The sequence below is a fragment of the Schistocerca americana genome, chromosome 1 (genome assembly GCF_021461395.2).
Source record: "Schistocerca americana isolate TAMUIC-IGC-003095 chromosome 1, iqSchAmer2.1, whole genome shotgun sequence".
NCBI classification, from domain to species: Eukaryota; Metazoa; Arthropoda; class Insecta; order Orthoptera; family Acrididae; genus Schistocerca; species Schistocerca americana.
This window is the reverse complement of record NC_060119.1, coordinates 132,075,434-132,147,522: the sequence shown is the minus strand read 5'-3', so window position 1 is coordinate 132,147,522 and position 72,089 is coordinate 132,075,434. Positions and strand designations below refer to the sequence as shown.

The following is a 72,089-nucleotide window of genomic DNA, read 5'->3' as shown; positions in this document are numbered from 1 at the left end:
GAAGTTCGACGCCATCGGTATAACCATGGAGTCGACTGAAGCCTTCGCCTAGTCTTCGCTGACTAATCTAAGCGCAGTCGCTCCGGCCTGCAAGAATGTTGCACCAGCTTCACCAGGTGCTGCTCAGCGCCTGTCAGCAAGCCGCCTTCCAACAGCGTGCCTGACCTTCAGGGACTGTCGTTACCGCTACGCCGATACTAAGACCACGTCGATCAACGTCAGGGTGCGTCCGCTAGTCCAGGGCGCTCGCCTGTATCTGCTCTAACTGGATGGATAATAAAGTTTTCCTGAACCATCTGCCTTGCTGCGCTTACAATCACCTCTAGACCCCAGCCGCGCGGGGTAGCCGTGCGGTTTAAGGCGCCTTGCCACGGTTCGGCAGCTGCCCCACGTCGGAGGTTCGAGTCCTCCACCGGGCATTGGTATGTGTGTTGTCCTTAGCGTAAGTTAGTTTAAGTCAGGATAAGTAGTGTGTAAGTCTAGGGACCGATGACTTCAGAAGTTTGGTCCCACAGGAACTTACCACAACTTTCCAACTTTCTAAACCAGACCAGCCTATCGAACCCACAATGCCCACCCAGGTTGGAAAGCAGAGCGCAGTAACAACCATTTCAAGCCCCCTTAGCGGGCTAAATGCAATGCTGCCGCTACATGATAATGCGCAGGAACCAGGAAACCACCACATTCGTTTCTCGCATACTATAGTTCCATGGCGGTCCTACTATTAGTATTCTAGGATGTGCGGAGAGGCAATAACAGTTCAAAGCCACCAAAATATTTTAATTGTAAGTAAGAAGTATTCTAACTAGTCACATTGTGAGCCTTATTGGTAAATAAAGCAAATAGTGCCAACTCATTCTCAGTGGAAGCTGCATTATACAGTTTGGTGCAACACCACGGTGGCACTGGTGTGGTGACTTTACGACTTCAGTGGTGTGTGACATGCAGAAACAAATTGGCTTGCTAACTGCGTCTTTGTAGCCTCTGATAATATCTCCGGCATTAGGAGATGAAACGTCAGGCACAGAAAGATGGCTTAGTACATGGTCAAATGCCCGTGTAACAACAATCGCAAAAGATGTTGGAACAGAGCTTCTAAGGCTCCTTGTCAACTCGTTTTAGATTAGTACTTCACTCTTCTTGCTGGGAATGTCATTACTGGCGATAGAGGAGCAGTAGTAATCGAGTCGGGGTCACGAGACCGTCTTGAAGGACGGGGCCAGGTTCGCGAGCGACCTTGTGGGCTGAGAACCACAAGTGGGTCAAACGCGTCTGCACGGGCATGACCCGCCCACGCCTCGCCTTGCCACGCCCTCCTAATTTAGATATCTGAAGGTAAGGTACGAACATGTTCCATAAGTCATTTTCACCACATGACATAAGGATATGAGACTGAGGTAGGTAAGTTATGGTTTAGAGACACGTCGGCGATGAGGTCGTTGAGGTGTGGGACGATTTAGGATCTCGAGATAACTGAGAAAAAGACACACGACGAAGGAATTATCCGAATGGCACAGAAACGGTAGATGTGATGTAGAGACAAATAAATGATTACAGTTTCAGAAATATTACATGATTTATTCAAGTGAAAGAGTATCACAAGTTGAACAACTCAGTAACGTGTTGGTCTCCCTCTGGCCCTTATGCAAGCACTTGTTCTACTTGTCAGGGTAAAAAAAAACAAGGTATACCGCTTTGCTGTAAAGGTGCAGATGACAAACAGAGAGTTCCTGCTATGAAATGGCACCCCAGGCTCCTGGTTATCGGGGCTTATGGAGGGACGCCACAATCAGGTTGGTACCCCACCTCCCCCATCCCCCCCCCCCGCCCCCAACTACCTGGGGCGTCTCCAGACACACCTTCCCCAGTCATTCGGGCTCAATTCGAAGCGGAACTCATCAGTGAAGACAACTGTATTTCAGTCAGTGAGATTCGAGACCGAATACGTGTTTGGAGACAACCTGGACAGCGGTGGGATACGAACCTGGCTGTCGCTCAACATGAAGTCCGACAACGAGGTGTAAAGTTCTGGAGTGCCATTTCGCCTCGCAGGAGCATCCCTACCGGCGCACGGCAAGAGTACCTGCTGTCTCCGTGCTTGTTAAATCCTACCCTGACCAGCAAGGTCGCCGGATATCTCCCCAGTTGAGACCGTTTGGAGCATTATGGACTATACCATTCAACTTGCTCGGGGCTTTTATGATCTAATGCGCCAGTTGGACAGAATTTGGCTTGATATCCATCTTGAAGACATCCAACAACTCTATCAACCAATGCCAAGCCGGATAATTCTTGCATAAAGTCCATTACTGAAGTCCTCAATTTTCTAAGCGCTTTGTTCTGAAAAAATCATCCAAGTTTTGTGAAGTTGTATTGTAATCATCTATTTGTCTGTACATGTACATCACATCCATCGATTTCTGTCCCATTCGGAAAGTTCCCTCGTGGTTCGTGCTTTTTTTGTTTACTTAGAGTTTGTTTAATGTTATCCATTAGGGACGTGAGGTAACGGTTGTTAAACTACACAGTGTTAAAATAGGGTTTCGGACAAATAACCTAATGCGGCATGACTCGAAGCATGACGTTAACGAAAAGATAAAACTTCGAAAGATTATCAGGTTATAAAATTCAGTGTGCACTCTACGAGGCAAAGTACATTGGACAGACAAGAAGGGCTGTTTCGATCAGATACGCTCACATTCAGATTAAGTAACTATGACAAATCATTTGTAGCGATTCATTAATACAGGTCAGGCCACGCCTTAAGCAAATAGAAGAAAATATGGAAATCTTGCGGACAGGAAACAAAAGAATGAAACTCGACCTGTTGGAAGAACTTGAGATCACCATTCGTGAAAAAAAAGTGGCAATAACTCGAACGCTCATGTTAAAGACAACGGGACAAGATTTCTTAACGGCTTTGTAAAATTATTTTACGGCAGGTACATGGTTATAAGTTTGCAGTACCTCGTTGGCGGAATAGCTAGAGATTGACGATCGTAGCCACAGGAAGCGAGGAAAGGTAAGCGACCAAAGGAACAGCACTATGGTTGAGCCAATAGCTGCACTTGCGCAATAATACCGCGGACATGTCACTTGTCAACAAGCCCCTGACCTCTGCAGAACCGTCATTTAGACACTGTTGGTCCCCACAGCAGATCAGCAGGACGCAGTCAAATTTATATAATAATGGAAAAGAACATCGAGGATCAATTATATGGCGACCAGTTTGGATCTCGGAAAGGTAAAGGCACCAGAGAGGCAGTTCTGACGCTGCGGCTGATAATGGAAGCAAGACTGATAAAAAATGAAGACATGTTCATGTTATTTGTAGACCTGCAAAAAGCGTTCTGAGACGCCCTGCTACACCCGCAGGACAGGACAGATAGAATAAAGTGTGGAAAGGGGCCGAAATAATTGGCTGTCAGTTGCACTCGAACATAGACTTTATTGTTTGATCAAACATTACAAGAGCCAAAATAATTTTTTTAAACACAGAGCTTTAATCTTTGGGACCTAATTACCGGCTGAAAGCCACTTTAATTTAAAAACGGCTGAAGGCCAATAACTTAAAACGCAGAAATTTTAAAGGGCAAGCCTTATCTTAAAACAGTTCTTTAGTTAGACTGAAGTAAACAAGTTAAATTCAAATCGGCTGAAGGCCGAACACTTAAAACTCCACACCATTTTTTTTTAAAACAAAAAACGTCCTTACGTGAAACAGTTCTTTAATTTAGGTTGAAGGCCTTAAGAACAAACAACTGAAACTCAAACCGGTGAAGGCTGAAGACTTAAACATTCAGTAGATTGAAGTAAAAGAGTTAAATTCACATTGGCTGAAGGCCGACGGCTTAAAAATTCAAAAACTTTTTTTAAAATGTCAAAGTGCTTTCGTGAAACAGTAAACTCGGCTGAAGGTCTTAAGAGTAAAACAACTCTAATTTAAAACACAGAACCGGCAAGAAGCCATCCAAATACCAAAAACAAGAACAATTTAAAAAAATAAGGCAGTGCACACAAGGGCGCCCAAATGTTCGAGGGTCGGCCTGGAATTCAAACACTGACGCTCGCTTAGGTAAGACAAGCAGTCGGGCCAACCATTCACGATCCGACGACAACCCAACCGACCGACGTCAGCGGACCAACGACAAGATAACTTCCACTTCACCCGACCAGGGCACAACAGGGAGTTCAAAGGAACAACGTAGAAGATATTGGCGCCCACAACCAATCATACACGGAGCTGTCAAACTACACTCCGTGCTGGACAGCAACAACACGATGAGGAAACTACAGTGCCTGAAATTTTCGTCAAAGCCCAGGGCAGGTAACCGGAACGTTAACGGCCACAAGGCAGAAGATTCCGCTGGTGCACTTCAATTCAAATAACCAAATACAGGGAAACTCCACCGGAGGATGGCTAGAATTTTCCAACTTGAAAACCACATTGTTGCTCGTGGGAATATCCCAACAGCCGACAACGAACTCCAAATGAAACAGTGTGAACAGTCGTGACTTGCTGGTAGGTTAAATCAAAACTCAACTTTCGTGTCCAGCGTCGGTGCGCCACGGATCTAGTAGCAATGGGAACACCGCGTAGAGACCGACAGCGGGCCCCGGCCAAACTACGCCCCGCCGAGAATTCCTCACTGCTCCACGCCAACCGACCGACTCCTCGCCCACCGCCCAGACGGTGAGTATAAGCGCCAGGGCAAAGATAGTCCAAGGTGCGAATATCGATACACACCGCTGCTGCTACTCGCGGAAGGAGAGGACAACAGCATAATCACGATAACCGCGAGAGACTGAAGACAGAATCGCAGTGAAGGTTTAATACAGCGCATAGCACGAGCCAGCCACGGCTACGTTCGCCAGTGTAAAATGGTGCAATATGTACGAAATTCTGAGGAAATTAGCGGTAAACTATAAGGAGAAATGTGTTAACATACAACTTGTACAAGAGCCAAGAGAGAACATTAAGAGTGGATGACCAAGAACGAAGTGCTCGGAATAAAAAGGGTGTAAGGGATGTAGTCTTTCACTCCTGCTATTCATTCTACGCATCGAACAAGCAATGAGGGTAATAAAAGAAAGGTAACACCACTCTCATAGACTTCATATTCTAGATGTAGAAACACCCCCATCAACTTTGGTTTATGTCGTGTAACTCCTTCTCGGTACTGCAATTTTGTCCTGTTAGTGTAGTTTTATATGAGGTTATTGTCTTAAAAACGAAATTATCGATACCCACTGGTACCACAGTGATCATAATATTCATTGGGCTTGATTACATCAAATATTGCACGCATATTATTAAACTGTAATAATGTTTTTCAGATTTTTTGTGTACTTTCCAAGGATTGAATAAGTGGGACTCGGTAGGGGATATCCTTCAAAAATAGGTTCATTTTCGACACACAGAAAAACAGACTCTGTCTGACTGAGGACCGTTCACCTTGCCCTCGTAGAGCGGTTCGAGGAGTCCTTGGAGACCGTGCGTCGTCCCATTGAGGCGTGGCGAGGTTCTCGCTGCCAGCGGACCTTGACCGTGTTGCGGGCCAGTGGTGAGTGAGTTGGAACAGGTCCGATTATGCAAGCGGCCGCCGGATCGGTTACAAACCGGATGGTGTTTAGTCGCATGCTGCTTGACTGGTTTCCGCTTCGATGGTCTGCTGCGCTAATAAGCCGCTATTTGCATGTGACATTGCCCTTCCGCCGTAGTAGCAGGGCGAGCACAGTAGTCGCTATGTATTATTAACCTCCCCTCAACTTCAACAGGCCGGCGCTAGGGCAGACAGTAGAGGCACGTCAAACGATGGGTATCATCTCGAGAACACAACAGCTGCGACCATACTGCGACATTCAGATGATTCAGCTGAATCTACCAATCCGTTTTATGCAACCCGCACTACGTCCGTGTCAGGAACGGTATCCAGATATGCGACAATAATGTTCTCATAAGTTCTCCCTGACAGCTTTGGGCGACGGTGAGCAAACGGAATCTTACCGTAAAAATTGCAAGTGAGGACTGGCCACGCGTTTTTGGACCAAGATATATCTTACTTCTGCCATATTTACGCAAGTGTCTCCAATGTTTCTTTGTGTAACTAGCGGTGTAATCATACAGATTTTGGATGTCTCTGTAGGTTTATTGCGTTTATAGTGCTTAATCTTTCGTAAATGCTGCAAGACGTTGCCTTACAAAATGTGTGTTTCGTCGTCACAAACAACGGAATTACAGGAGAAATTAAAGTGGGAAGTGTGGAAGTAACAATTTTCCGGTATATAATCCAGCCAAAAGGTTAATTCATGTCTCGCCGTGTTAATGTGCTGAAGTAGTTTCATAAACATAATTTGTACAACAGGTACGTCTTTGTACACTTCACCAGTTATTCTGAAACGTCTTGACAATGTTCTTCACGTCTCCAGAGCGAACTGGCAAAAACCATTGGTCTGGGCAGCTAAATTACCCTGTATACTAATCTAGTCACTGTGTTACATAACAGGAACTTGCTACTTCCATGCTTCCCGTTTTGACATCGCCTGTAATTTTCGTTATTTCCGGTGGTGAAACACACTTTATAGTAAGGTATATCTTGTGATGTGTTGGCAGAAGAGCCAACACCGTGTTGCTAGAGGAGGCCGAAATGCACGCTTTTAAGCTCACGCTGACTGGCGCGAGGTCTGGAACAGGTCAGAGAGATAAGACTAGCAAAACAGGAGGTAACTGGTGTAATACTTAACTTTAATCCACAATTGGTGTACATCGCTCTTGACGGTACATGTTATAACCTCAATATAAACTGGTAATGGCGCCTTGCTAGGTCGTAGCAAATGACGTAGCTGAAGGCTATGCTAACTATCGTCTCGGCAAATGAGAGCGTATTTGTCAGTGAACCATTGCTATTAACGTCGGCTGTACAACTGGGGCGAGTGCTAGTAAGTCTCTCTAGACCTGCCGTGTGGCGGCGCTCGGTCTGCAATCACTGACAGTGGCGACATGCGGGTCCGACGTATACTAAAGGACCGCGGCCGATTTAAAGGCTACCACCTAGCAAGTGTGGTGTCTGGCGGTGACACCACATCTTGGTGCAAGAATACTGTGTAACTCATGTACAACCCTCACTTCGATTACGTGGTTGCCGGCCGTTGTGGCCGAGCGGTTCTAGGCGCTTCAGTCCGGAACCGAGTTGCTGCTCCGGTCGCAGGTTCGAATCCTGCCTCGGGCATGGATGTGTGTGCTGTCCTTAGATTAGTTAGGTTTTAGTAGTTCTAGGGAACTGATGACTTCAGATCTTAAGTCCCATAGTGCTCAGAGCCATTTGAACCAAACCTCCCACCTCGAAAATCACACCGTCGTCATTCTGGGAATGCTTGCGAAGCAATGCTTTCTTCATGCAAGATAAGAGGAAGAATTCACTGGCTGCAGTGTCATCAAGTATGGGGGAATGGGGGGAGGGTCCTTATGTGAGGTAAAATTTGATACTTCAAAGAAGCTACTTGCGTGTATCCTGCTCAGAATACGCTGACTGATATCGAGGTGCAAAAACACCCTCTTGGACAGATTCCCGTGACAGTTCGTCCTTGTCAGGTGACGGTGCTCTCCTTTAGAGACTTCCACTTCACACGATAGTTGACTGTTTACAATTGTGGAAAGCACAATCATTTACATAGCTAATTAAAACTACATCACAATAAGCCACTTACAGAACGTTCTTATCACAGACTTGTCACAATTAATAGATCGAATTACCCACCGGAAAAATGAACTTCCGAAAAATAACAGATTTAGAGCATAATATGTTAGTGACACAACATGGCAGTCTCAAAATACACTCGGTATTACCTTGTCGGATGACTGTTGAGTCTTCGTTGTTTTCGACTGTTATATTGCTGGCTTCGATCTTTTGTCTCGAGGTGACAGCGTCCACTCAGCTCTCGTCCACGATGATGAGTTGGGTAATGAAAACATGTGGACGAGCGTAACACAGCTGCAACACTACAGCTCATACGTCAGTTCAGCGTTTTTTTAATTTTATTTTTTTGAAAATATTTTTATTTTATGCATGTGTGCTGTCTCGGAATCCAGAGGCGGCAACGTTTGTCACGTACAAAATGTATTGAAAGATGATGAAAACTGATCAATGACTGATTTACACTTTTTCCATTATCGTCTCGATTGTGGCACGCCAGTCGTCGAGCGCCAGGACCTCCCACTTCTGTACAACTCACAGAGAGATGGTCTGCCCAGGTTGTGGATGGCAGTGATACAATACGTAATTCTCCAAGGATACATCAGCACACCAGGGATTCAATACGACGGAAGGTTGATGCGTGTATCCTCACTTTTTCAACGTTTCATTTAGAAAAAAATGTTTCATACTGTGTTGACACGTTCTTCTCCTTTGTGTTTCCCATGATAAGCGTATTAAAGAGTTGTAGAAACTAAGCTCTAACATGAAAATAAAGCGATTCCAGACCCAGTCCATATATTTCATTACTCTACATGTGACGAATGTTTTTGTTGCGCGCTGTAGATGCGTTGCTGTAGCTTTTAAGCTGTATGTAGTGGGTAGTATGTGAGCGAAGAACGTCGTTAACGGGCATTCGTAGAGCGTGAAGGAAACCATGTTTAACGTAGTATTCTTAGATAGTGCTGTTCAACAGCCTTCTGAGGCTCAAGCTGAGGCATGAATGTGTAAACTGTTAACGACGCGAGTCGAATGGAAGAAAATGCAACTGATTACCGTATTTAAACGTAAATATTCACTGTTTGGATAATAAACGTGGCACGTGTTAGACTGTTGCGTGACTGAGTTTAGTGTAATATTTATGAAATAACAAATAATCCCTATTTCTGACGATAATTGTGTTTATTATCCAACAGAACATTTCAGAATCCATTTTTCTATTCAACAAACCCGACGAAAGGAATTAAATCTGCGTAACAAAGGTGATTCGTAACTAGAGGTAACAGTCCGCAGGACATAGTCAAAGCTACAATAGAAATCAGTTACAAACTGGAACGTTGCTTATAATATTGTGTTCACCAGAAGATACGAGACACAGGAGAGCGCCACTTGTCCACAGACGCGCAAAATAGTTATGGTCAGACGCCATAGACGGCGGACGCAATGTGGATTATGTTATGCTTCCGCCATTCGTCACTCAAATGGTTGCCAAGAGCACATCACTTTACCGAACGTGGATATAAGTAGACGCCAGGCTCCACTCGGAGGGTGTATCAACAGCTAGTTGGACAGGATGAATTCCGCGCTTTAGGGCGACATCATATCTTATCTAGCGTAGCTTTCTAGAAGAGTCCAAGTGGATAACCTGCTATTTATTTTAGTCATCGTTCATTGGATGCGGGGCGAGACCAGTGTTCAAAGACTAGTTAGTGTAAGTGAACATGACCTACATTGCCAAGCATTATCTTCACATTCTGTCCAGTAGAGCCTATGTTCGACGTCAACGTACAATAATCATCCACAGACGGCAGGTGGCAGCAGCAGTGGATGGTATACAAATCGTGTAGGAGGGACATGGAAGAAAGTGCAGACGTTGTCGTAATTTATAAACGGACAGACTGCAGCATGTCATTTTCAATGGAGAGACGTCTTCCGAAGTAAGAGTGATTTCAGGTGTGTCGCAAGGGAGTGCCGTAGGACCGTTGCTATTTACAGTGTATATAAATGACATTGTGAATAACATTGGAAATTCACTGAGGCTTTTCGCGGATGATGCTGTAGCATATCGAGAGGTTGTAACAATGGAAAATTGTACTGAAATGCAGGAGGATCTGCAACGAATTGACGCATGGTGCAGGGAATAGCAACTGAATCTCAATGTAGACAAGTGTATTGTGCTGCGAATACATAGAAAGGAAGATCCTTTGTCATTTAGCTACAATATAGCAGGTCAGCAACTAGAAGAAGTTAATTCCATAAATTATCTGGGGAGTAGGCATTAGGAGTGATGTAAAATGGAATGATCATATAAAATTAATCGTCGGTAAAGCAGATGTCAGAGATTCATTGGAAGAATCCTAAGGAAATGCAGTCCGAAAACAAAGCAAGTAGGTTACAGTACACTTGTTCGCCCACTGCTTGAATACTGCTCACCGGTGTGGGATCCTTAACAGATAGGGTTGTTGGAAGAGAGAAAGAAGATCCAACAGAGAGCAGCGCGCTTCGTTACAGGATCATTTAGTAATCGCAAAAGCATTACGGAGATGATAGATAAACTCCAGTGGAAGACTCTGCGAGAGAGACGCTCAATAGCTCGGTATGGGGTTTTGTTGAAGTTTCGATAACATACCTTTTACCGGGGAGTCCAGCAGTATATTGCTCCCACCTACGTATATCTCGCGAAGAGACCATGAGGATAAAATCAGAGAGATCAGAGCCCACACAGAGGCTTACCGACAATTTTTCTTTCCACGAACAATACGAGACTGGATTTGAAGGGAGAACCGATAGGGGTACTCAAGATACCCTCCGCCACACGCCGTCAGGTGGCTTGCGGAGTATGGATGTAGATGCAGATGCGTGACTTCCAGAAGCGCATGATCATTGGCTTTCGAGCCAAGGTGAAAGTTTATCCAAAACGCCTAAATTTGTGAACGGTTCGCGTGCCGCTTTTGTTGAGGTGCACCGTGTGTGGCAAAATAGGGCTATCCAGTCGGCGCTGAGACAACTGTGGCGCAAAACTTGCCATAGATGACAAGGATGAATGACAGCAGTGGAGATGTGTATGGTCGAATAGACGTGTAATGATTGAGCAACTGACAGCTAAGAGGAATCAAGAACCTACCAACAGTGTCTCTCCAATGGCTGTTCAGCGAATGTTGCTGCGTATGGGCCTCCACAGCAGGCGCCTGGTTCGTGCAAACATACTAACTGCTGTTCATTGACGACGAAGGCTGAAATCTGACGCCAAAATCGCAACTGGGGGTTCACTGAGTGGCAACAGATGGCCTTTTCAAATGAATCCCGTTTTAAGCTCCATCAGACAGACGGCCATTGGCGTGAAACATCTGAAAGCAAACAGACTGCAACGGCGTTATGGCCTGGAAAATGTTTTCATGGCAGTCTCTGGTTGATCTCGCCATTCTGGAAGGCACAGTGGATCAACAGAAGTACGCATCTGGTATGCCGGATCCAAGGTAGCCCGTGAGGGCCGGCAACCCATATTACGCCACAGAGGATGGGGTTGTCTATGTCCAAGGCGTACCAAATGCACCATGGTAAACACCGCCTATTTACATACAAGATAACAGAAACAGACCGTCCAAGCACTGCTTCCTGCAGGGGGAGCTCGCGCCACGGCCTGCATGAAGCATCACTACGCGAAAACCTGATTGGCTGGAGACAGCTATTTATTGGCTAGAACCAGCCCCCAAAGTTCAGTTCACTTCGGATGCCGACCTTGTGGACTTCTACCGCTGAAGATTACGTCTTCTTCTCTGACTTGGACTTTTACTAGTGTGTGTGTGTGTTACCACGAACGTTTGTGGAAAATTAGGAGTGCACTTTTGTTTGCCTCAATTAGAAGACTTTTACTGGCATCGTTATTGTTACCTATCTTTTGTTGTTCAGTCATCGACCTCGTAAACGTACGTAAGTATAAGTTGTGTTTGTGAAAAATTGCGAATTCTCAGTCACAGCAGCATCTATATGGAGTTCAGTTAGCCTTTCCTCTGCGCAATGCCATCTACCAGCAGGACAATGCAACGTGCCACACAGCTTGCAGTGTACGTGCGTGGTTCCAAGAGCACCTAGTGAGTTTACCGTGCTCCCCTGGCCACCAAACTCCACCCATTTAAACGTAAGCGAGAATCTGTGGGGCACCTCGATTGGGCTCTTCGCCCCAAGAATCCTGAATCGAGAAACTTGGCTGGCCACGGCACTGGAGTCGGCATGGCTCCATATCCTTTTCGGTACCTTCCAGAACCTCACCGACTCTCTTCCTGCACGTATCGCACCGGTCCACGTTGAAAAGATGGTTATGCCGGCTTTTAACAGGGGGTCAAAAATTGGTTCAAATGACTCTGAGGACTTAACTTCTGAGGTCATCAGTCCCCTAGAACTTAGAACTACTTAAAACTAACTAACCTAAGGACATCACACACATCCATGCCCGAGGCAGGATTCGTTGTGTTCACTTCTGTTTCGCAGTAATTTACCTAAGCCTATTTGGCCCTTGGATGAGACTGTGCCGCGCGGGATTAGCCGAGCGGTCTTAGGCGTTGCAGTCAGGGACTGTGCGGCTGGTCCCGGCGGAGGTTCGAGTCCTCCCTCGGGCAGGGTTGTGTGTGTTTGTCCTTAGGATAATTTAGGTTAAGTAGTGTATAGGCTTAGGGATTGATAACCTTAGCAGTTAAGTCCCATAAGATTTCACACACATTCGAACTTCTTTTTTTTATGATACTGTATGGCTGCTGCGCTCAAGCAGGTACCTTAATAACAGCGCCTGTTTTCGGTGTTAGGGGACTCTCTTCTTGTTACATTAACACACATAAAAAATGCTTCATCAGCTCGCTTCCGGGAGTTCCGGAACCTGTACAGAAAATTGGAATAGAGATCAACATAAACATCATTTACGCCCTTTTTATTGCTTATGAAAACCACACACTGCCTGGTGTACCACCATACAGCGAGACCTTTAGAGGTGGTGGTCCAGACTTCTGTACCCACCGGTACCTCTAAAACCCAGATGCCTGTATTCGTCGTGGCATACTATCCACAAGTTCGTCAAGGCACTGTTGGTCCAGATTGTCCCACTCCTCAACGGCTATTCCGCGTAGACCACTCAGAGTGGATGGTGGGTCACTTCGTCCATAAACAGCCCTTTTCAATCCATCCCAGGCATGTACGATAGGGTTCATGTCTGGAGAACATGGTGGCCAGTCTGGTCGAGCGATGTCGTTATCTTGAAAGAAGTCATTCACAAGATGTGCACGATGGGGGCACGAATTGTCGTCCATGAAGACGAATGCCTCGCCAATATGTTGCCAAAATGGTTGCACTATCGGTCGGAGGATGGCATTCACGTATCGTGCAGCCGTTACGGTGCCTTCCATGGTCACCAGCGGCGTACGTCGGCACTACATAATGCCACCCCAAAACAGCAGGGAATCTCCATCTTGCTGCACTCGCTGTACTGTGTGCCTGACCGGGTTGCCTCCAAACACGTCTCCGACGATTGTCTGAAGGCATTTCCGACACTCATCGGTGAAGAGAACGTGATGCCAATCCTGAGCGGTCCATTCGGCATGTTGTTGGGCCCATCTGTGCCGCGCTGCATGGTGTTGCAGTTGCAAAGACCGACCTTGCCATGGACGTCGGGAGTGAAGTTGCGCATCATGCAGCTTACTGCGCACAGTTTGAGCCATAACACGAAGTCCTGTGGCTACACGAAAATCATTATTCAACATGGAGGCGTTGCTGTCAGGGTTCCTCCGAGCCATAATCCGTAGGTAGCGGTCATCCACTGCAGTGGTAGCCCTTGGGCGGCCTGAGCCAGGTATGTCATCGACAGTTCTTGTCTTCCAGTATCTCCTCCATGTCCGAGCAATATCGCTTTCGATCATTCCAAGACGCCGGGACACTTCCCTTGTTGAGAGCCCTTCCTGGCACAAAGTACCAATGCGGACGCGATCGAACCGCGGTATTGACCGTCTAGGCATGGTTGGACTCTAGACAACACGAACTGTGTACTTCCTTCCTGGTGGAATTATTGGAAGTGATCGGCTGTCGGACCCCCTCCGCCTAACAGACGCTGCTCATGCATGGTTGCTTACATCTTCGGGCGTGTTTAGTGACATCTCTGAACATTCGAAGGGACTGTGTCTGTGATACAATATCCACAGTCAACGTCTGTCTTCAGGAGTTCTGGGAACCTTGGTGTTGCAAAACTTTTTTTGATGTGTGTATGTTGGACGTCAAGCTTGTTTCGCGAACACAACAGCTGTCTTGTATTACTACGTGTGACGAGGGGATATTATCAGACAGATCAGACACGACAGCAGTACAAAGGGAAGAAGGTGATGCCTAGTGACTCAAGCAACGTTCTAGAGCCGTATGTAGTTGCAGTCTAAAGTTCACATGAAATAGTTGACGTACAGCAAATCTTTCATCTGGACCACATAAACTAACTTAGTCCTCAGCTGTTGTCGTTGACCTTAGGTACTGTGCAGTAGCCGGTGCTGTGGTAGTTTCTCTCTCTGTAAATCTATTTTGTATGAGTGATCGAGTGTTTGATTGCGTATTTAACTGTTTTCCTTATGAACCCAGGGGTTTCCTCCAGAGCCCTCACGTTATGTTGCTATGACCCTAGCTTTTGTTTGAACCTAGGTGACCCGACGACAGACGTTGTCCTGTCCACATGTCAATCAGTTTGTTCAAAAAATGGCTCTGAGCACTATGGGACTTAACATCTGAGGTCATCAGTCCCCTAGAACTTTGAACTACTTAAACCTAACTAACCTAAGGACATCACACACATCCATGCCCGAGGCAGAATTCGAACCTGCGACCGTAGCGGTCCCGTGGTTCCAGACTGAAGCGCATAGAACCGCTCGGCCACACCGGCCAGCAATCAGTTTGTTTGTGATCGTTTTGTAAATTTGTGAAAAGCTACTGAAAATTTGCAAACAAAGTGAACACGAGAAAATAAGGTATTTTTGGGGGATCATTGTATCTACGAACAATTCTGGCCATCTGAGGAGCAGTGCATTCAGGAGTACGCCAAAGAGAAATTTTACATGCGAGATGAACTGTTTCCGCATTACAGTTCTAAAACGCTGAAAGTGTTTGATCTGCCTGGAATGTGATCGACTTGCAATCATGCGGTTTTCTTCCAAAACTTAACTCTCATGTGAATTAAATCAGAATTTAATGTCGATCAAATAACTTTTTCCTTCCATTAAATTTGAAATCAAAACGAATCTCAAGGTAATGAATGTACAACACAATCATAGTTCAACTAAAAATAAACAATTTCATCGCCGGCCGCTGTGGCCGAGCGGTTCTAGGCGCTTCAGTCTCTAACCGCGCGACAGCTACGGTCGCAGGTTCGAATCCTGCCTCGGGCATGGATATGTGTGATGTCCTTAGGTTAGTTAGGTTTAAGTAGTTCTAGGTGACTGATGCCCTCCGATATTACGTCCCATAGTGGTCAGAGCCATTTGTACCATTTTTGAAACAATTTCATCGATTTTTCGTCACTACAACCGATTGGTTTGATTCACAATTAGACAATCAGCCGTTCTCAACTGATGCGCTTACCAACGAACAGCATTTAATTTTTATTTATATGGAAGATAAAGCGGGGTATATTTCCCGTAATTGTGTATTTATGGTTAATCTTGCCAAGAGTAGAGATTATTGTCTTACGTAGAGTATTAATTCAAGAATGAATTTTCACTCTGCAGCGGAGTGTGCGCTGAAAAAATCTAGGTCTTCTACTTTGCAAGCCACTTCCCATTCTTATCTATTCAGATGCTATTAATGTATAAAGTACTTGGCATTAATTTAAACAAAAATGTTACGTTTCCATTGCCTAAATTAAATATGAATGTTGTAAAGCAAAATTTACGGCCAAAGATAGTGAATGTGTCCACCATTAGTGACAATGGATGTTACAGAGCTGAGATAAATAAAGTCCATTTAAATGAGAATAAGCAAACTGCATGTTACAGTAAGCTACAGAGTTCAGGATGAACCAAATTCAATAATCAGTACGAACAGCTAACATAAAAATCCCATATGTAGAACTGTAACGGATTCTGAGACTCTCTGAATCTGCGATATACTGGCCTATTGCTTAATTGATTTGTTTCATGGAAAGTACGAATCAACAACGCATTGGCTCTGTATAGTTCGTTTTCCTTTGTAGATGAGGAGCAGTAAAATGAAAACCCCCACACCCGATACAACGAAGCCGTGGAATGGTTCCATTCAGAAGTAATCTCCACACGCTTTAAGACATTTAACTCTCTAGGAGACGAGACGGTCAATTCCTGTTTCTATATTCTGGTATAATTGTCGTAATGAGTGTGACCGTAGTATAACTTAAATTTTTCTTTGACACCGTAATAGTGAAACCATAGTCACAGCACAAAACTATTTTTCTTTTAAAAAAAGGGGGTGGGAGGTTATATTACCGGTTTAAACGAACTACGTCGTCATTTTCAAATGTAAAACATCAGTTAGAGAATATGTAATGGGTATTATGACCATACATCTGACAACAATTACGAGAAATCAGGAAACCAGACAACCAAGTCACTACAAGTTACGAGCGTTTGGGCAAGCATGGACATAACTTGTAGCGACTGGGTTGTGCCACCATTGCCTCGGTTGCCTGGTGTCATTTCTCGTAATTGTTTTCTGATGTATGGTCATAATTTCCGTTTATATCCTCCAACTGATGTTTTACATTTGAAAATGACGATGTAGTTTGTTGAAACCGGTAATGTTACCACTTTTTTTAAAGAAAAAACTTTTATGTTCTTTGACTATGGCTTCACTATTATAGCGTCAAATAAACGATTCTTGTTTCTTATAACGCAGTCAGTCGCTGACGGATACACAGCCGCATTTACCCGTGCATTCCTCGTCCGACTGACTCCGACATCCACGCATGTTTCTCTTCATTTCAACAAAGATGTGAAAATCTCACGGTGAAAGATCAGACCTGTACGGATGAGGTTGCAACGTTTCCCAACCAGAATGTAGAAGTGTAGCCGATTGTAAGTGTGGGATGCGCTTTATCGTACATCAGTATGATTCCATCCAGTTTCTGCTGCGCATTGATTGCGGTTCCACGCTCAAGGAACTCGACGAAGAGGAAGCACCTCCAGTGCAAGAAGAAAGTCATCGTGACCTTACCGGAACTGGGGTGAACAACTTTGGATTTCTTTGGCGGGGGGAGATGTAGCATGTGTAAACTGTTGGCTTTTCCATTTGGCCTACGGCTGCCAGAATGCTGTCGGACGGAATCATCCTAAATCAAAATAAAGAAGATCAGATCAACAACAAACACAGTGATTATCGAAACCGAGACGAAGACGGAGCCGGCCGGGGTGGCCGAGCGGTTCTAGGCGCTACAGTCTGGAACCGCGCGACCGCTACGGTCGCAGGTTCGAATCCTACTCGGGCATGGATGTGTGTGATGTCCTAAGGTAAGTTAGGTTTAAGTAGTTCTAAGTTCTAGGCGACTGATGACCTCAAATGGTTCAAATGGTTCAAATGGCTCTGAGCGCTATGCGACTTAACTTCTGAGGTTACCAGTCGCCTAGAACTTAGAACTAATTAAACCTAACTAAACTAAGGACATCACACACACCCATGCCCGAGGCAGGATTCGAACCTGCGACCGTAGCGGTCGCTCGATTCCAGACTGTAGCGCCCAGAACCGCACGGCCACTCAGGCCGGCGTGACCTCAAAAATTAAGTGCCATAGTGCTCAGAGCCATTTGAACCATTTTGAACGGAGACGGATGCCACGAAAATCGCAGAGAAAAAATCGCAGCTAAAGGATATCAAATGCGAAGAGACCCGAGAAAACAGACAACTAAAGGCCATATACAACGTCCCCACGTAAATTACCGACAAGGATTTCACGGAGGAACTGTACGAAGTTACCCGCAGTGAGGACGCTATCAGAGAAATGTTTGACGAAGAAGTGAAGCTTAAGTTTAAAACAGGACCGAAAAAGAAGCGTACGGTGAACATTATTGAGGTCAGCCCTCGAATGCGATAAGTCCTTATGCAAAGAGAAGAGGTACACATCGATTTCGAAGCACTTAGAATAAAAAATTTCATAAGGGTGCAGAAATGCTACACTTGCCCTGACTTAGGGCACCCAGTTGAACGCTGTAGGCGGGACGCAGCGGTCTGCTACAAATGCACCAAACCAGGAGGTGTCCAAACAGTACTTGATACAATGCTACAAAGCAGGTTGTCCGCAATGCTCCACAAATAACAGTTACTTGAAAAACCGATCGCTAACACAGACTACATTTATCAAAACTATGTCTATTAAGACCACGACATTCCACTTATCTCGATAGTGCATACGAAGACGTTCACTGCCGGAAACACAAGTCTTGGCATGGTGGCAGCAAATTGGATTCCTCCCTTGAGACGTTCGATGATGCTGACATCCTCCCATCATTGGTTGCCAGCGGCGCGGTTCAGCGTCATTACTTACAGACAACGCAACACAGCGACCTACTGTGCATGCAAGGTGTCATGGACTACGTGGTAGCCAGGCACCTAGAACGTGAAACGTACCATTGGACCACCATGCAGACATCCTTATTGTTAAGAATAGGAGAACTACAAGTAGAATTAGTAATTATTGTAGAAAGCGTAGACATCACAAACAAGAACCAACAACTACACAGCTCACGAAACTTGCACAGTCACCTAAGGATACAACCAAAACACAGACTTAGGAAAAAGCTCCGTGACAGAACGCAAACATGGCACGCTGAAACACAAGAGGGTATACAAAAAGTGCAAAACATACATCAAATCAGTGATGTTCATCTCAGGGAGGTTCACAAACAAATAACGCACCACACGATGTCACACTGCATCATGGAAGGAAAAAAAAAATGAAAACTTGAGGATTCCAAAATGGTTCAAATGGCTCTGAGCACTATGGGACTTAACGTCTGACGTCATAAGTCCCCTAGAACTTAGAACTACTTGGCGGCCGCGGTGGCCGTGCGGTTCTGGCGCTGCAGTCCGGAACCGCGAGGCTGCTACGGTCGCAGGTTCGAATCCTGCCTCGGGCATGGGTGTGTGTGATGTCCTTAGGTTAGTTAGGTTTAAGTAGTTCTAAGTTATAGGGGACTGATGACCTCAAAAATTAAGTGCCATAGTGCTCAGAGCCATTTGAACCATTTAGAACTATTTAAACCTAACTAACCGAAGGATATCACACATCCATGCCTGAGGCAGGATTCGAACCTGCGACCGTAGCTGTCGGTCGGTTCTGGACTGAAGCGCCTAGAACCGCTCGGCCACTGCGGCTGGCTGAGGATTTCAAAAGAACACGAACAAGAAGACAACCCAACACGACTTCAACCAGATAATCTCGAACGTAAATACGACACACAACAGGAGATACAGAAACCCACGACATATTCGCAGCCCGAGCAGACAGCGAGAGAACAGACAACATCTTAAAGCGCCTCTGATAATCTGTAGTGGCCCACAGTGTTTGCAAGACTCAGAGAGATGCAGGTACCTAAGGTCCTCTGCGATAGCCTTTCGGACTGCTGTAGAAACAGGTTGGTTGAATGGCGCACGGGAAATCAGAAAGAATCGCCAAAGGTTGCCTCCAAGGATCAATCTGTGGCTCCGTCTTTTGGAGTGTTGCCTTTGAATCCCTCATACCATCAACTGGGTGGGGATAACTATTTCGAACGGGTCGACAGCGTACGCAGATGACCTTCTGGTAGTGGTCTCCGCGGACTCAAGAGCGTAACTTGAACACCGGTCAACACAGCTACTCACAAGCATCAACCGGTTGTGCAAACTGTTCTGGCGTAAGCACAAGCGTCGGAACAAAGACAAAGAACGTAAAACCAGAGAAACTGGTGAGGAAACGTCAGCCGATAGCGACTGACAAGAACCGAGTTGCGCCAGGAGCGCCCCCTGCAAGAAGTGAATATAAGCGCCACTCATGTTAGCCTCTGCCGCTCAGATCAGTACCGTATCGCGAACGTTAGTTACCAGTGACGTGTGTTAGCTTGCAGGAACTGTGTCTATAGCGATGACTATTATTATTGCATGTTACTTGCGGCACCTTTGTAAATACAAGTTAAGTATTGTCAATTTGCTTTACAGAAATAAAACTACTAATGTTATTTGCTTGAATTGTTGTATAGCATTCCGAGAACGTAGCATCCTCTAGGCACCCAATAAGTGACGGGTGGGCAAGATCCAAGACAAACATAATAAACTTGAGATGGCTCTACACAAAACAGTTAATATACTACTCAGAGGAACACTACAAAGTAATCCTACCTTAAAACTACAAGACATTAGCATACACAGACGACGGAAAACACGATATCTCGGTGTGCAGCTCGACGAACGATGTCCTTTGACGAACACATCAGAACAACGACTGACAGGTCTGCCAAGATCATGCGCAAGTTGGCCAGACTCAACATAACACACTCCAGGTTGCCATTACACACACTGAGAACTAACCACTGTGCCCTCTTTGAGTACGCCGTCTGTTTTGCAGCCAGTGCATTGGTGCACCGAGTACGTCTGGTGACGATCGGAACGTCGTGCAGCGAGGACAGAAGTGCCCTGGTAAGGCTGTCAGCAGCTTTCAACACAACATCAGTGGAATCACTCTACGTGGTGCTTGGAACCTTCCCTGTCGACGTAACCATTCTGTTTCGGGCTGCAATGTACTGGCTGAGGAGGGAGAGACAGGAGAAGGTAATTCAGATTGCTGGACAGTTCATTACCGAAATCGCCAACTCGTTAAATGACTGGTAGATACCTGGCAAAGGGAATAGGACTTAAGCTAAGGGCCGTAGGGTATATCGTTTCTTCACGGAGATCGGCCAACGTCTGAGATTTGGCCGTTTCTAAAAGGTCATGGCCCTTACCCTGAGCACTTACATCGCGTAGGCCGTAGCCAGAGAGCTGTTTATACATGTGCGGTGGGGAACGTGGATCCCCAGAATACATGCTTTTTCAGAGTCACGGACACAGAGCAGCACACCAGACACAAACGCTGTACAACAATGACCTGATACGGGCAGTAAGAGACGAACACGAGTGGGAAATAGTAAATAAAACCGCTGATGATGTCTCAAGGACATTACAGGACGAATACAGACAGGCACGGCCGTGTAACAAAATACTACAACACACACGAAGCACGCAAAGATAGCAGTTCCAATTCATGCACCAACACACACAGCAGTACCGAAACACACGCTCACTCAAACAGCAAACACTTTCACCAACAGGTACCACAGACCACCTTACACAACATATAAAATAATTAAACTTTATCAGTATAAACACTGTAATGCAATCACTCCTGTAAACCTGTTCTACCTTAAGTATAAACAGCACGTATATCCACCCCGCGATCATTATACTGCTGTTGGGGTGTAACAATTGTAACTGAATACTTAGTATGTAAGCAACAAACAGTTAAGATTCAAGACACATAATATAGGAACTGAAGGTTAATTAATAACCCCAAGAAATAAATAACTTCACATTCACACACCACGGCGCCTTCAACATTGCACATAATAGTGAACCATGGTACCACTCAATTCTTTAGAAAATCCAAATCACAATCTCACCACAATTATTCGAAGAAAATAGGAAGCTCCGGATCACTGGTGATGGGCAAGCTTGTGATTGTTTTACAATTTTAATTTTACACAAACAGACTTTAACATAAACTTCAATTCAGACATTTGCCCTCTTACTGACGCAATATACAAATTTTCACTTTAACAGAATTACATAAACACGGATGAAAACCGTAATTTGCATCCTCAACCAAAAACATAGATAATAGGCACGGTGAATAATCAATCATTAAAAAATCGTTCTTGTTTAACCATATCTCAAACATAGATAGTAGGCACGGTGAATAATCAATCATAAACAATCGTTCTTGTTTAACCATATCTCAAAAAGCTAGTACCACTATACACCTATAACCCAAAATTACACAGCCGCATAATACCACAACTTCATTAAAAAAACAAAGATCTTAAAGCTTAATAAAACTGAACTGCCTACATAAAGGTCCACAGTGAAACATGCTTATACTAAAAATGCAAAGTGGGCCAACCAAGGTCGCAAAACTGACACACAGGAATAATAACAAGTTGCACACTCATTAAAGATACACAAATGATTAAAATAAGTGTTGAATAAGAATGGCTAATAATATCCCGTAAAATAACTTACAGAAACGCTAATATTAACAAAGTGCCCTCACTTAACTTTAGAGAACAGCGTGATGGGAGCACAAATAGATTGCAATGAAACCAAGGTCAAACCACAGCCACACAGGAATATATATTAAGCATGCCCCCAAATTCTTATGGAGGAATACTCCAACATTGCCCGTCTCCCAGTAAACTAGCAGGAAACTTAGAGATCACTTGCAGTTGCCTTAAGGCACTTTGAACATTAAATAAACATACCAAATCCTGCCGTGACAAATGATTAAACCATTCACTCTACGGCTGCCGGACGCGTACAACGACAACCAGTCGCAAGCGGTCAATATGGCCTAAAACAAGTTAAAACTTGCTTGAAAACCACTTAAAACACACACTCCATAGATGATGAGAAACGAAATGAGGAACATCAGCTTCCTTACATTAGCCACTATGGAACCATGTTCAGAACCATCTCCGGCAGCTACCCATGCCACAATAAGATTCAATAGTCTTCTTAGTTAAACACAGAGTAATTTGGAGCTTGAAAATTACGAGCTGGGAAGCTGTTCAGCGTGAGACGACGAGGCCACCACAATTTTGCAAGTCAAGGCGCCCAGTGATCGGCACCGTACATCCTGCGCGCGCCAAAAGACAAGGGCGGCGAGCACGGTAGGCCCATGCACCACGTTAGGGACGCCGGCTTGTTTTCAAAAGACAAGTTGGCTCGATCAACGCCGACCGGAGACTCTCCCGTCACACGTTCAGCCGGAAAACCCGCCGGGGGGAGCAGTCAAAGATAGCAAGACAGCCGAATATCGGTATCAGCGATGCAAGTAGAACACCTTAGCGCCAGCCGCCACGGCTCAAATAGTTATAGTGTTTTTGTACATATTGTTAAGAAATATAAATATTAATCCTTAAATTAGACTGTTGCGACCCGGGACTTAAAGGCTCGAAGTAGTTGCGAGGCTTTCGGACCAGGCTGGGTCAGACAGAGTAACATATCTCTCTATTACTGTCCAAGTCTTACCTACTATCTATCATCATATCTTCTCAAAATTTGAGTATTTTTGTGTTTTTTCCTTCCAATTTCTACTGTATTTTTAATTTATTATTATTATTTCCATTGTAATTGCTGGAAACAATAGTAACTGTTTGTAATATGGAATATATTTTATAATCTACATGAGAAGCTGTAAATTGAACGACCTGTTATAAAACGTAAGGCAACAGGTCTCTAAATGAACAATAAATCAAATCAAATCCCCACACGTGCCAATGGGCCAAAGGCTACGCTTCAGTGACTTGGTTGGGGAACGTTGAAACATCCTCGGTGCAACCGATGTGTAGTTTCCACATCTTTGGAGAACTGAAAAAAACATGAGTGAACGTCGGTGTCTGTCGGACGAGGAAGCATCTCTATCTGTGAATACTGCAGCCTACATACACGGATCAGAGCATTACGACCACCAGTCTACTATCTATATAAATCCGCCGGCCGATCGCTGAATCACCTGGCGAGGAATGACTGCTAGTTAGACACATGCTCCGTGTATGCACTACCAGCGAGCGTGCTGTCCGTCTGCAGAATGGGAAAGGCGTGCGACCTATCTGAGTTTGACGGAGGGCGAATTGCGATAGGCCGAAGGCTCGGCATATGGATTTAGAAAACTGCACGACTTGCGGGGTGTTCGAGGAGTGCTGATGGTGAGTGTCTTCAACACGTGGCAAAACAAAGGCAAAATCACGCCCGGACGTCGTCGAGTTGGGCGGCTACCCCTCATTAAAACGTCGTGGGCTGGGCAGACTGGCAGAACAGAACATTCGGCGGACTGTGGCGAATCTGATATCAGACTTTAATGCTGGTCGGAGTACAAGTGTGTCTGAACACGCTGTGCACCGAACACTCCTACTGATGGGTCTCCGTAGCCGATGACTCCTGCATATGCCACTGATAACGCCACGGCATCGGCAACTGTGACTGAAATGGGCACTTGACCATCGTTACTGGATGGGGGCGAAGGAAGTGGGAGAGCTTCGAATCATCTGATGAATCCAGATACCTTCTTCATTATGCCGTTGGGAAGGCGCGGTCCCGTCGTCTTCCAGGAGAACAGCTCCTTGACACCCACGCTGTGGGACGGAGACCAGCTGGCGGAGGCTCCATTATGCTCTGGAGAACATTCATGTAGGCCTGAAACTTCTTAGTAAAATATTTGCTTAAACTGCTGAGTGAAATTGAATGCAAGTGTCACTTTGCTAGTCTTTACCCTTACAACACTGACCCACTGAATTGTCCCTGACAAACTGAACTCAAACTTCTCATATTCATTAACTACTCTCAATATACAAATGTAACGCGATCTGACTGCTACCAAATTAACTCAAAAGAATGGCCCTGACTAAAAAGAGCTCTTAGCACTAACCTATACATTTCATTAAGCACTTACATCACAAAAATCCTCATTACGCGAACTACTGCAATACAGTGGGCGTTAATACTGCCAGCTAAATAAAAGATTCTAACTACTAAAACCACTAACTACTAATAGGCATATGATTAGCAAGGGAAAGATTTTGTTGCAAACCAAATATTCAGACACGAATATAAATATCCATTGACATCTAATACAAAGATATATAATCATGAATAATATTCACTCTCCAAGTCGAACATGTATAGATCGTTAGCCTACGCTAACACTTCAGACCTCTACCCTCCATCAATGCTAACTTCTCACATCTAACATCCATCACTGCTGGCGACTAACTTCCAACTGCCCAACAGCACTGGCGATTAACGTCCGAGTCCGACCAGCCACAGAGTCTCTTACAAAGAAAGCTCAGTCAGAGATCCAATGCAAAGCGCTACACAGCGCTGCCAATACAGAAGCAGCCAACTTACAGGCATCCATGGCCCCAATGAAGCTCTTCCAAAGGCAGCATGACGACCAAGAGTATCGTACACTGTTTGCCGACCCCGTACACCCCTTCACAACGATCATGTATTTCGACGGCAGTGGCATTTTTCAGCAAGATGATGCGCCATATCACAACGCCAGGAGTGTGATGGAGTGGTTCGAGGGACACAGTGGCGAGTTCCAGTTGACGTACCAGCCCCACAACTCTCCAGATCTGTGTACGAGAGAAGACATTTGCGATGTTATTGAACGTGGCCTCAGAGCTCATGGCCTCCCTCCCCGGAATTTAGAGGGTTAGATGACGTGTGTGCAGGCGTTGTGGGGACTCCCTCCAGCATCTACGAAACCTCGTTGCTTTCATACCACGACGCGTCGCCGCTGTTATCCGTGCCAAAGGCGGACATACAGGCTGTTAGATAGGTGGTCATAATGTTCCGGCTGATCTGTGCACATTTGAACCTGGTTGCTGCATTTATCCTTCTTCACGCCTCAGGATACCTACTCTTAGTCAAGTTATTCCGTGAATTTCGTTCATCAGTTCGATTCAGCACCTCCTCATTAGTTAGTCGGTCTACCCATCTAATCTTCACCATTCTGCTGTAGTACCACATTTCCAAATCTTCTCTGAACTACATACCGCTAACGTTCCATTTCTGTACAAGGCTAAGATTTAGACAAATATCTTCAGAAAAGATTTCTAAACACGTGAAGTTATATTAGATGTTAACAAATTTCTCTTTTTTAGAATTTATTTTTATGCTGTAGGCAATCTTCCGTTTATCAGTGGAACATTTTCTGAATGGTTTAAATATGCCGAATTTAAGTCTTTTTGTAAGAAAGGAGATAAAGAAACACCGTCAAATTTCCGTCCAATTTCAGTTCTGCCAGCATTTTCGACAACTTTAACCATCTGACAAACAGTCAAGTCTCAGGTCTGTTGTCTAAAGGGTTTTAATATTGAGAAGGCTATATACACTGTAAGACGTATGCTTTGCCGGCGATGGGCGAGGCATGACAGAATCTCTGACCAGAGAGTAGTTTATTGTTAGTTGTTGCTTGTCGCGAGTCTGCGCCAGTCTGCGCGAGTCGACAGTAGTAGTCAGTCGGATACAGTAGTAGTCAGTCGGCTTTAGTAGCGAGTGGACAGTAGTAGTCTGCGGGAGTCGGCATGCGTCGGCGGTGTGCTCTGCTCGCGACTCTAGTCAAGACTCTGGACGATGAGTATTGTTGTAGAAGGTAAAGAAGCAGCCTTGCGCATAATTAATAATGTACGTTAATTGTAATTTAATTTGTTCAAAAAAATGCCCCAATAATAATTTTTATAATATAAAGTAACTCTTTTAAAGAAAAGCATTCATTTCAATTTAAAGAATTTTTCCAATGCATTATCATTGCTTCCAAGAATCAAAAAAAATATACGCCAGCATTGCACGAAGCTGTGTCGAAAAATGACTAATCAAGAGCAGATATAATTGCAGTTTATATTGAGGTAAGAATTATTGCTTGTTTTATTCAAAATACAGGGCCGAAGGTCAGCGCTGCTGTCCTTATAAAATTTACCAGATATTATTATTTATGTTGGGAGGTTACATTTCGTTCATGGTTCATTATTTAAATAATATTATTGTGTGGTTCATGGTCAATTTTCATTTATTAATTTCTGCGAGGAGGTTACACTTGGCTCCATTTCCATTATCATTTGCAATTTTTGTGGGGAGGTTACAACACATACGGTGAAAATGTACTTTTCTGATTAGACAATTATATTTCTGATTTTCCAAAGGCATTTGACTCTGTAAATAATGATAACCTTTCAAGTAAATTACAATATTATGGTGTAACAGCAAATGCTGCAAAATGGTTCCATTCCCATATCTCTGACAGGGAACAAAGGGTGTTATTAGGAAAAAAGACGTAAATTAAAGTTTCGGGCAGCATCCAGCTGGAAACTAATTACGTGTGATGTCCCACAAGGTACCATCTTAGGGCTCTTGCTTTTTCTTCTGTATATCAATGATCTTTCATCCGTAACATTCCCACAAGCCAAGTTCGTTTTGCTTACAGATGATACAAATATTCCAATAAATAGCAAATCAAGTGTAGTCTTAGAAAGATAGGTTTATGAAATTTCCATGGACATTAATAAATGTTTCCTAACCCATTATTTGTCACTGAGCTTTGAAAAAACACACTATATGCAATTCAGAACTTATAAGAGGTTTCCCACCAGTACATGCCTAAAATAGGAAGACCAACAGATAGAACAAGTGGACAATAACAATTTCTTGAGATCACAGCTTGATAATAAATTTAACTGGGAGGAACACACCACATATCTTCTGAAGCGCCAAAACAAATCTTTATTTGCAATGCAAATGTTGTCAGACATAGTGGATATGGAGATGAAAAAGCTCATATGCTATGCGGACTTTCATTCCGTAAGCTTATATGGGACTATTTTTTGCTGTAACTCATCAAGGTAAGTTCAATTTTTCTGGGTACAAAAACTTTCAATAAGAATTATTTATGGTGTGAACTCAAGAACATCCCGTAGAGATCTGGTTAGGGAACTAGGGATATTAACTACTCTTTCCAATATATTTATTCCTTAATGAAATGTATCGTTAAAATATATCTCCTTTTCACACCAGCAGCTCAGTCCCTGGAAACAGTACTAGAAATAAGAATAATCTTCACAATGATTTAAAGTCACTTTCTTTTGTCCGAAAAGGCGTCCATTATTCGGGGACGCACATTTTCAATAATTTTCCACCAGCTATAAAAAGTTTAACTACCAACAAAGTTCGCTTTAATAGGAGCCTAAAGGACTTATTAGTGGTCAACTCCTTTTACTCCATTGATTAATTTCTTAACAGGAGCAACTGGTGTGTGTTTGTGTGTGCGTGTTTGCTAATAATATGAAATAATGCGAATCTTTGTACAATATGACTTCCGTACAATTTCAGTGCAGTAATGCGATCATTGTAAGTAAATGTCGTAAAATGATTCTTCTATTCAGTGTTTATTACCTCATACATGAAACTATAATAAATGTTTTTCACACATTCCACATCCATGACGAACATTCGATTTGGGCACTGTGGAAGGTACATTAACATATCTGTTTTTCTTGTAAATATTTATTGTGTATTCTTATTTTTCTGACATGTTCTACATCCTGGAGGATCTTCACACTATGGATCAATTGGAACGAAAAGCACATATAATCTAATCTGTTGAACCAGGAGTAAGTGTTTGCAGTGATGTGAACACGACAGTTATCTTACATAAGGGAATGACCTCAGCATACTCACCATGGAGATGGAAAAGAAAGAAAAACTCTGGGTTTCCAAGAGTTAGTCATTTTTCAGCGATGCAGCCAAATAAACACGTTCAGCAGTTGGCTGGTCGGGAACTGGCCTGTCACCCAACTCCAGCATTATCTGTCACAAAGTACTGGTCTGTAGTCTGACAACGAATAGACAAGGAAGGCTTCAAGGGCGCCTTTTGTCTAACAATACGATTACAAGAGGCATGTGCTTCAACTAATGACCGTCTCGCAGCACAGGTTAAAGCTAGTACAGTACACACGGGTAGGAGAAAAGACGTACATTTCGTTTTCATACTCTTTGGTATGTGGCAGCAACAGTCCGTTAGTAGCGACTTAGTAGTTGTAGAGGGCAGGCTTGCTGCGAATTCTGTAGAAATTCCGAGCATATTCTCAAAATTTAGGACGAAATTTTCTCACCGACTGACCAAGTTAACTGTTGTCTGCAAGTTCACGAACATAGTGCAATACTGTTATAAACTGAAGCGCCAAAGAAACTGGTACAGCCATGCTTATTCAAATACAGAGATATATAAATAGGCAGAATATGGGACTGCGGTGAGCAACGCCTTCATATAGGACAACAAGTGTATGATGCATTTGTTGATCGGTTACGGCTGCTACATTGGCAGGTTATCAAGATTTAAGTGAGTTTGGACGTCGTGTTATAATCGGCGCACGAGCGATGGGACACAGCATCTCCGAGGTAGCGGTGAAGTGGAGATATTCCCGTACGACCATTTCACGAGTGTACTGTGATCATCAGGACTATTGTAAAACATCAAATATCCGACATCGCTACGGCCGAGATCCTGCAAGAGCGGCACCAACGACGATGGTGATGATGTTCGGTTTTTGGGACGCTCAACTGCTCGGTCATCAGCGCCCTCACGAAGCCCCAATTTTTATATAGTCAAATTTTTCACGCAATCCAATCGAGCCTCTCTCACGAATGATGATGATGAAATGATGAGGACAACACAAACATCCAGTCCCCGGGCAGAGAAAACCCCAACCCGGCTGGGAATCGACCCCAGAATCCCGTGGTCCAGAGGCAGCAACGCTTGCCACCAGACCACGAGCTGCGGACGCACCAACGACGATTGAAGAGAATCCTTCGACGTGAGAGAAGTGCAACCCTTCTGCAAATCCCTGCAGATTTCGAAGCTGGGCCATCAGCAAGTGTCAGCGTGCGAATCATTCAACGAAACATCATCGATACGCGCTTTCGGAGCCTTGATCACTGCAAGCCATAAAGCTTAATACTTTGCCTGGGCCCGTCAACACCGATATTGGACTGTTTCAAGTTGTATCGAGTGGATTGACCGGTATGGTTATGGAGACAACCTTATGAATCCATGGACCTTGCATGTCAGAAGGGCACTGTTCAAGCTGGTGGAGGGTCTGTAATGGTGTAGGTCGTGTGCAGTTGGAGTGATGTGGAAGCTCTGACACGTCTAGATACGACTCTGACAGGTGAAACATACCTAAGCAACCTATCTCATCACCTGCATCCAATAATGTCCATTGTGCATTCGGACGGACTTGGACTATTCCAACAGGGCAATTCGACACCCCACACATACAGAATTGCTACAGAGTGACTCCAGGAACACTCTTCTGGGTTTAAACACTTCCACCGGTTACCAAAATCCCCACACATGTACATTGTGTTGTTCAGAAGAGATTGACATTCTCTCGTACCCTTACGGATTTATGGACATTCCTGCAGGATTCATGGTGTCAGTTCCCTCCAGCACCACTTCAGGCATTATTCGAGTCCATGCGACGTCGCATTGCGGCAATTCTGCGTGCTCGCGAGGGCCCTACAGATATTAGGCAGGTGTACCAGTTTGTTTGGCTCTTCCGTGTATAATGGGCATGCAAAGGAACTAACGAAACACCGAATGATGCGAGCGATAGATAGGTTAATGATAATGGCTTGTGGATTATTCAATGCGAGTCAGACTTTTGTTTACCGGAAAGGCAATGTGCGTCTTTTCCACCACTGCCTTAGGACGTTTGATGCCTCAATGCAGTAGTAGAGCAGACGCAAAACTAAAACCGGTATCAGTTTATTGTGCGGCAATTTCGCACTTATAGTGTAGTGTAGTTCGTCTAAATCACCCGTGTTGTGTTTGCAGGTTTAACACTCCATGCCAAATACCTACAATCGGATAGCAAATCGAGCTTCTTGAAGCGAAAAAGATTTGAGAATTGCGGCCAGGGATGTAATGACTCAGGCGAATTGAATGAAGAAGAATGTGTAGAATGTCTAGAACTTTAGACTGAAACTCGATATAAAGTGCGTAGAGTACAAACGTTTCTTGCATGAAGATCGTTAAATTTTCAACATAAGTGCCCTTCACGGAGGAAATGGAAAGAAAAACTAGCGAAAATTACATTTATACAAAATGAGATTGATATTTCCTATCTCGTAACTTCTTTGCTTAATTACCTCTATACGAACAATTTTATTCAGTAATTCATTTGCATCAGTTACCGTATGCGTTTATAATAGTCAAGTCCTATTCCTGATACCTTCATTGTTTCCACTGGCTTGAAATTGTGATACTAACCAAGGTGCGTCATTTTAGCTACCCAAGCAGGAGCATTAACAAAATATAATCTCTTTATGTACTGCTTGAAATTGCAGTTTCATTGAACTCGTGTTTACAGAAGTGATCTTTCCTTCAAAAACGAGAAATGCACGCTAAACATTTGGCAAACATTTATACTTTTACATATGCATTTTACATAATTTAGAGAGTGTTTTAGAAATGTCCGTCATCTCTCCTTGCTTTCCCCTACTAGTTATCCTTGTGTGCGAGGTCTTCGAAATTCGCGGTGGAATTTAATTTTGGCCTGCTGTGTCGAAAAAACTTCTTGTGAAATACTACTTCCTTCTAAGTGAAAGAGATACGCTGAAGAAAAAAATTATTCATTTGTGTTGAAGGTTTCATACACAGAACATTGAATGAAAAAGAAACCCTAATAGTCGCAGTACCAATCACTTAACGCAGCAGTACGTCGAGGACAACTGAACATAACGCAGAATACAAGCAGTTGACACGACTCTGTTAAGAATATTCAGTTTGCTACAGACTTTCAGACAGAATAATAAATACGACTGTAGACGAAAACTGGGAATAAAGTATTTCTGAAGAGACAGGAACAAATGGATAAACTATGTTACAAGAAGAATGAAAATAGAATACGAAAAAGTATAATGAACTCTCAATCAGTGGGGTAGTGGACGAAAGAACAGTCGAACCAACCAGATCACCAGTTAACCACGTACAGTAGATGCAATAGCAAAATGACATAACCGTTAGAACCTAGGAAGAAATATGGACAAAGAAATAGTTGAAAACTTTATATCGCCGTAATATTTTATCAGTTATCAGGCAATGTGTAAAGAAAAATGATTTTTTTCGTCTCTTCCTTAAAGTAAATATTGCCTTCTTTCCGATCCTTGAACACAGATTTGTGTGAAGATTATACAGTTTTTGTTATCAACCTAGAAATTTATATGTCCGTACTTACCTATGTAATCTTGACAATTAATTTCAAAACTGAATGATGAAATTACAATTATTGTATAAATCAGTTAGAATCATCTTTCAGGATTCATGTCCGAGATGCCAAAGTTCCCACGCGTCCGTTTATATTTTTTTGTGTATATCGTTGCTGTTTATCCTATTGCGTTACATTTTTACGGCTCCATTAACGTGTTACTTTTTAAAAAATTTAGATACCTTTCCTCGTAAGGAGAAGATGTCTAAACATTGTCCCGCAGTCCTGGTATACTAGTAGGCTATACATCATTTCCATTAACGGCTTTACATTCAGGTTGGAACGTTTCGATCAGTCATTTCTTATTATTTTTCCTATCTCTCTCTCCTAAATCTCCCGTCTTATTCTGGTTCGTTCTTATTTCGCCTTGGAGTTGGCATTTAGCCACTTTGACGTAAAGATTCTCATCTCCGTTATACCTAAGGTAGATCGTGAGTGCCGTGTGCGAACTGTTTCTTAATTATGTAACTGCTGAGTATGTGTTGTAGTATTTTATCTGTTTGCATGAGAATCCGTACAGCATTTATCGACAGTAATTTCTGAAATGGTCAAAACATCACAATCAGTATGATCAGGGTAGCAGACAAATGGTCCAGTTTTGGTACACTTTTATTTCCCTGTCTCCAAGCTTGCATCTCAGACTACAGAATAGGCCAACAGAAATGTATATGTATGTACATTTTTGTGTTCAGTTTTCAAACTGAACTGAAGTAGCAGTCACATCTGTTTTCCTGTGACAAGTTCTTTAGCTCAGAAAAGCACTCCCAACGTTGGATCTATTCTAATGTCGGCCGACTACTGCAAGATTTCCCCTCAATATCCCCCTTTAGTGGGTAGACCCTATGTCCTGGTCCGTATTTGATAGACACACGATTTTGATAGTTTTTGCAGAGAAATGTATGACTTATCTTCACATAAGCATTGGACTTATAAGGTAAGGGAAACGTACTAATGGTGAAATACCAATAAAGAATGCATGTTATATGTCGAGAAGTTTATTTACATGCAGCGCAGAATAAATAGATAATGCCTGATAATTATGAGGATTCAATCCGTCTACCAGGCGTAGGACAGAGCCGGGGTGCTGTAGGTCAGGTGAGCGACGGCGGGGGCGGCGGAGTAGGCCACTCCCAGCAGACCGTGGGTGGCAACGGCGGGGGCGGCGTAGGCAGCGGGGGCGGCGTAGGCGCGCGCGTAGGCCGGGGCGGCGTAGGCCACGGCGGGGGCGGCCACGTGGGCGACGGCGTCGTTGCTGACGCGGACGTCGGACTTGGTGACGCTGGAGTAGGGCGTGTCGACGGTCTTGGTGTAGGTGGACACCTGTCCCAGGTTGCCGAAGCTCCTCAGGATGTTGGAGCTCTGGGAGGTGATGGCCGCGGGGGCGACGGCCGCGGGGGCGGCGTACGAGATGGCGGGGGCGGCCAGGAAGCCAGCACGGGCCACGGCCAGCACGGCGGCGAAGACGGCGAGCTGTGGGGCATAGGCGCAAGCTAACCATTTGTGGGACAAGCTGGTGAGACACGCAGGGATAGGTATACTGCCAATGTAAATGTACTACAAAAAGTGGAATATGTGTAGGTGTCAAGGAATGCTCAATTATATAAAGAGGAACAGGGTGACGTCAAAAGAAGGAAGTACGACATCACATAATGGATGTTGCAAAGCGTTTTTCGCGTCGTCTCACACTTTCAATCATTTTCTCAGCGGTCACGAAAGTGTTGCAAGTGTCCTCAACATAGAAGACCGCGCGGTATTGACCGAGCGCTCTAAGGCGCTGCAGTCATGCACTGTGCGGCTGATCCCGGCGGAGGTTCGAGTCCTCCCTAGGGCATGGGTGTGTGTTTGTCCTTAGGATAATTTAGGTTAAGTAGTGTGTAAGCTTAGGGACTGCTGACCTTAGCAGTTAACTCTCGTAAGGTTTCACACACATTTGAATTTGAACATTTGACTGATGACATGAGTTAACTTCATTTTTATATTATAATTCAAGTTTGTATTTTAGTAGTTTAACACCTGTATTTAAGCAGTGTTGTACTGTATGGATCGTCAGTCAATTACGAATAACTACAAGTTGATTACAGACATAAATTCATATTCAATTTTAATTCATGTTTATATTTTAATAGCTTAGCACCTGTATTTAAGCACTGTTGTAGTGTATGAATCAGTCAATTACGTACGACCACTTCAGCTCTGGTTGCCCCAGTTTTAACATTATCTGTATCGTGACAGAGCCTGATTTAATAGCTTTGAGTAGCTGATACTATCTGAGTCGTATTGTGAAAGATTTATTATTGAGATCATTAGGAAGGCAGTTATGCCCGCATCTCGTGGTCGTGCGGTAGCGTTCTCGCTTCCCACGCCAGGGTCCCCGGGTTCGATTCCCCGCGGGGTCAGGGATTTTCTCTGCCTCGTGATGGCTGGGTGTTGTGTGCTGTCCTTAGGTTAGTTAGGTTTAAGTAGTTCTAAGTTCTAGGGGACTGATGACCATAGCTGTTAAGTCCCATAGTGTTCAGAGCTATTTTTTTGAAGGCAGTTACGCAGACATGTTCGTGAGCCACATACTCTGAAATGGATAATGATTACCATGCGGGTGTTAAAGTTTCTCTGTGCAATTCGTTTGCGATTTTCAGACAAGAGAGGGCGAATTTAAAGGCTCCAGTGCTTTAGGAGTGAGATTTTCTCAGTAGAAAAGACATCGTAGCAATTAAAACCTGCCAAAAGAAGCGGGTTGCCATGCCGGGCAACTGGAAGATTAGCAACGTGGTATGTCTCTTAACGAACCAAACCTTGAATAAATTGCTAGTACTCTTGTCTCTAGTGCTGCTTAAAGCGAAGCCCTCAGAACACTAATTTTAAACTTCTCTACCAAAAGCGCCTATTGCCAGGATTGCCTTTTTCGTGGTGTCTTTACACGGAAGGTAAATTAATGATCTACATTTACATCTACATTTACACTCCGCAAGCCACCCAACGGTGTGTGGCGAAGGGCACTTTACGTGCCACTGTCATTACCTCCCTTTTCTGTTCCAGTCGCGTATGGTTCGCGGGAAGAACGACTGCCTGAAAGCCTCCGCGTGCGCTCGAATCACTCTAATTTTACATTCGCGATCTCCTCGGGAGGTATAAGTAGGGGGAGGCAATATATTCGATACCTCATCCAGAAGCGCACCCTCTCGAAACCTGGACAGCAAGCAACACCGCGATGCAGAGCGCCCGTCTTTGCAAAGTCTGCCACTTGAGTTTGCTAAATATCTCCGTAACACTATCACGCTTACCAAATAACCCTCTGACGAAACGCGCCGCTCTTCTTTGGATCTCCTCTATCTCCTCCATCAACCCGATCTGGCACGGATCCCACACTGATGAGCAATACTCAAGTATAGGTCAAACGAGTGTTTTGTAAGCCACCTCCTTTGTTGATGGACTACATTTTCTAAGGACTCTCCCAATGAATCTCAAGCTGGCACCCGCCTTACCAACAATTAATTTCATATGATCATTCCACTTGAAATCGTTCCGCACGCATACTCCCAGATATTTTACAGAAGTAACTGCTACCTCTGTTTGTTCCGCTATCATATAATCATACAATACGTATTCACAATATATGACATTTGTCTATGTTAAGGGTCAGTTGCCACTCCCTGCACCAAGTGCCTATCCGCTCCAGATCTTCCTGCATTTCGCTACAATTTTCTAATGCTGCAACTTCTCTGTATACTACAGCATCATCCGCGAAAAGCCGCGTGGAACTTCCGACACTGTCTACTAGGTCATTTATATATATTGTGAAAAGCAATAGTTCCATAACACTCCCCTGTGGCACGCCAGAGGTTACTTTAACGTCTGTAGACATCTCTCCATTGATAAGAACATGCTGTGTTCTGTTTTCTAAAAACTCTTCAATCCAGCCACACAGCTGGTCTGATATTCCGTAGGCTCTTACTTTGTTTATCAGGCGATAGTGCGGAACCGTATCGAACGCCTTCCGGACGTCAAGGAAAATAGCATCTACCTGGGAGCTTGTATCTAATATTTTCTGGGTCTAATGAACAAATAAAGCGAGTTGGGTCCCACACGATCGCTGTTTCCGGAATCCATGTTGATTGCTACAGAGTAGATTCTGGGTTTCCAGAAACGACATGAGACGCGAGCAAAAAACATGTTCTAAAATTCTACAACAGATCGACGTCAGAGATATAGGTTTATAGTTTTGCGCATCTGCTCGACGACCCTTCTTGAAGACTGGGACTACCTGTGCTCTTTTCCAATCATTTGGAACCTTCTGTTCCTCTAGAGACTTGCGGTACACGGCTGTTAGAAGGGAGGTAAGTTCTTTCGCGTACTCTGTGTAGAATCGAATTGGTATGCCGTCAGGTCCAGTGGACTTTCCTCTGTTGAGTGATTCCAGTTGCTTTTCTGTTCCTTGGACATTTATTTCGATGTCAGCTATTTTTTCGTTTGTGCGAGGATTTAGAGAAGGAACTGCAGTGCGGTCTTCCTCTGTGAAACAGTTTTGGAAAAAGGTGTTTAGTATTTCAGCTTTACGCGTGTCATCCCATGTTTCAATGCCATCATCATCCCGGAGTGTTTGGATATGCTGTTTCGAGCCACTTACTGATTTAACGTAAGACCAGAACTTCCTAGGATTTTCTGTCAAGTCGGTACATAGAATTGTACCTTCGAATTCACTGAACGCTTCACGCATAGCGGTCCTTGCGCTAACTTTGACATCGTTTGGTTCTGTTTGTCTGAGAGGATTTGGCTGCGTTTAAACTTGCAGTGAAGCTCTGTTTGCTTTCGCAGTAGTTTCCTAACTTTATTGTTGAACCACGGAGACACGTCAATGATAATTTTGAACCATTCCGTGCGAAGCTTTAAAATGTGACTCCATTCAAACTTTGGTAGATTGAAGAGGACCTCGCTGAGTCTTTACGGGTTTTCTATAATAATTTGTTCGTGAATAAATTAACTGCTTCGATCGTAAGAACTATAAAAGGTAGTCAGAACAACCGACTCATAATTATGACATTACAAGCAAAGGAAGAAAAGTAGCAAGATTAAAGTGGACGACGTGAGGTTTTGGAAGGGCAGTTAAGGAAACTAGCTCGATATGTTTCCAAGGGAACCATCCCAGCATTTCCTTATACGGTTTGGGGAATCCGTGTCAAACCTAAATCTGAATGAGGATTTGAGCCATCCTCCTCTTGAATGGAAATGCGACAATTGGCTCGCGATAGCACGTTACAGTAAATTACAATTTGGTACTGATAGAAAATAAAGCTTACGTTCAAATATATGTAACAGCTAGAATGTATTATATGCCTTCTTCAGATCTAAAAAAATCATCTATAAGAACACGAATGTGGCTGGTTTGGAGAGGCTGAAATTTGCACAGATCGTGTTTTAATTTTAGAAATGTGTTGTAGGGCTAATCTGCATTTTCGGCCATTAGGAGTGGCACCCGGCGTGGGCGTATGAAATAGACCCGTTGCGGGTCGTTACTCAACTGTCCAGGCAGCACTGGGTCAGACGGGAGCTTTCTTGGCCAAGGCCCACTGGCCAATGCGTTACGTGGGGCGGGTTCGAGAAGTCGCAACCTGCCCGCGAATGCAAATTGGCCCGGCAGGTAGGCAAACGAGCTCCTCCTTCATTGCCCACTGCCTGCTGCAAATGTAGCGCTGCTCGCACGCAGTAAAGCCGGCCGACGTATATCAGTAGCAGCGACGGGTGTTCGCTCTGAATAACAGAACTGCCTGTTTTGATGTCAGTACCGCGCACTTTAGTTTGGTAATGAAGTCTCTAAATAATTACAATGACTGCACTTAGAATATCAGATGCAGCTGGTATTGCGACACGGTGCCAAAGCTGCAGTCTTTCTTAGCAGGCAAATTCTTTCTTCTAATTCACTTCATTTGTAGTTTCACCGCTTGAAACTGTACTTACATAGTGCCTAGGACATAAATGAAAGCGTCATTGAGTTCAATCGGAAACTTCGTCAATAATACGTTATCACCTGCCCCCTAGATATAAGAGTTCTGTCAGAGAAATATACAGCTGCGTCATTCGAAATAAAGCGATGCAAGCCACAGGGTCGTTACCTGAAGATCTTGCGGAAGCTAATCTACTTTTTGTGCAGGTCATTCTCTCAAAATGCACAGATTTTCACTGCAGAAAATCATGTTTCTGAGTTACCGTTCCACTTGCTGATACTTGCTGGATTTGATTCTTACTCGACAATTGGCCATGTGCGAGCAATACAGGGCCCCAGCGCTCAACAGAAGTAAAGCGTGCTTTAAGGCCCCTAGCAATCAGCATCAAAGAACCCCTTTTTAAACTGCCTTTGAAATTTACGAACCTATTATAGAGATCATGACACTCTTTTTGCTACCCTGACTCGCGTACAGAGAATCCGTATGCTTTGAAGCTAGTACATCAGCCATCGAGGCAACATCATACATAGTCGTATTTTCTCCGTTCTCATTCGAAATGTTAACTCGCGTATCGGGTCTCTTATTGAATGACCAGCAACTTAACGCCGTATCCAAACTACAGCATCACTTATAAAGGAGAAGATAGGTTTAAGTTTAACATTCCATCGAAGCCGTGCTAATATGAAACAGAGTATTAACTAGGATTTGACGAGGGTATGGACAGAATCGGGACGCGAATCATGTTACCATTAGCCTGGAGTAATTCAGCGAAACTACATGAAATCTGAATTCGGAGACAAGGAAATGGGACAATGTACATAGATACCTCAGAACACTGTTTTTACACCTCGTCCATTATGCAACTTGACTGTGCAGAGCTTATTCGAAAGAGAAACACATTTTGACTGTTGCAAAAAGTACGTATAAATTACGAAATAGTACGACACACCTTTGATGTTTTAGTTTCAAATCATGTCACCTTAAGCTATCCACCATGCATGCAGTCCAAAGGAACTTTACATCGTAATTCGGAATAACACAGGCACTGCAAAATCGATTTATCGGCCGACACCGGGTAAGCGATTTACAGGTAATATGTCTCCCTTGTATGGCAATATACATAATGGATGTACAGGTACAGGTTTTAGACACGTCGTTGACAGTACATGGAAATGTGGACCTGGCCGTGAACCGTGCTCCGAGAGCCACATTGTAAGGCTACTGCTCGCGATATTTTCATGGTTGCTATTCCATTATACAGCTGATGGCAGTCCATATAACTGCGAATACGTTCATTGTAAATTTTTTGTTGCTTGCTGTGAATTTTACTTTTATGTAGCTTCACTTGCAGAGAGAGGTGTACACAGAGAAACTCATACGGCAATCTGCATCCTTGTTCATGAGCACAATTTGATATGAGATTAGTCGATACTACAAACGCAACTGACACGAAAATAGTTCTAGACTGCATTTTAAGCGCTAAAATGCAATCTTGCGAAATGCACCATCGTTGGAAGCATGTTTGCATACGAACTTCAAAAGCAACCGTACAAAAGTTGCTCTTCAACACCTCCGAAGTTAAGAGACACATAAACTGAGCTGAATATTCCCCTTCTTTTGTTTCTGATGACATTCCTTAGGATTTACATTACATTTTAGTCTACTTGACGTCGCATTTATCTTAAACTATTTCGTTGCCATAAAGATAGCATTTAGATTAGTGGTTTACAGCGCTAGCTAACTATTTTCGACGAGTATGGAGGAGCACTCACCTTGTACATGGTTGGTTGGTGTTTTTCTGGTGTGCTGCGCAGAAAACTGTACCTCGGTGGTGGCCGGAACCCCTATTTATAGTACCTTGCCGCCGTGGGCTGGACCGGTAACCGCTCCCCAAGTCCTCCTTCGCAGTGGTCACGTGACCCTCAGGTTATAAGTACCACCTATGGGGAGGGAGCTCCAGTGGGCTCCAGCATCGACTGGAGGGGTAGGCGGAGGGCCGTTTGGCAATACTTGGATAGTGCAGCAGACGCCGATTTACGCAAGCCTTCCACGGCCGAGTGACTATGTGTGGTCCTGCATATCTCGAAATGTGTAACACGCGGGTATATCTGATCAACAGATGCTGTAGAACTACACTTTAGGTTATTTCTGACAGCAAAAAAGAGTCGCCTGTCTTCCTCCATTGTATGGTTTTAACGCAATTGGTTTGCAACGTTCATCTAGACGCAAGTCGTCATGATTTGACACGTGTCTTCTAACTGAAGCCGTTTTATACCTGAGAACGATCTGTTGTTTGATCGAAATTGATTTTTATTGAAAAAAGTGCAAGTTTTGTGCAAATCTCGAGTTTCCAAATAAAGTTTATATCAGTTCCTGTCTGGAACTGGAGACTGAAACAATACTGATAAATGTTTAACACGATTGCGTTGCATCCCAATATACTGGTCGTAACTTTGGAAAGCATGTTCGAAGCTGCCTCCATGCCAGACGAAACTTCAGGAACTGGTTCTCTCATTCAGTATATTTCGATTTACCCTCGAATACCACGTGAAAGGGTACGTTGTCCTCAATGGTGAGTGTTCATCGGAGGTGAGGGTATCATCTGGAGTGTCCCAGGGAAGTGTGGTAGGTCCGCTGTTGTTTTCTATCTACATAAATGATCTTATGGATAGGGTGGATGGCAATGTGCGGTTGTTTGCTGATGGTGCTATGGTGTACGGGACCGCTTATAAAACACTAATACGACCTATTCTTGAGTACTGCTCGAGCGTTTGGGATCCCTATCAGGTCGGATTGAGGGGGGACATAGAAGCAATTCATAGGTGGGCTACTAGATATGTTACTAGTAGGTTTGATCATCACGCGAGTGTTACGGAAATGCTTCAGGAACTCGAGAGGGAGTCTCTGGAGGAAAGGAGGCATTGTTTTCGTGAATCGCTACTGAGGAAATTTAGAGAACCAGCATTTGAGGCTGACTGCAGTACAATTTTACTGCCGCCAACTTTTATTTCGCGGAAAGACCACAAAGATAAGATAAGAGAGATTAGTGCTCGTACAGATGCATACAGGCAGTCATTTTTCCCTCGTTCTGTTTGGGACTGGAATAGGGAGAGAAGATGCTAGTTGTGGTACGAGGTACCCTCCGCCACGCACCGTATGGTGGATTGCGGAGTATGTATGTAGATGTAGATGTAGAAAGGGCGTGAACCAATCGTTCATTTATGCACCTTCACTTTTGCCTGGTCAAACAATCAGGTCCATTTCAGTTGTTTTATACCCGAGGATCTCATCTGTAGTTTGATCGAAACTGTTTGTTATCATGAAAGTGCAGCTAATATGTAAATCTATGGTTTTCAGAAATGAAAAGTTTCGTACCAACTGCTGTCCGCAAAAGGACGGTGAGTCAGCACTGGAACAAGTCTCACTGCATTACATTGCATCTTACTACAGTGGTGGCAACTTCGGAAAGCAGTTTCGAACCTGTCTCCATGCCGCGCGGCGCTGTAGAGAATGGCACTCTCGTTCGAATATCTCAGTTTACCCTCGAATACCCTGAGATGTTGTGTGAACAAGTTGTTCATGTATGCATCTCCGCATTGATCTGACAGTGAACCAAATGAGGTGCTACATTTCAGGGTTCAACAGTACTCCGGCTACACCTCTTACACTTTTTGTATTTTGGCCGTATATCTTTCATACCTTTTGGAATTAGTCAGTTAGATGTTCCACAGATCATGTATAGATTCTTTTATCAAAATGATTGGAATCGAATCAGTCTACAGGATGTGATTGATGGTAACATAAAAAACATATTTTTATCACTTTTTAAATAAAAATTCGTCAACGAAATAGTTGTCCAGGAGAAATGATTTCAGCTTTGATTTAAAACTTGCTTTGCTGCTTGTCTTGTAGTTGTTACACTGCCACCTTCGATAATGTGTTATAAAGGTAATTTGTTTTTGTCTGGTGTAGGTAATAACATCACTATTCTTCTCAAATTGTAATGGATAACTTATGACAAATTTCGATAGCGAATATATATATTGTGTTGGTGCAGTTAAAATGACTAACTCCTTCAAGAGGTGTCTAATTCACAACCGCGCTTGGATACCACATGCCATTCTTTCTCCTCGCTTCTGTGCAATCAGTACTTTCTTTTTTAACTGTTGATTTACCCCAGAAAATTATTCCATAAGATATTACTGAGTGAAACTATGCAAAATGAGTCCAGAGGTCCATTCGTTTCTTTCCAAGACTAGCAATTGCGCGATGATCAAAAGCAGTTTAAGTTAGTTGTGTAAGTAGCTCAGTAATATGCTTCTTTCAGTACAAGTTTTTCGTTGATATGATACGTTCACCCAAAATTTTGGAGCATTCTACCCTATTTACTGACTCCTGTTTTTATTTTTTGTACAGAGCTGAATATTGAGTGTTTTCTCAGAATATAGGAAGACTCCTTTTTCAGAAAGCCACTTAATAATACTTTGAAAAACAAGGTTAATAATCTCTGCTGTTTTGCATCTAATGGGACTTATTATAATACTAGTGTCGTCTTTAAAAAAAGTACCAATTCTGCTTTATGAATGTTAAATGGAATGTCATTCATACGTATAAGGTATAAGAGTGGACCTAAAATTCAGTGAGCTGACAATCTAATTCACACTGTGATTTTAATTCTCTTTATATCTAGTGCTTGATCGCAAATTTTTAATAATTTACTGTCGATTTCAGTCTATAGTGATCATCCTCAGATGTGATCTACTGTATGAGGCAGTTGCCTTCGTACTTAGTAAGTAGTGTGTCAACGGCCCCAACAGTCGATAGTTATTTGACGTCGCTGCGTCGGCATAGTCCTTTTTATTCCATGGATTTTTTATATATTGATTTTCAGATCCGAAGGTAGCCTGCACAGAGCGAAACCGTTAATAAATTGATGCAAGTTTGCAATGAATTACTAGGTTTAAATCAACATTCCCTGGATCGCTGTTACTCTTACTCATCGTCAGGAACACTGCTGTTAATGACATCCATTTTTACGAATAAAAGGGAATATTATTACAGCTGAGTTGCTCCAATCCGTGTTTAAATTAGCTCCCATACTACAAAAATTTAATGTCTGAAAAATACACAGCCGATATGTATGTGCTGGAGATGGAACTGTTGCAGTCGCACACCCAGAACTTGATAGATCAAATTGTTTAAATGTATGCTTTCCGAGAAACGGTCAAAATTTAATCTCCTCCCTTTCTACTTGTGGCACACCTGGCAAGTGTCGTGTTTCCTGCTATGCAAGAATTTTCAGGTGCCCTCACAAACAAAAGTCTAGAGTGTATAAACTCGTGGAGGAAGTCGTGTAGCAAGAGATCTGCCTCCAATTATATTTCATTTCTTTTACCTTCAGCGCATTTCGAAACAAGTATCTTTATCCGACGTAATTTGGATTAATTATATACTTGTTCCGTGACGAAAGACGAAATTGGTTCTGACAGTGCTGTGCTTCAGGAGGTTCGAGGTTGGAGACAAAATGAGGTTACGTTACTTGCTGTACACCATCGTGAAGTTCTTATTTAGTACGTGTAGACGTTTGACAACATCGACTGGACTTCCTCATCCAAGGTAGTTTTTTTGCTTTAGTAGTTACTACTTGGTAGGCCTATCATTGAAACATTCCGTATCATAGTGATAAAATGCTGTAAATGCTAATGGCTCGTCAGTTAATGTCAGAAATGTGTAAAAACAATTTTATCGTTCGGATGACGTGCTGAATCTTTGATCAGTAGGATAACCATACAGTTCTTATAGAAATTGTGAAGGAAATTTAAAGTATGTATATTTTGTTTGTATTCACCTCCTCTATGCCAAATAACGTTAAGTGTGTAGTAGATTGGATACGTGTTCGAATCCATAACTAGTATGTTTTCAGTTGTCGCGGAAGATAAATCATACCTCTCCAATTAATGATATGGTGCCGGTAAGCTACAAAGTTATTTAGTTGCGGCAGCACAGACCCTATTTACCCAGGCGCTACTGAAATGATCACTTCTGAACTGTTAAGTTCAGATGCTTTTTAGATTCGATTTCTGTATAAATGTCGAAAACAAAAAATGAAGCATGGAGTTTAGTGCCCGTCTGTCCACTGAATATTGTCGAACATCTCGTTGTTCTTTGCTATGATGATCAAAGAAAGAAACACAAAAAGCAAACTAAATTAAAAAACTGAATAAAAATAATACCCACAAATACAACAATTTGCATTCTCTGTTCAGAGACACCTTCACAAAAGATTTGAATTGAGAGCCATTACCATCTACACTTGAAGAACTGCCATAGTTTTAAAGCTGTTCCAACCAGTTTAAAACTGTTTGCCTGAACTATTAGTGTAGTATCGTTTGGACAATAGTTGTTTATTCTATCACTGTCGATAAGTTACAGCCAGTTTTCCGATATACAGTTTACATCCTCTGGTAGGGGATGATAGAGTTCGCTAATAACATAAGAATTTGAATTGAGCGTCCGGAAGGACAATTTATACAGAGTTATTCCGTGATGTTGCAAACTTTCAGGTATGATGGAGAAGGGTAAACCTATCAATGTAGGGTAAGGGAACCTGATCCGTAATGACTGAGTCGAAATTGTTTGCGAAAATTGTGCTAGTACCTCTGACAGTGGAATACATGTGTAGGTTCTGTTGTTGCTAAGATTATAATGCAGACAGCTTTCAAAGGTGGTAGTATGGACCAAAGCAAAAGAAACCCTAGTAAACATAGGTTCTAAAATGCATACCTTAAGAGCTATGAGCACTTTTTCGATTTCGATACCGTGAAGAATATCTTTTCTACTTCAAGCTCATTGGCTTTCACATTTTTGGCGGAGGATGTATGGACCAAAACAAGAAAAGATTGTCTAGGAAACATAGGATCTCAAATACATACCTTGAGAGCTATGAACACTTTTTTAGTAGAAGAGGTGTTTTACAGTATTGAATATAACCAACTGCTCTTTAGAGCCGATGTTTACCTGAGTTTTTTCCTTATTTTGGTCCATACTACCGCCTCCGTGAGCTGCCTTCCTTAGAATCTTAGGAAGAACAATGACAGTGCGTGTATTTTGTCATATGTATCAGTACGATTTTCGCTTATAGCTTTCAACTCGGTCGTTCGCTGAGCGGTGTCCCTTACCTCAAAATGACACATTTACGCTTCATCATCCCTGAAAGTTTGTAACGTCATCACAGAATTTCCCTGTATAGCAGTTTGATTGGTATAACACCACTAACGCACCTTACTAACACTGTCGTGGCAATACCGCCTGCAGTCTCATTAACCCGTAGGAGACGTGAGTGTTGTCTACATGCTCAATCTCCAGCTGAACTCAGTGAAAACTGGGAGCTCGGTATTCTCAGGACGAGTAAATGAAATGGACTTCGTTAGTTGAGTTTTAGGTTGAAAATTAGGACAGACAGAAATCGAATTCAGGGTTTTTTAAGTGAAAATTGGTTGACTTTATAACAGGTCGAATATTTTGTGCATAGAGACACGTTTTTTTTTACGTTACTCAATCGACTGATAGTTAGTAGAAAGTATAACTGCACGGTGCTGCTAACGTTGCCACGACGCCGTGGCTATTTCTGTCTGAGGATGATTACATAACCAAACCGGTCAACAAGTACTGATAAAATGAGAATGCGCTGTTGTAACATCATGTTTCCATTAGTTCCAGCTTGTATACTTTTAACCAGTTTCGTAGATTTTCATAATGCAATAAATTCAGAAAATTGTCCGTTATATTACTGTAAGTGGCGGTGACAAAAAAAAAAGATTGATTTTTCTAATGCGTAGGTCAACATTGCCGGTAGTTGCTTTAAGACAATAACTGTAGCATGTCCCCTGTTTGCACATGGATATGTTCAGCAGCCCTATTTCTGTGGTTTTTAGAAATATTTTTCGTCCTTACTCTCTTACAGTAATGTCCTGTAGACTTTCCCAGTATCGCATTATTCATCTTGTCATCAGTAGACAAACGATACACGAGAATTGTCAGTGTCGTTCTACATGATTGGCTCATACGTTATGGACAAAAATTCTTCCATCAATAAAATAGCCACACTATGGTATTTCAGCTACGGCTAAAGCCTAGGTACATTGCTTAGTACTGTAAACCCTCCTATTAGTATGCTTTGGGCACATAGGGCAATAATAACGCTAGTTAATGATGCTTTATAGAATACAATTTTAACTTTTCTAAACCGAAGCACACACGCCACTGTGTTCAGATTAAAGTTAGAAAATGCAGAGCTCTGAAGATTAAATACGTTCTATCAGATAGACGTGAATCCATTTACAGAACCTCTACTTGCGAATGTTAGCTTGTCCAGTGTTTACCTCGTTGATAACTGCCATTGGTGTAGGTATACTTAATCTTTATTATAGATTTTAGTGTTTTCATGATACTGTCTTCAATTTGCCTCGATGCTCTACGAGAACTAAGTAAGGAAAGAAGTGAGATAACAGGCCAAAAACGAGTCACCCACAGGATATACCACCTCATGCAGCCTTGATAATGGTCTCAGTTTAGCGAGAAGGAGACTCCACAAGCTTCTTGAGGTAAGCCAAATACAAGTGAAACCACTCACCAATGATTACACTGAGGTGACAAAAGTCACCGGATACCTCCTAATATCGTGTCCGACATCCTTTTGCTCGGCGTAGTGCAGCAACTCGAGGTGGCAAGTTGTTGAAAGTCCCCTACAGGAATACTAAGCCACGCTGTCTCTGTAGGCGTCAATAATGGCGAAATTGTGCAGGATTTTGTACACCAACTGATCTCTCGATGATGGCCCATAAATTTTCGATGGGATTCAGGCCGGGTGATTTGGGTGGTCAAATCATTCTCTCGAATTGTCCAAAATGTTCTTCAAACCAATCGTAAGAAATTGTAGCCCAATGATATAACACATTTTCATCCATAAAAACTGCCCTGTTGAATTTCTGCGAAGGGTCTCCAAGTAGCAGAAGATAAACATTTCTAGTCAATGATCTTTTCAGTTGAACCAGAGGGCCCAGTCCATTCCACGTAAACACAGCCCACACAATTACGGAGCCACCATCAGCATGCACAGTGTCTTGTTGACAACCTAGCTCCATGGACGCCTACCATCAGCTCTTACCAACTGAAATCGTGACTGATCTGACCAGGCCACGGTTTTCCAATCACGGGCCCAGGAGAGGCACTGCAGGCGATGTCCTTCTGTCAGCCAAACGCACTCGCGTGCTCGTCTGCTGCCGGAGTCCAATGACGGCAAATTTTTCCGCATTCTCCGAACGTATACGTTCCACACTGATTTTTGTAGTTATTTCAAGCACTGTCAACTCAATGCAAACGCCGCTGCTCTCCGTCGTTAAGTGAAGGCGGTCGGCCACTTCACTGTCTGTGGTCAGAGATAATTCCTGAAATTTGGTAATTTGAGCAGACTGTTACCACTGTGGATCTCGGAATATTCAATTCTCTATTGATTTCCGAAATGGAATGTGCTATGCGTGTAGTTCCAACTACCATTCCGCGTTCAAAGTCTGTTAATTTCCGGCGTGCGGCCATAATGAACTCGGACACCTTTTCGCATGAATCACCGCCGTCTGTATACGTGGATATCGCTATCCCATGACGTTCGTCACGTCAGTGTAAGATCCCGTAGCGCTACTCCATTGGATGGTGGGTGGATGTTGACAGATTCCTCTCGCTGCTGCAAGTAATCCCAGAAGTTTCTACGGACTTAAGAAGAGTTATTTAGCGGCCCAGTCGAGGCGCGACAGAATGCCTCAACGTTCGTCGGATTAGGAACGAGGGCATACAATCCAGTGAAGTCTGTTGTCATCTTGGAAAGCAGGAGTGTCCACAACATATTTAACATCGATATGTAGAAGACAGGGGAACGAAATTGTTGAAATAATCTGTCTGGTTCTTGTTCATGGTAACCTGAATGACTGTGCCCAAGTCATGAAACAAAAAATTCAGCCCCCCCTCTCCCCTTCCCGTCCTCGCTTTATTGTATCGTTGGTGCATTCGGCACTTAGCAGCATTTGAATGCACTCGAAGTTAAAACTTTTCTGTCCACGTTGCACGCCTTCAGTCGGCTGGCATCTGTTATTAGTGTTCCGCACCTCAATCTGTTACGGCGTAAAGTCAAGAGCCAGCACACCAGTCGGGAACGACAGAGAAGGGTAGGCTGTGAGAAGAGATCAGCCAATCGCACGCTGACCGACCTCCTTCCAGGACGACAACGCGACGGCAGCGGCCTCTATGCGAAGGGAACATAAGCGCCGCGACCGACTGGTGACGGCCACTTCAAAAGCAGCTTCAAGATTAGCAAATTCTATAGCAATGTTATCTCTAGTTACTTCGCTTGTACTTTCTATGTAGCACAGACTAGGAATTGTTTGTACTGAAGAAGACTGCTTATTTTGAATGTCGCCCTTTGCTTGCGATACATCTGTGTAATTGTCAGAGTTAAGCCTTGTAAATTTCTTATTGTAATAAAACTCATTAATACGATTTGTTTGAATGTTTCTCTAGCGAACCGAGTATGCAGGCTTGCTAGACACCTCACAATCGATAAAAACGGAACCCTTATAGTAGAGCTTTGTTGTCCGTCCCCGTCTGTCTGTCTGTATGTCGTTCTGTCAGACTGTTCTAAAGCCTTTTTCACAGGAACGGGTTGACATATCAACTTGAAATTTATGTCACATATTAAGGTCAACGGTCCGTTGCTGGTGCAATAAATTAAAGATCCTAAGTGAATGCAGTCTACAGATACGGCCATTTACGTCACGTGTTTTGGTACTCGCAAACTCACTCATCAAAACATATAGGAGTCTTCCCATGGCCTATAATCATGAAATATGGCAAGAACCAAGGTCTCATGATACAACCAAAGGAAAAAATTCAAAAACTGTAAACTTATCACAAAAAAATTTTTTGTCACTTTTGTCCGTGTGTCCATCTGTTAAGATACCTTTTGCTCAACAGGTAGACGCATCAAACTGAAATTTATGTCACATATTGGAGTCTGTAGTCATTTGATGGTGTAAAGATATTAAGCTACTTGGTCAGTGCAATCAAATGATACGGCCATTTGTGTCACACATTTTGATACTTGTGAAGTCGCTCATGAATAACTATGACCTAGAATCGTGAAATTTGGCAAAAAGCAAGGTTTCAGAGTAAAAGTAAAGGAAAAAAAACTCAAAAATCGTTAATTTGTAATTAGGCCACAAGAAAAAATGTTCTTTTTGTCATTTGTTATGCAACGTAAAACTTGAAATTAAAACATAATCGTAAGTCTTGGACTCTATGGGACCGCATCTTGGCTGTATCAATGTCGATAACAGGCAAAAATGGTCAAGATTCTTGACTCCCGAAAAGGATGATCTCTCTGTAAACGAGATAACTAAGTTTGTACGAAGTCCTGCTGGCACCCGGCCATCTTTTTTGTCAGTCCAATTGAAGACGTTTAGCTTTGTACCAGTAAACGTACCACCCCAGTTCCTTACGGGTATAAAAAACGTCTGAATTTTGCACAAATCAGTTACTAGGTTAGGTATTTGATGTTATGCATGTAAGTGAAGAATGTTGGAAAAGTTTCAAATTTCACTTGATGTGCGTTGGACGTCGTTAATGCGCTCTCATTATCAAACACTGGATGAATATAGTACGGGTAATTTGCGCTGAGTTTTAAGCAACAGCTAGTTTTCACGTATCTGATTGTTTATGACGTCATATCTCCTGACTATTTCTCGTTCAATGACATAATTTTGCAGGTACACTCAGTGGTGTATGTAGATACTGTCTGCAAAGTGTCTTGCGGTTAGGCTATTAGTAAAGAAGCAATAAACTAAAATGTCATGCCTGATCTGGCAGTTTTTGTGCATGAACAACGCAAATCTAATAAGGAAGAAACTTTTTTTCCTTTCACCATTTTGTGCGGGTGTCGGTGACAAACAGTTTCGTAAAGGTTTGAAATTATGTGTAAAGTTGTTTCGAAGTCGCTAAGTGCTCTCGTTGTCAGCACTGGACGAATATCGTCTGAATAATTTTCACGCCATGAATTACGATGCCTGAAGACATGTACAGAGTTTCTAAGTGTAATACTGGTCTTAATGTGCCAAACCTTCAACATAACACAAAGTGAAACATACATAACTTTAACATAAGATTATAATTGTTAATGAGTAGAGTATGGCAGCGTTGCAATTTTTTAAATATGGTTTATGACTATGCGAGACATGAAAATGAAATTTCTGTTGCCTCTAGAAGCCGTAATATAGTCAATCTGCTCCATCTACTGTGCCCTGGGTTAGTCGCTTGATAACATAGGTTCCACTGCGAGAAAACGCCTTCTTCGAGGTATCCGACACCACATGTCCGGCCGGCCGCGGTGGTCTCTTGGTTCTAGGTGCGCAGTCCGGAACCGCGCGACTGCTACGGTCGCAGGTTCGAATCCTGCCTCGGGCATGGATGTGTATGACGTCCTTAGGTTAGTTAGGTTTAAGTAGTTCTAAGTTCTAGGGGACTGATGACCACAGCTGTTAAGTCCCATAGTGCTCAGAGCCAGCCACCACATGTCCATTTCATACAATTCGCTTTGCAGTGTTCACTCAGAAATTGATTGACACAGACCTGCATTCGCTGTCAGTAGCAATTTCCGTCCAACTTGACATTCGTCTCCGCTCCCTGTCAGCCGGGAAGTTGGTATCACTGTTCTTGCCCGTTTGATATAGGCGTGAGTGGTACAAAATTCCATGTAGACACATTGAACAGTCCACGTTCATACAGCAACAGATAGGTTGACTTTATTCAAGGTGTGGTCATAGCGACGTCCAAACACCACAGATGGTTACTGTTATTCTGTCACGTCTCCACGTCGAGCTACACTCAGGTGACATAGCTCGTAACGATATGCACTTATGCAGATGGCGGTATCCCATTTCGCAAATCGTTAGGGAGTTCTATACTCCGCGATTCACAGTAGCAAGAGTATGACGAGAACAAATTTGACGCATTGCCTCTCACCACCGACAACGGAGCTGCCCAAGGCCTTCTTTTAACGACGGAGAACAGCGACGTTTGCGAAGGGTTGTCAGTGCTAACAGCCAAGCAACACAGCGTGAAATAACAGTAGAAATCACTGTGGGCCTTACCACGAACGTATCCGTTAGGACGGTGAGGCGAAATCTGTTGTTCTTGGGCTATGGGAGCAGACGACCGACGCGAGTGCCTTTAGTAACAACATGACAGCGACTGCAGCGCCTCTCATGGGCTCGTGACTCTATCGGCTGGACCCTTGACTACAGGAAAATCGTTTCCAGGCCAGAAGAGTCCCGATTTCATTTGGTGAGAGCTGATGGTAACGTTCCACTGTGACGCAGACCACACGAAGCCATGGACCCCAGTTGTCCACAATGCACTGTGCAAGCTGGCGGCTCGTCTATAATTTGGGCCATGTTTACATGGAAATGACTGGGTCGTCTAATCCACTTGAACCGATTATTGACTGCAAATGGTTGTCTTCACCTACTTCGAAACCATTTGCAACCATTCAAGGACTTTGTACTCCCGAAAAACAATGAAATTTTATGGATGTCAATGCTCCATGCCACAGCTGTTTGTAATTGGTCTGAAGAACATTCTGGATAATTCGAGCGAGTTATTTCGTCACCCAGAATGCTGAACATGAATTACATCGAACATTTAAGGGACAAAATCGAAAGGTCAGTTCGTGCACAACTTCCTACACCGGCAACACTTGCCCAGTGATGGACGGATATAAAGGCAACAATGCTCAAAAATTCTGAAGGGGACTTCCAACAATTTGTTGAGTTCATGCCACATCGAGATGGCGAAATGGGATCCGACACGACGTTAGGAGATATCGCGTGACTTTTGTCACCTCAGTTTATTTTATTGCGCTGATTCCATAAATAATTCATTGCGCAGATTGTCGGGACGTTGTGGTCTTATGGTTAACTTGTCTCGATTACGGTGACACAGGTTCGATTCCCGGCCAGGTCGAAGACATCCTCTGCTTTGGGCTGAATGTGTGTGTGTGTGTGTGTGCGTGTGTTGTGCTCATTTCTTCATCATCGACGCGCAAGTCGCCGAAGTGGCGTAAAATGGGACAACTTGCACCAGGTGATTGACCTCGCTAAAGGCGACTTCTGGCCAAAAAATGCCACAAGTACACCTGATTGGCTTGACTTTCATCAGTCGTGGAGGGTCACGTGGGCGTGTGGTACCATATCTAATCCGAGAGCGACCAGTGCGCTTGTCAGGGGTGGTGACTAACATCTTGTCCAGTGAGCTTACGTGGAAACCCATAACCAGAGGAAGTCATCGGATGATACATATGTCGCGACACCAGCGGATGAATTCCATGGTAGTGAAGGGAGCCAGAGATGGAAAAAAACTGGAAGAAGATGAGGAACTGAGGACGTTGTAGGTGCTACCCTGAGATGGTTGGCCATATGAAAGCAAGAGGAGGGGAACGTTTTTTAAAAAAATACGTCATTACCCTGTATGTTTATGTATACACATTTTTATTTGTTGCATGACATCAAAACACCATACAATAAAATTTCCATTGAGCGAAAGAAACGAGATATTCAGAGAAAATTACGGAAGAGAGATTTTTTTTTTTTTTTTTTTTTTTTTTTTTTTGAACAGAATTTATGTGAAAATCTAGTTGCAACGTCCAAGGCAGTCATTAGCAACGTAAGTTAAAATTTCGTTAGCCGTTAGCCATGCTTCCTTAATTTGAATTCGGTAGATTGGATTTAGTAGATTGGTAATTTCTCTTAAGTATTTTTTAAATTTCTTTGTTGTGTATTGCATATCACTTATTTTTAAATGTCCGCTGCCTGTTCACGGAGCTGAGAAGCCTTAGTTTTCATTTATTTTGACCAGTGTGTAGCCATACTTTCTTTACGGTCCAGAATAGTCTATTGTTCTCGTGACGTGCAACTCCCGACATTCCGATCTTGTGACGTAGCAGTGACAACCGACTCGCAACCGATAAATTACATCTCTGTCGACAGCTGACGGCCGTAGCTCAAACGAACTTCATTGACTTTGTAAATAAGTGAGCTATGGCAGACGATAAAATGTCATCACTAGATTTAAATGAACAGAATGAAACGAGTGAAGTGTCGCGTCGCTTACATTCCCGCAGGATAATTAGTAGGGCTGAGACACCAATCGAAACAATTGTAGAAAGTGAAGTGGGAAATCTTATGGACTTTGGTGTCTCGCACCATAATGTTACCGGTACTGAACTGGACAATGACAGCATAGTTTCTGCCACTAGTACTCGTAGCCATATACCGGTTACAAGGGAGGCAGGTGAAAGCAATTCAGGGGTAGTGACAGACGATGTATTCAAACAGCTACTGAGTCAAATAAGTCAAATGATGCAGGACGGAAATCGCCAAATGGTGAATTCCATTAAAAATGATTTGAAAGACGAAAATAGACAAATGTTAGCCTCGCTTGAAGACAAACTTTCTACAGTAAGCGAAGAAATAAAAACTGTTAGAGAAAACGTAGCCAAAGAAGTAGCAAAGCTGTTTCTCAAATGCGAAGTGGAATAATTTTCGAACTGAATGACACTTTAGCTACCATGCAAAGCGAGACAGCTGACATCCGAAACGCAGCCAACAATCTTGACGCCACCGTAACCACAGTTAATCACAGATTAGACAGAGTAACTACGCAGGTAGAAAAACTAACCGAGGGAATGGCAAAATGACTCTGGAAACTGAAACGAAAGTAAAGGAGAGGCTAGATAGTCATGAGAGAGAATTTAGAGAAAAGTATGAGAACTGGATTGCTGGAAAAGACAAATTTGTCGAAAATAAAATTAAGAAAGACCTAGTAGAGACTGTGAAAGCAACCACTCTTGGTATCTTGTCAGTTCCTGGAAGCTCCGGAGATATCGTAATGGGTGTACTCGGTAGCATTAGACGTACCCTACAGCAAGAATAACCAAATTGGAAGCAAGAGGTAGCGGAACAACTAAATAACCTGAAGGCACAAGTGAGTAGTAGTTCCCGAATACAGAGACCGATTTATCCTAATTCTATAGCCTCAGAAGAAGAAGATGAATTATTTCGGCGATTCCGAATACCTGTTGTATCTAATGAACACACTTCACCACCACATATTCCAGTAATTTACCGAAACCAAGACTCTGACTCAGTAGTACAAATGATGAAGGAAGAAAGCATGATAAAGCATCGAGTTTTTCAAGCCTTTAACCCGGACAAACGAAATACCTACTCAATTGTTTTTCTTCGTAGATTCTCTGGCATTTTTCCAAACTAGTGGACTGATAAGACAGCGTATCCAATTTCTTACCGGATATATAGGTGGCGAATCGGCAATATGGGGAACCGAAATGGTTGGTTAGTGTCGAACGTATGAGGAGTTTGAGCACTGTTTCTTCAGCAAATTTTGGAGCGAAAGTGTTCAGAAGCGCCTTCGTAAAGAAGTCTATAATGCAGAACAATTTGACCCCAGGAATAGTAGCCTGAGAAAGTACTTCGAAAAATATCTTGGCAAAATCAGGTATTGGGATACCCCTATTAATAGTAAAGATGTAATTATGATTCTCAAGTCTTAATTACCCATATCGATTCGTGAAAAGCTGATAGGCATACCAGATGATGATCCAGATACCTTTCCGTCGATATTAGATTCCCTAGACCTGATCTATGAGGACATGAGAGCTAACAAACCACGGAATACTCCGCACAATTCTTGGCCACAACATTACGAGAGTAACGGCTATGAAAAGCCATGGAACGGTTACAAAAATAGTAACGATTGGCAAAACGGAAATAAAGGCAATGGGTATCCGCACAAAAGGAATAGGTATAATCAACACAACCGATTCAGTCCCGTGTGTAACACGACTGGTAACCAGTACGGCAATCAACCGTACAAGCAGAAGTTCGGAAAAGGTTTCAGTAAAAAATGTTGGCAACAGCAGAGCGGATCGCAATGGAATGCACCGTACTCGCGCTGCCAACACTCAGATTCCAGGCAGCAACAAACAGCTGATAACGCCCACTCATACCAACACAACTCCGCGCCTAGTAAAAATCAAGCGCAGGGAATGTACAGAAACACACAGTTTAACGGCAAGCCACAGTGTGAAGGTGGATTTCACCGTAACGATTCCGGAAATCATAATAGTAATAAAAATCATCAGACCCCGCGAAGGCAGTACAAGCCCCCTGTATTTTTCGCAAACGCGGAAGACAGTAACATGTATTGGACACCAGAACAAACGCAACAACATTTTGACACAAGGTTTGTGCAAAAAAGTAATTTTGTTCCTCAGTGTTCTCAAAATGTCAGATTGGTCGAACTTTCTAATGATGAAGGCCAATCAAAACCACACAAACGGGAAAACTAAGTTCAACATCTGAAAGCTCCCTAAGTGATGCTCTGAGACAGAATGGGGGCGGCCACTTCGACGGAGAGACTAACCATGACACACTTGTACTGAGGTACAATGACGGGATTGACATGAGACAAGAATTATTACAAGAGAAAGAGACGACTGACGGTGATGAACCGATAGATGACCAAGTGCAAGCTATGACAAAACTTCCTATAGCCGGAATTTTGACGACTGTAATCCTAGATACAGGTGGAAATATTAATGCTATGTCCTTATGTTTCTATAAGCAAATTAATACATTAATTAAAATTCCAACATTACCTGTCCAAGGATGTTCAACAACAGGAGGCATCGGGTCCCAGACACAAAAGGTCAGTATACAAGCTTGGGTACCACTGCAGATTCAGTCAATACCCATCAAATGTATTTTCCTCGTTGTCAAGAATTTGGCAGTGCCATCTCTCTTGGGAATGGATTTTCTACGACGATATGGAGCCCGAATAGATCTTCATACAGGAATTTGCACACTGTTAGTACATCAGACAGAAGTTGCATTGGAGTTAGTGAAAGAAAGAGTAAAAACCTTTGACACTTGTAATAGCATTAGATTACAAAGGATAGGCAGAAAACCTCCTTGTCGTAATCATTTCAATTTGTTCTATGGTAACTGTGATACATTTAATGATACAATAACAGTCAGTGACTTACCCTCTCGGCAGGAAATAACCAATAAGACTGCAGAATCAACAGAGTTATGCGAACCTCAGCGACAGGAATTATTCAATTTGTTGTCATACTACATCAACGTGTTTTCAAAACGACCCGGTATTATAAGAGACTATGAATATACTATGGAAGTGGTGCCGCACCAAACTTTCTGTCGCACGACATATCCCATACCGTATGCAAAAAGGGAAGCAGTTCGTAATGAAATTAAGAAAATGCTGAACTGGAAAGTCATAGAGTATTCTAATTTGCCATATAGTAGTCCCTTGTTGACGATTTTGAAACAGGATAACACCGTACGACTCGTACTTGACGCACGAAACATAAATAAAATTGTTGTGCCAGTACAAAGGAGACCTGAAACAATTGAAGAACACCTGCAGAGATTTTATGGAATTAAATATTTGAGTAGCATAGATTTGAAAATGTCATTTTGGCAAGTGAGACTAAATCCTAACTCACGAAAGTATACGGCATTTATCTTCGCCGGCAGATCCTATCAATTGCAGGTCATGCCTTTTGGACTGAATGTTAATCCTGGAGTATTCATCTCTGCCCTAGATCATGTTCTTGGTTCAGATCTTTGATGAAGTCACTCTCTACGTTGATGATCTTTTAATTGCCACTGAAACCTGGGAAGGCCACGCTGAACTAATACAGAAAGTGTTTCAGCGATTCCTGGAATACGGAATCACTGCCAACTTCCAAAAGTCACACTTTGGCCGAGCCGAAATCAAATTCTTAGGACACGTCATTTCATCTGACGGAATCCGTCCTGATCCGGCTAAGCTAAGTGCAATTAAAAATTTTCCTAACCCATCTTCAAAACGACAACTTAAAGGTTATCTTGGATTCGCTTCATTCTTCAGAAAAATTTTACCGAAGCAAGTAATGAACAACCCTGATTTATTGAAATTGTTAAAGGAAAATACTCAGTGGAATTGGACTGACGGCTGTCAAAAGGCATTCCTCGATATCAAAGAAGCTTTGTTAAATAGCAATATTCTTTATCATCCAGAGATGGAAAAGGAATTTTGTGTGTCATCTGACGCAAGTTTTCAGAGATTAGGCGCATGTCTCTTCCAGATCCATGAAGCCAATGGAAAACCAGACATCAGAGTAATTAGTTTTGCTAGTAGGGTTCTTACAGAAACTGAACGATCCTATTCTGTTACTGAATTGGATGCTCTTGCAATAGTTTGGGCTTTCAAGAGATTCAACTACTACATCAATGGCAAGAAAATCAAAGTCTATTCTGATCATCAGGCTCTTAGTTTTCTTCTGACGTGTAAACTCCTACATCCTCGCTTAACGAGGTGGTGTCTTTTCTTACAGGAATATGACTTCGAAATAATCTATATATAAGGCAAAGATAACATTATTGCGGATGCTCTATCTCGCATGCCTGAAGGCTCTTTGGACAGTACTGAACGTTTGGAACAAATGTCAAATTACGGAATTCTTATGATGAAGGATCCAGTACATCGGAAATATTTTCTTGATCTTTGTAACCAGATTGTCCAACTGCAGGAAACTGATCCAAAATGGAGCTCTGGTATACACATATTTCGTGGGGACACTTTGGTCCAGAAAAGTGTAAGCGTAAAATAGAAAAGTACTGCTACATCCCTATCCTTCATAGCAGAATTCACAAACTCTTGAAACACTGTATCATTTGTCAAAAGACAAAACCTTTTAATCTTTCGAATATACTGCCTTTGAATCCTATTATCACAGAGAAACCTAGACAAATCCTAGGCATAGATTTGGCAGGACCCCTCTCACGAGGTCGTGGTGGACTAAGGTACCTTGTAGCTGTCATTGATCTATTTACCAAACATTGATTGTACGCTATGAGATCTGCAAACACTCAACCAATCATCAATCGTTTAGAACGTGACTACTTTCCTAGATTCGGAAAACCTGAATCAATTCTCTCAGACAATGGGTCTAACTTTGTCTGCAAAAGATGGAGACTTTTCCTTGCCAGTCATAAAATTAGGCAAATCCTTATCTCCAAGTTTAGACCGCAGTCGAACCCGACTGAGCGGGTGTTCAAGAAGTTTAATCGTTTTATTCGTACGTATATACCAAATCAGCAGACTCGCTGGGTTGACTTTATGTCACCTTTCGAGGAAATTGTAAATAATCTACCACACCTGTCTACTGGTTTCACTCTGAGTGAGTTGATGTCTTATGACCACGAGAAAAATGAATGGGTCAATTCAATTCCTAAGCGCTAGTTTAGACGCCAGAATAAGACAAGCTCTAACAACGTTGACCACCCAAGCCAATTTACGCAAGAAGGTGTATGACATATTAATAAGGTGTTAAATTATAAAGTAGGCGAAAAGGTCTTGCTAAAAACAAACTTTAAACCATCGTTGCTCTTACACAAAAATCGAAAATGGCACAGTCTTTTTGAGGGACCTTACGAGATCCTTCGTACACCGCACACAGGTTGTTATCTAATTTCTGATCCCGCAAATGGAAAAATAAAAGGGTTATACCCTGATCTTAAAAAGTATCATGCTACAGAATAAGTCAAAAGGAAAGCTTTCTAATGGCAAGAGAAGGTTAGCCGCTAGTGACTAAGTGACAACTGATCTGACTTCGTTAAAAAAAATGCTTAGAATAAATTACACGACAGTGAGTCTATCTTGCTATACAGCAGAGAATTTAAAATATGTTATCTTGAGCCATAATTTAAGTACAGGCAAGCTGAAAAAATTCTTGTTTGACAAAGAAAGTGATCAACTCCAGGCACTCTAGTTTTAAGATTTAGTTTTAAGCAGATAATATTTAAGAGAGAAAAATGAAATATGAAGCGAAGGATGTGGCTAACAAGCCGGCTTCTGCGATATGAAATAGTAAAGAAGTGAAAATAAAACATTGTACGTAAGAATTTTTTTTAAGTTCAAGGAGCAATGATCGAGAAACGAAATTTATTTTCGTCAAGGACACGGGTCGCTTGACAATTACTGGTTCCTGATCCCACTAAAAAGGAAAACAAGTAACTAGTTTCTAAGTCAGCTATGCCTAGATTAAGTTCTACTGTACATAGAAATCTGGAACAGGTTCATCTCTACATTAAAATAACGTAATGTTTACGAAGCATGTGAGTTACTTGTAAGTACCAACATGACCACGAAAGCGCTATCCTTCAGCTAGATAAACAAAGTAGCTTTAATTGTAATTGCAATACGCAGGTCAGATACATTCAAAGCCATAAGTGAAATAAATACCAAGTATAAGAGCGTAAGTGACAAGGACAAAGAAATGATGACTTAACGTCGTATATAGAGGACAATGCAGTGTAGCGCAAGCAGGCGTCAAAGTGAGAATAAAATGACAATGAAACAGCCGGCAAAAGAAAGCAGCTAGTTCTTAATTGCAGCGCGTACGTAGACGTACGGCGCAAAGGAAAATTAATTTCTAAGTCATAAGGAACAAGGAGTTGTTTCCTAGATTTCTTCTTCTATGTACTATTATATCTATGTCTTTCTTCTGAATTTGTGAAAATATCCGAACCCGCCTACACCAGTCCCGTAAACTTGACGTCCCGTAGACTTCACGTCACAGATTAAAAAATGCGGTTGACGTGGAAGGCTGGTTTGGCATACGATTTTCAAAAGGAAACACGTGAACGAAATCGGGAAAAGCTAGTTTTGAAATGTCTTTATTTTTCCTTTTAAGGTCAATCCGAGACTCAAACCGAGATCGCGATAAGGAGTTTGAATATTTTCATGAATAGTGTTCTGTTCTCATGCGGGAGGGCGATCAAATGTGACTGATTGCTCCTCACATCTAGTAAAAAGAAAATTTTTGTTGAAATGACAGTGATAACTTTAATGAATCTAATGAATAGAAAGAACGATTCAAATGAATTAAAATAATAATAATAATTGCTAACAGATCGGAGAAATTAATGTATTATGACTGTGAAGTAAAAGCATAATTAGTCTTAGAGAAAGATGATGAATAATGTAAAGCGAAATGTTAAGGTAGTTACCAACAAAGCAACAGAAATTGAAATGGACATGATAATCGAAGCTCTCAATTAGCAAGCTACAAAGTGAGACAAACTATTTGATTATAAACTGCAAAAAATTTGTGTACATAGTAGCGTATAAGTGAAGGCTTAAAATGCTGTGGAAGTCCGCCACAGACACGAAGCAATGCGTCGTTGCTATAAATAAGTGATAATTTCATTCACGATTAAGATAAAAAGTGTTAAACGTGCAGATAGGCCGACGGACAGTGATAGTCCGGTTGTGTAACCGAAGGCGATGATGTGATTACGTGCAGCGCATCGGAAATCAAGTGTGTTAGCGGCTTTGCAAAGTGCGACCGCTAGCCTACCTTAAAATCTTCAAAATTGGCAGGAAAATGTGGAGGCAGGGATGGATTCAATGGAGTCTCTGTCCCTGGTAATCCTCGTCCCTCCGCACCAGCTCAGCAAACTACAAAATACCACAACACCATCGAGGCAACGTGTTCACTGAACCGTGCTCGGAAAAGCTGAAATACCGCGTGGAGGCTAGTGAGCGCCTCGAGTTGCGATTCAGCTCTAACAATCAGCCTGTGCCAACGTCCATCGACGCAACAAACGCGTTAAATTTGAAGTGATGTACTAGCACAGCACTCCCGCTGCAGTTCGACGGAACGGACTTTACATGAAAGCCGCTCCCAAAATAAAAGGCTCTTATATGAGTTCACAACGTATCACACACTATGCTAACGTTATATCCCGTGAATGAAATGCGAACAGCGAAACCACACGCGAATAGTGACAAAGTCAAATTCCTATGAATCCCAAGCCCTAAAATTAGATTTAATCTTAGTCCTTAGACTAATGGGTATTTATATTTTTTGTTACATGTACCTAACGTGCGAGCGAGACTCGCCGACCAGAGCTGATGAAACGTTTTCTACCCGGAGAACGCAAAGCAGCGATCCAACTTCTCAAGGGATAAGCTTCACCTGGAGAAGAATCAAATTTTAACTTACCTGTCAAATACACAAACAATGAAAGCGTAAAAATCATGACAACTAATGAGCAATGGAAAATGGACACGTGTGAGAAATTCCATGTGTGAGAACTATATGTGTATGAAAATGGACACGTGTGCAAAATTCCATGTGTGTATAAAAAGATGAATCCTATGTGTTTTCTTTCAGGAGCAAAGAGCCTATGAGCTCTGGACAATAACTTGAGGCCACAAAGATGGTCGTTATGAGCTCTGTAAAAAAAAAAAAAAAAAAAAAAAAAAAAAAAGAGGCTGTAATGAGCATAATGTATAGTCTCCATTGTAAACCTTGTTAATCTACTGTCTTAGTTTTTAAATTTTTTTGTGCATCTTTGCCTTAAGAATTGTCTTAGTCTATGAATGAGAGATCACCATACTTCTGTAATCCTAATAATCAAATGACAGGAATACTGTGTTTGATCAATGTAAATCTGTAAAGTACTCAATCCCATAATGCTAACGTCGACATGTGAATCTTGGTAATCGTCTTGATTTCCAAGATTCCCATGGAAGGCAATGTAACTTTATGTGATTTCCTTATCATTTGAAATCATTCACTAATCGAGCAGTCGCTCGGCAACAGCTACAGTTAGCAAATAATGTTGTGAGAATGTGAAAGGTGAACGACCTGTGACGTAACGTGTTTATTGTCGAAGCGCCGTCAGAGATGCACTGAGTTACTGACTTTGAAAACCGCGGCGCGAAAAACGGACAGAAGAAGAACACTTTTAAACATTCTTTTGATGTACGAGATATTCTCGATGAACAGTTACTCAGTTACTCATTTTCTCTTGTCTCTTGTAACTTGTGTCGGACGCGCATGCCTTGCCGCCGTATTATTATTGTTAAAAATAATATTATTTTAGTGTAAAGTAAAAGTGCAATACTAAAAGTGCAATACTGCATAGCAGTAGATTTATTGTGCGGCGTGTATGTGAAAACGTCAAAGGAATTATTTTCATTACGAGAAGAGAAGTGCCAGTCAAGACGGCATCCATGTTAAATCCTTCATTGCAGTGTAAGTTCATCTATTAATTGCCATAAATTCAGAGTTAAATGGAACTGTTGTATGGACTATTTGTTTATTATAGAATCTATGTCTCACTCTTTCATGAAGTTATTTAATTTTCTTTACGTTTCTGCCAAATAGAGAGTTCACAGTCACGAATTCTTTCGTCGAAATCGGACGGAAGTTGCATGCGGCGAAATATTTTCTCCGCGCCATATTCTACTGGTAAATGCATGATAAACTACGGTCCCTTAGGAAATTCATGTTGAGCTATCCAAAAATAATTATATTTTGAATAGGCATTTACTCTCCTCTGCAATGCAACTTCCGACTGATCAGACGATCCAACAAGACAACCGCACACGGTCGGCGTTCGCAAATATATTTCCACCGCTGATTATAGCTATTTGTTACAGCACAAAAGTAACCATATTGTTATAATTAGCGACTACGAACGGGGACATTTATAACTGTATGTTTATGTATACACATTGAAAGGGTACAGTACCGCCCGACATTGAAAATAGGTACAACATACTTCATTATTTTTGTCAGAACAACACTTTTTTTTGTAAAATAACTCAATTTCAATTAATACAGCGAAGCCGGATACCAGTGTGGGAAAGAATGACAATTTATTTATTTAATTGATCACATGTGCACTCCCACAAAGTAAATCCCTACATCCAGTTTGGTGAGATCTTTGAAATGAATGAATGAATGGTCGTCTGCTAACTGCAGATAGTGAATGTGAATATATGATCATCTTTGAGTCGATCCTTTGGCCACCTTTGGTGGGACCAAAGAGATGAAATTTACCAGAGCTTTGAGCGCCTGAAATGTGGCTGACCAATACGATAGCAAGGTGCTGTCCCCACCTCGACAGAGATGGGAGAGCACCTAGAGAACGGCCATATTTCGGCACGCTGCCGCTGGATCTTGTGCTGTTAAGACCTGTTTTAGTTGTGCTCCGTAATGACGAAAGAGTGGAGACATGGTATGCATGTGGAATATTTAAGAGTAGTTTAAAATAATAATTTCTCTATTTCAGGAACTTTTGTGGGGAGAATTAAATGTCAGGCAGGTAATATTAAAGGGATTGTTGTAATCTTCAGAAGTGACCAACGGTCACAATGAAACCACGTGTAGCAATAAGTTGAAATACTTCCGTGTGCTTAAGTTAAGCTGAATTACTAGCGTGTGTACAATAAGTTGAAATATTTAAGAAATAGCGTGTGTACCATAAGTTGAAATATTTAAGAAATGGCGTGTGCAGGACTTGAAATTAGAGACGAGTACTTCCACGTGGTGAGTACTGTGTGAGTCTCAATCGGCGTATGAGACAATGGATAAAGAGAAGTACTCGTCCATGGTATCAGTTGAGGACTCGCGTGTGTGATGTTCTTAATGTTAAATTGTGTGATATGATTCCGTGTGAAGCTAGATTTAAACTCTGAGAGAGAATCAAGGTGAGTCGGCCGTCTATCCAGCAACGCCACTTGGCTTGCATTGCACAGGAAGACGTGCATATATCTCCAGAGTTCACAGTAGGAAAGTAGAATTACAAAGTGGGGCAGTGTCGTGTGAAACTGGGATAAATATTAATTGAAGTGGGAAAGCTGAAAGTGATAGTGTTGTGACTATTTAGTGTTTTATATTTCTTATTGCAGTGTGATGTATGTCATGTAATTTGGGTATGTGTGGTTTGCATGGGAGAGTAGCAAGGTAGTTTCAAAAGATTAGTGGGTTACGCTTGTTCCTTCCGTACCGCTCGGTCTGGGGGAAACTTTCGTGATGATGATTGTGAGAGTCGAAGCGTGAGATATAATAAAAGATCCACCATCCTATGCAGAAAGTGCACTGTAGCGTTAAAAATAATTACGAGACCATAATATAGAGATTCACCATTGTAAAGCCATGCCCACTGGGCGGAATTTCTCATGTGTTATTGTTGTAGGTTGTAGAATTTGTGTGTTTAGATTAGAGAAATTATTGGAATAAATAAGGTAGTGAAAAGAAAAAGATTGGTAGACTATTCCTTCGAATTGTGTGTTGTCATAATGTCCCGAATTTTTAATGTGTGCGCCATTCATATTCAGTGTGGTGGCCACGTGCTGACAAAAGCCGTTAAGTAAAAGACAAAAAGAAAATGTGGTATTGCCAGTGCGTTGTGTACAGTCAGAGTTCTGTAGATTATTGATAGTCAGATGCGTGTTTCCGTTGCGTATTAATCATATAGGAGGATAACTTGTAACTTAAACTTTGAGTACGAGAGTTCATGTTACTCGATAAAATTAAGAATGAATCCACTGGCTTGGCAGACCACTCATCTTGCAGGCCAGACTGCTTGATGCCACAGTATGAGCAAGGCATGTGGGTGCCTCTCAACATTACGTAAACATATCGTTATAAGCATTAGTGAGTAATTTTTATTGCTATGGATACAAATCAAAATACGTCCAAGGACGAGAAGCTGCTTTTCATAGGTAAATATCACAAACGTTTAATTACACTGCTGGCCACCGTAAATGCAACACCAAGAAAGACAAGAGGTAGCACAACAAAATTTATTTTGTAGATAACATGTTGACCAAGTATCAAATGATTACGTTTACAGACGTCTGTGACATGTGGTTCCTGCCAGAATCAGTAGCCAGAGTAGCCGCCATTGTTGGAGATCACCGCTGCCACACGTCTCGGCATTGAGTCAAAGAGACGTTGGATGCGTTCCTGGGGTACAGCAGCCCAAGCAGCTTCCACACGTTGCCAAAGATCATCTGGTGTGGCAGCTGGGGATGTAATCTGGGTCACTCGTTGAGCAACCATGGACCACATGTTTTCTATCGGCGAAAGATCCGGAGAGCGAGCCGGTCAGGGAAGCAATTCAATCTGGTTATTGACGAAGAACCTTTGGACAATGCGTGCCACGTGTGGTCGCGCATTATCCTGTTGAAATATGGCTGTGGCCGAGCCCTGAAGGTAAGGAAGGACAACTGGCTCCAGCACCTCGGATATGTAGCGCCGGCTATTTAAAGTAGCGGCAATGCGTACTAGAGGCGTGCGAGAGTAATATCCAATACCGCCCCATACCATAATACCCGGTGCAAGACCAGTGTGGCGGTGCATAATGCAGCTGTCTAGCATCCTCTCTCCACGGTGTCTCCACACTCGAATCCGACCATCGTGGTGTTGCAGACAGAAGCGTGCCTCGTCAGTAAAGACAACGTTATTCCATTCTGCCGTCCACATCTGTCTGTCATCACACCATTGGCGACGGAGACGTCTGCGGTTCTGCGTCAATGGTAGACGAAGCAATGGACGTCTTGCGGACAGACCACTCTGCTGTAAACGGCGTCGAATGGTACGCGCAGACACTGGATGATGCGTTACAGACGCAATGTGCTGTGCTATGGTTCGGGATGTCACTGAGCGATCCGTCACTGCCATGAGCACAATTTGCCTATCAGCACGTGCAGTGGTGCACCGAGGTGAATGCGATCGACCACGTCGGTCCGTCGTACCCTCCTGCATCCAACGGTCACATATCCGCATTACAGTTGTTTGGTTTCGTCCAACACGACTAGCGATTTCTCTGTATGATAATCCACAATCTCGGTAAGCCACTATCCTTCCCCTGTCGAACTCGGATACTTGATCAAACGATGTTCCCTGTTGTCTACGAGGCATAACTGATCGTCTTGTGAAACAACCACAAGGTAAACACACGTGCCGAACGTACACTCGTCGAAATCGCCAAGCCTTAAATGGCGCTATGAGGTGGCGCCACAGGCGCGCGTGACGTGCGTCTGCGCTGAAATTCTAATCAGTTGCATATTTCATCGCTGCAAATCCATAGTGTAAATTTCACTTGATTCGGATGCTTCCTTCAGGGTGTTGCATTTACGGTGGCCAGCAGTGTACAAACATCAAACTGGTAAGAAGAAAAAAATGTTCAAATGTGTGTGAAATCTAATGGGACGTAACTGCTAAGGTCATCAGTCCCTAAGCTTACACACTACTTAACCTAAATTATCCTAAGGACAAACACACACACACACCCATGCACGAGGGAGAACTCGAACCTCCGCCGGGACCAGCCGGGTGAGAAGAGCTTTATATGTTGACCGATACTGAGATTCAATGTAATAAAGATTTAGTATCAAAGTGCTAATTTGTGTAATTGATACATAATTTCGAGTCAAGTAATGGATAAATTCGGTACTGTGCTGCTAGTTAGACCGTCGAAAATGTACATATTTTGATCAGTCTTCATCTATGGAGAAGAACTTATATACGACAGTTTGAGTTACCTTTGTATTACCGAAATTTTCAAACCAATATCTTATTTAAAGTAGCCACAATAGGAAGCTATACTGTTAGGGTTAATGATGTGGAGTATATATACGAATAATATTTTTCTTTCCCTTCTTTCAGATACAAAGATACTTATGCAATGGTGAAAGTGCTTGGGACTGGCTAGAAGACCTGTAACATATTGCGAAAATATTTGCAGTTGTGAAACTGCATATTTAACAAAAGGGGTGCCGTGACCGTGTTATCTGAAACCGAAACGTGTTATTTGAAACTGAAATAATAGCAGACTTCTTTTAAGGCATTTACATTTAGTGAGGTGAACACTTGTACATACGGACCGAGTAAATACGGTGAAATGTGAGATAATATTGTGGGTTTACTTACTATAAAAAGAGAAATAAATATTATGGCAGTCAAATGAAAACGAGATAGATGGAAAAATGTAAGTAAACTATTTATTATTGCAAAAGGAATCGCCATAACTGTTAATATATTCATCCCGCTGTGCGACAAGACCGTCAGTATGTTCCCGAGAAAATGTCTGCGATTCCTTACGGAGCCACGATTCTATTCAGGCATGCACCTCTCCGTCCGAGGTAAACCGACAGCGCCGAATGTCTTTTTTCCGTGCTCCAAAAAACTGGAAATAGCCCAGGAAAGTTGATGGACGGCATCATTCTGTTTCAGGGTAACGCCCGCTCACATGTTGCCAAGATTGTTTCGTCTAGGCTGCAGAAATTTCGCTGGGAAGCACCTACACATTCTCTATACAGTCCCAATCTCTCCACATGCGATTTTCATGTTGTTGGAGCCATGAAGAAAGACATTCATGGCTGTCGATTTGCTTCGGACGGCCGCAAACATTTTCCTATGAAGGATTGATGGTCTTGTCTCACAGTGGGATAAATGTATTAACCGTTGTGTCTATTACTTTTGAAATAAACAGTTTACTTACTTCTTTCCATCTGTCTCGTTGCCATTTCACTGCTCTTTATATAACAAATAGAAAGCCAAATTTCGTAACGTCGCTGCAGCCTAAATTATTGAACGATGACGCAACGCGATCAAGAGAGTACGAAACTTGGAAAACAGCGGCGGAAATGCTTTCTTTTTTTATAGTAAAACATCACCTATACCCGAGACGTTCGTCGCAAAGAAACGAAATGTCCTACCAATTGTTAAGAAGGCCATGAAGCGCGTATACATTTTAAATGGTACATTTGCTGTGCATCTATCTGTACTAGCGAAGTAATGACATTCAAAATTTAAGAACTGCTTCAGTGCTAACGTTACATCTCACTACGGTCAAGCGACTTTTCAGGGGTATTATGACGTCGATAAAAATTCCGTTCTTTGAATACGAATGCACACTCCATAGATATTCCTCGTACATTTTCATTTTTATTTTGTTTGCTTTTCCTCGCTGCTGCGTCGTACTGTCCTTTTCCCTGCTCTGTCAATAGTGAGCCTCAGAGGCGTACCACGGCTGGAGAAATGCGCCGCACCTGTCAGTATTGTAATGAGCATAAGACTTCCTTTACATCAGTCTCCACTACCGCTGCTTGTAACAGTTGTAACGGTGCCACAGAGCAGTTAATTTACAAAGTCAACGTTGGAGAGGAACATCCGGCGAGTAACCAAACCGCCCAGAATAAATTCCTCGCTACGGGTTACAGAAGCCAGAGTTGCAAAAGAGTTCATCTGTTCAACATGTCACGGGAACGGAAATAAGTGAGCACCATAAACACCGTCACTAGACATTGCCTGCCTCCGTAGCCGAAGTCGGTAACGCACGCCTATGTGATGGTGCTCGACTGTGAGGTAGCACAGTTAAAGTGCGGGTGGTGCATAAAATTTTCACTGCCATTTTTTGGCTGGCAAGGAGAGGTGGTACGTAAAGTGTCCGACCAACAGTTTTTGCACCAGTGTTCTGGGTTAAATTCCAAACCTCCTCGCAGTGCCTCATGAGGGCAACACTCTTGACGGTGCACCGTCCATCGGATGGGGACTTTAATACCGGCAGCCTTCTTTCTGCTTTTAGAGAAGACTAGGCTAAGTACCGGCAACGGCTTTCATCATTTCCGTTACCTCACATCTTCAACACAAACATGACACTACACTCACAACACACCCATTACAATCACCTACACTTAACAAACATTCTTCCGCACACAGCTGTCATACTTCGCGACAGAAAGGTGACTATGGCACGGAGGATAGTAAAAATCTTTTCAATTAGTGGCCTAAACCTGCCCTCCGTGTTCTCCCAGGCATTCATGCTATACTAATTTAGTTTACTTTTTATTAGACGCTGCATGTGAAAAGATCTTCTAGGGCAATGACGTATTTTTTTTAAAAAAAGTTCCCCCTCTCTTGCTTTCATATGGCCGACCATCTCAGTTCCTCATCTTCTTCCAATTTTTTTCCATCTCTGGCTCCCTCCACTACCATGGAATTCATCCGCTGGTGTCGCGACAAATGGTTATGGGTTTCCACGTAAGCTCACTGGACAAGATGTTAGTCACCACCCCTGACAAGCGCACTGGTCGCTCTCGGATTAGATATGGTACCACACGCCCACGTGACCCTCCACGACTGATGAAAGTCAAGCCAATCAGATGTACGTGTGGCATTTTTTGGCCAGAAGTCGCCTTTAGAGAGGTCAACCACCTGGTGCAAGTTGTCTCATTTTACGCCACTTCGGCGACTTGCGCGTCGATGATGAAGAAATGAGCACAACACACAAACACACACACGCACACACACACACACACACACACACACGCACACACACACACACACACACACACACACACACACACACACACACACACATTCAGCCCAAAGCAGAGGATGTCTTCGACCTGGCCGGGAATCGAACCTGTGTCCACGTGATCGAGACAAGTTAACCATAAGACCACAACGTCCTGACAATCTGCTCAATGAATTATTTATGGAATCAGCGCAATAAAATAAACTGAGGTGACAAAAGTCACGCGATATCTCCTAACGTCGTGTCGGATCCCATTTCGCCATCTCGATGTGGCATGAACTCAACAAATTGTTGGAAGTCCCCTTCAGAATTTTTGAACACTGTTGCCTATATATCCGTCCATCACTGGCCAAGTGTTGCCGGTGTAGGAAGTTGTGCACGAACTGACCTTTCGATTTTGTCCCTTAAATGTTCGATGTAATTCATGTTCAGCATTCTGGGTGACCAAATAACTCGCTCGAATTATCCAGAATCTTCTTCAAACCAATTACAAACAGCTGTGGCATGGAACATTGACATCCATAAAATTTCATTGTTTTTCGGGAGTACAAAGTCCATGAATGGTTGCAAATGGTTTCGAAGTAGGCGAAGACAACCATTTCCAGTCAATAATCGGTTCAAGTGGATTAGACGACCCAGTCATTTCCATGTAAACATGGCCCAAATTATAGACGAGCCGCCAGCTTGCACAGTACATTGTGGGCAACTGAGGTCCATGGTTTCGTGTGGTCTGCGTCACAGTGGAACGTTACCATCAGCTCTCACCAAATGAAATCGGGACTCATCTGGCCTGGAAACGATTTTCCTGTAGTCTAGGGTCCAGCCGATAGAGTCACGAGCCCATGAGAGGCGCTGCAGTCGCTGTCATGTTGTTACTAAAGGCACTCGCGTCGGTCGTTGCTCCCATAGCCCATTAGCACCAGATTTCGCCTCACCGTCCTAACGGATACGTTCGTGGTACGGCCCACAGTGATTTCTACTGTTATTTCACGCTGTGTTGCTTGGCTGCTAACACTGACAACCCTTTGCAAACGTCGCTGTTCTCCGTCGTTAAACGAAGGCCTTGGGCAGCCCCGTTGTCAGTGGTGAGAGGCAATGCGTCAAATTTGTTCTCATCATGCTCTTGCTACTGTGAATCGCGGAGTATAGAACTCCCTAACGATTTGCGAAATGGGATACCGCCATCTGCATAAGTGCATGTCTCCTGAGTGTAGCTCGACGTGGAGACGTGACAGAATAACAGTAACCATCTGTGGTGTTTGGACGTCACTATGACCACACCTTGAATAGAGTCAACCTATTTGTTGCTGTATGAATGTGGACTGTTCAATCTGTCTACATGGAATTCTGTACCACTCACACCTATATCAAACGGGCAAGAACAGTGATACCAACTTCCTGGCTGTCAGGGAGCGGAGACGAATGTCAAATCGGACGGAAATTGCTACTGACAGCGAATGCGGGTCTGTTTCAATCAATTTCTGAGTGAACACTGCGAAGCGAGTTGTATGAAATGGACATGTGGTGTCGGATACCTCGAAGAAGGCGTTTTCTCGCAGTGGAACCTATGTTATTAAGCGACTAACCCAGGGCACAGTAGATGTAGCATATTGCCTATATTACGGCTTCTAGAGGTAACAGAAATTTCATTTTCATGTCTCGTATAGTCATAAACCATATTTAAAAAATTGCAACGATGCAATAATCTACTCATTAACAATTATAATCTTATGTTAAAGTTATATATGTTTCACTTTGTGTTATGTTGAAGGTTTGGCACATTAAGACCAGTATTACACTTAGAAACTCTGTACATGTATTCAGGCATCGTAACTCATGGCGTGAAAATTACTCAGACGATATTCGTGCAGTGCTGACAACGAGAGCACTTAGCGAGACTTGCAAACAGTATCTACTTACACCACTGAGTGTACCTGCAAAATTATGTCTTTGAACGAGAACTAGTCAGGAGATATGACCTCATAAACAATCAGATACGTGAAAACTAGCTATTGCTTAAAACTCAGCGCAAATTACCCGTACCGTATTCATTCAGTGTTTGATAATGAGAGCGCATTGACGACGTCCAACGCACATCAAGTGAAATTTGAAACTTTTCCAACTTTCTCTCACTTACAGGCATGACATCAAATATCTAACCTAGTAACTGATTTGTGCAAAATTCAGACGTTTTTATACGCGGAATTTTGATTCTGTAAGGAACGGGGGTGGTACGTTTACTGGTACAAAGCTAAACGTCTTCAATTGGACTGACAAAAAAGATGGCCAGGTGCCAGCATGACTTAGTACAAACTTAGTTATCTTGTTTACAGACAGATCATCCTTTTCAGCAATGAAGAATCTTGACCATTTTTGCCTGTTATCGACAGTGATACAGCCAAGATGCGGTCCCATAGTCCAAGACTAACGATTATGTTTTAATTTCAAGTTTTACGTTGCATAACAAATGACAAAAAGAACATTTTTTCATGTGGGCTAATTACAAATTAACGAATTTCGAGTTTTTTTTTTCCTTTACTTTTACTCTGAAACTTTGCTTTTTGCCAAATTTCACGATTCTAGGTCATAGTTATTCATGAGTGACTTCACAAGTATCAAAATGTGTGCCACAAATGGCCGTATCATTTGATTGCACTGACCAAGTAGCTTAATATCTTTACACCATCAAATGACTACAGACTCCAATACGTGACATAAATTTCAGTTTGATGCGTCTACCTGTTCATGAGCAAAAGGTATGTTAACAGATGGACGCACCGACAAAAGTGACAAAAATTTTTTTGTGTTAAGTTAACAGTTTTTGAATTTTTTCCTTTGGTTGTACCATGAGACCTTGGTTCTTGCCATATTTCATGATTATAGGCCATGGGAAGACTCCTATATGTTTTCATGAGTGAGTTTGCGAGTATCAAAACACGTGACGTAAATGGTCGTATCTGTTGACTGCATTGACTTAAGAGCTTTAATTTATTGCACCAGCAAGGGACCGTAGACCTTAATATGTGACATAAATTTCAACTTGATACGTCAACCCGTTCC

At 42.8% G+C, this 72,089-nt stretch overlaps 1 protein-coding gene across 1 annotated transcript; it reads right to left on the bottom strand.

Moving 5' to 3' along the window:
* Positions 1-32,842: 32,842 nt before the first annotated feature.
* LOC124606590 (cuticle protein 67-like) lies at positions 32,843-39,503 on the bottom strand. The gene is made up of 2 exons (XM_047138611.1): positions 39,495-39,503; positions 32,843-33,256 (listed from the first exon to the last, which is right to left on the bottom strand). The coding sequence occupies exons 1-2, from the start codon at positions 39,501-39,503 to the stop codon at positions 32,843-32,845; spliced, it is 423 nt and encodes a 140-aa protein (XP_046994567.1).
* Between the last annotated feature and the right edge of the window lie 32,586 nt (positions 39,504-72,089).